The sequence below is a fragment of the Aquarana catesbeiana genome, linkage group LG01 (genome assembly GCF_042186555.1).
Source record: "Aquarana catesbeiana isolate 2022-GZ linkage group LG01, ASM4218655v1, whole genome shotgun sequence".
Classification (NCBI taxonomy): Eukaryota; Metazoa; Chordata; class Amphibia; order Anura; family Ranidae; genus Aquarana; species Aquarana catesbeiana.
This window is the reverse complement of record NC_133324.1, coordinates 369,594,097-369,666,185: the sequence shown is the minus strand read 5'-3', so window position 1 is coordinate 369,666,185 and position 72,089 is coordinate 369,594,097. Positions and strand designations below refer to the sequence as shown.

At 42.9% G+C, this 72,089-nt stretch overlaps 2 protein-coding genes and 1 pseudogene across 2 annotated transcripts; all 3 read left to right on the top strand.

The window, feature by feature from the left end:
* The first annotated feature begins 10,372 nt into the window (after positions 1-10,372).
* Positions 10,373-21,772, top strand: LOC141146765 (procathepsin L-like). Its single transcript, XM_073633322.1, has 8 exons — positions 10,373-11,088; positions 12,982-13,114; positions 13,961-14,083; positions 16,070-16,219; positions 16,316-16,543; positions 17,503-17,668; positions 17,743-17,860; positions 21,499-21,772. Exons 2-8 carry the CDS (start codon positions 12,992-12,994, stop codon positions 21,596-21,598), a joined length of 1,008 nt encoding a protein of 335 aa, XP_073489423.1. The 5' UTR covers positions 10,373-11,088; positions 12,982-12,991; the 3' UTR covers positions 21,599-21,772.
* Positions 21,773-32,358: 10,586 nt separating this feature from the next.
* LOC141146760 (procathepsin L-like) lies at positions 32,359-37,494 on the top strand (annotated as a pseudogene).
* A 16,860-nt stretch (positions 37,495-54,354) lies between these two features.
* Positions 54,355-68,707, top strand: LOC141146753 (procathepsin L-like). The gene is made up of 8 exons (XM_073633295.1): positions 54,355-54,503; positions 59,179-59,311; positions 64,049-64,171; positions 65,211-65,360; positions 65,483-65,707; positions 66,326-66,491; positions 66,567-66,684; positions 68,413-68,707. The coding sequence occupies exons 1-8, from the start codon at positions 54,460-54,462 to the stop codon at positions 68,510-68,512; spliced, it is 1,059 nt and encodes a 352-aa protein (XP_073489396.1). The 5' UTR covers positions 54,355-54,459; the 3' UTR covers positions 68,513-68,707.
* The last annotated feature ends 3,382 nt before the right edge of the window (positions 68,708-72,089 follow it).

The following is a 72,089-nucleotide window of genomic DNA, read 5'->3' as shown; positions in this document are numbered from 1 at the left end:
TACCAGACACTTCAGGTCTGGTATGGATATTAAGGAGAACCCAGTGCCAAAATTTAAAAAAAAAATGGCGTGGGGGTCCCCCTAAAAATCCATACCAGACCCTTATCCGAGCATGCAACCTGGCAGGCTGCAGGAAAAGAGGGGGGGACGAGAGAGTTCCCCCCTCCTGAACCATACCAGGCCACATGCCCTCAACATGGGGGGATGTCCCCATGTTGATGGGCACAAGGGCCTCATCCCCACAACCCTTGCCCGGTGGCTGTGGGGGTCTGCGGGCGGGGGGCTTATCGGAATCTGGAAGCTCCCTTTAACAAGGGGACCCCCAGATCCCGGCCACCCCCCTGTGTGAAATGGTAAGGGGTACTCCTACCATTTCACAAAAAAAGTGTCAAAAATTGTAAAAAACACACAGACACAGCATGGGACAAGTCCTTTATACATTTCACACGGGGGGGGGCGGGATCTGGGGGTCCGGGGGTTTTATGTGTATTGTCGGCACCGACAAGTCATTAATAGCCGGTGTCTTGCCAAGAAAGTTCCCCCGGCAGATAAGGACCCCCCTGTACTGCGCATGCCATGCGCTTGCGCAGTAGGTACGACTACGGAGCCGCCGAAAGTCTCCGAAGTTGAACAGCTGATCGTCAGCTCTACATGGCGCCTGCGCACTACATTCTGCCCTGAGTCCAGGTTCAAGCCCCACCATCCAAGTGGACATAGAGTTAGAATAAAAATATGCTGAGCGAAGCGAGGTCGTGCCTGAAGCGTGGCGAGCGGCCCTGTTACAGGTGCCGTGTACAGCTGACTCACAGGTGTTCAGCTTCGGCTATTTTTGGTGGCTCGTACTGTGCAAGCGCTGCGCCTGCGCAGTACAGGGGAGTCCTTATCCACCGGGGGGAACTTTCTCGGCAGAACACCGGCACTTGCGCTAACACTTTTAAATGACTTTTTTAATCCTTTAGAAATGTAATTTTGCTGTCAGACTGTTCTAAACACGGGAAACATGCGCCCCTTTACAGGCATACTATAGACACCCCCCAGGTACGAAATTTAAAGGAATATTACACTTTTTTTGTTTCACTTTAAGCATTATTAAAATCACTGCTCCCGAAAAAACGGCCGTTTTTAAAACTTTTTTTGCATTGATATATGTCCCCTGGGGCAGGACCCGGGTCCCCAAACACTTTTTATGACAATAACTTGCATATTAACCTTTAAAATTAGCACTTTTGATTATTCATGTTCGTGTCCCATAGACTTTAACGGTGTTCGCATGCTCAAACTAATTTTTTGTCTGTTCGCATGTTCTGCTGCGAACCGAACAGGGGGGTGTTCGGCCCATCCCTAGTTATCATTGAGAATCATGGAGTACAACTTGTCAAGCAACTCGGAGGTCCAAAGTGGCCCAACTGTGAAATAAGTCAGATATATTTTAATAGAAGGGAGCTCTAATTTATACTTGCATTTACATCAGCAGAACAAATGCAGGAAGTGATGTGTGCACATGGGCCAGAAGCAAATGTGTAGGGATGCCAAACAAATCAATGAACCCCACCCACACCAAATCTAACTACCACATCCACCCCACATTGATTAAGCACAAGTACATATCATACCCTTATCCGGAAAATGAGCAGCACCTCCTCTTTGCTAAAGAGGGACCTCGCCATGTCCACCTAGATGGAGATCCTGACCAGCACAGGAACTTCCAGGTGATTACAATGACTTATTTCTGGGTCAAAAGGCGAAACCACACTCTTTTGATCGCTGCTGGGAATATTTGATCGCAACCACGATTAGAATTGTATTATTTTTGTTTATTTGCAGATATGCAAATTTGTATTTCTACTTATGATATTTAAAGGCGTTTAATAAGAAATGGTGTCCCTGGGTTAGCAGCAGGTGAATGACAAAAACAAAAGGCCCAGTTTGAGCCCTGGTTCACACTGACAGGGGGAGGAAATCGTTCAGCTGAAATCACACAATTTCATTCCCGCATGTCAGTCCCCACTGCAGGGGGAATTTCAGAGACATCTGTGCAGGTTTCTGCACTGATATCAATACAAATTGCACCCCAAAGTTGCACCAATTAAAATGGTGCAATTGCCACCCCTTTGACATGTCAAATCGCACCAATGTGAACTAAAGTTATAGATAAAGATTCCACCTTTATCATTTACTTGCTGGTGTGCAGAAGCCTAGGTTTACATTGGATCGATTTGTCATGCGATTTGAGAGATCACATCGCATGACTATTGGCAGCAATGGTACTGTTCCAATCAATGCGACACCGATTTTGTGGTCCCGCACCAATTTGCTAAAGTAGTTCCTGCACTACTTTTGCCGATTTCAGGTGCGACTTCAATAGACATCGGTGTATGAAGCCACACGGATGTCTATCAGGTAGCACCTGAAATCACGCTGACCTTGCTACTTTGAAATCGTGCTACTTCAAGTGAAGTAGCGTAATTTCAAAGTACCATCAATGTGAACCAGGATGAAGAGATTAGTTTTTTGGTGCACAAATACACATTGAAATAAGATATAAGAGATATTGCACTTTCCCAAAACCACCACCCACAAAAACTAAATAGAAAGAAAAGTTGAAGAAAAAAAAAACACCACCACAAAGCTCAATAATGTACTTTTATTTTACCAGCAGAAAAAAAAAAATGTACATTTACTAGCTTCAAAAAAAAAAATTGGACAGGATATATGGTGCTACATTTAGCAATGGGATTTTAAGGGCCCTGCTTATAGGAGCTTACAATCTAAAATTTGACAAAACTTTAGAGTGAACACAGCTTTAATTTCAGTGTATATTGGGCAACACAACACATTTTTATCTGCAAGATTATAGAAACATACTTAACCACTTCAGCCCGGGAAGGATTTACCCCCTTAATGACCAGAGCACTTTTTACAATTTGGCACTGCGTCACTTTAACTGCTAATTGCGCGGTCATGCAATGCTGTACCCAAACGAAATTTGCGTCCTTTTCTTCCCACAAATAGAGCTTTCTTTTGATGGTATTTGATCACCTCTGCTGTTTTTATTTTTTGCGCTATAAACGGAAAAAAACCGAAAATTTTGAAAAAAAAATGATATTTTCTACTTTTTGTTATAAAAAAAAATCCAATAAACTCAATTTTAGTCATACATTTAGGCCAAAATGTTTTCGGCCATGTCTTTGGTAAAAAAAATGTCAATAAGTGTATATTTATTGGTTTGCGCAAAAGTTATAGCGCCTACTAACTAGGGTACATTTTCTGGAATTTACAGTCTTTAATTTATGACTGCCTATGTCATTTCTTGAGGTGCTAAAATGGCAGGGCAGTACAAAACCCCCACAAATGACCCCATTTTGGAAAGTAGACACCCCAAGGAAATTGCTGAAAGGCATGTTGAGCCCATTGAACATTAATTTTTTTTGTACCAAGTGATTGAATGACAAAAAAAAAAAAAAATTACAAAAAGTTGTCACTAAATGATATATTGCTCACAGAGGCCATGGGCATATGTGGAATTGCACCCCAAAATATATTCAGCTGCTTCTCCTGAGTACGGGGATAACACATATGTGGGACTTTTTGGGAGCCTAGCCGCGTACAGGGCCCCGAAAACCAATCACTGCCTTCAGGATTTCTAAGGGCGTAAATTTTTGATTTTACTCCTCACTACTACCTATCACAGTTTTGAAGGCCATAAAATGCCCAGATGGCATAAACCCCCCCAAATGACCCAATTTTGGAAAGTAGACACCCCAAGCTATTTGCTTTGAGGCATGTTGAGTCCATGGAATATTTTATATTTTGACACAAAATGCGGGAAAGTGACAAATTTTTTTTTTTTTTGCACAAAGTTGTCACTAAATGATATATTGGTCACACAGGCCATGAGCATATGTGGAATTGCACCCCAAAATACATTTAGCTGCTTCTCCTGAGTATGGGGATACCACATGTGTGGGACTTTTTAGGAGCCTAGCCGCGTACGGGGCCCCGAAAACCAATCACCGCCTTCAGGATTTCTAAGGGTGTAAATTTTTGATTTCACTCTTCACTGCCTATCACAGTTTTGGAGGCCATGGAATGCCCAGGTGGCACCCCCCCCCCCCCCAAATTACCCCATTTTGGAAAGTAGACACCCCAAGCTATTTGCTGAGAGGCATGGTGGGTATTTTGCAGCTCTCATTTGTTTTTGAAAATGAAGAAAGACAAGAAATTTTTTTTTTTTTTTTTCAATTTTCAAAACTTTCTGACAAAAAGTGAGGTCTGCAAAATACTCACTATACCTCTCAGCAAATAGCTTGCAGTGTCTACTTTCCAAAATGGGGTCATTTGGGGGGGTTTTGTGCCACCTGGACATTCCATGGCCTCCGAAACTGTGATAGGCAGTGAAGAGTGAAATCAAAAATTTACGCCCTTAGAAAGCCTGAAGGCGGTGCTTGGTTTTCGGGGCCCCGTACGCGGTTAGGCTCCTAAAAAGTTCCACACATGTGGTATCCCCATACTCAGGAGAAGCAGCTAAATGTATTTTGGGGTGCAATTCCACATATGCTCATGGCCTGTGTGAGCAAAATATCATTTAGTGACAACTTTGTGCAAAAAAAAAAAAAAAATTTGTCTCTTTCCGGCAACTTGTGTCACAATATAAAATATTCCATGGACTCGACATGCCTCTCAGCAAATAGCTTGGGGTGTCTACTTTCCAAAATGGGGTCATTTGGGGGGGGGTTGAACTGTCCTGGCATTTTATGCACAACATTTAGAAGCTTATGTCACACATCACCCACTCTTCTAACCACTTGAAGACAAAGCCCTTTCTGACACTTTTTGTTTACATGAAAAATTTTTTTTTTTTTGCAAGAAAATTACTTTGATCCCCCAAATATTATATATTTTTTTAAAGCAAATGCCCTACAGATTAAAATGGTGGGTGTTTCATTTTTTTTCACACAGTATTTGCGCAGCGATTTTTCAAACGCATTTTTTTGGGAAAAAAACACACTTTTTAAAATTTTAATGCACTAAAACACTATATATTGCCCAAATGTTTGATGAAATAATAAAGATGATCTTAGGCCGAGTACATGGATACCAAACATGACATGCTTTAAAATTGCGCACAAACGTGCAGTGGCAACAAAATAAATACATTTTTAAGAGCCTTTAAAAGCCTTTACAGGTTACCACTTTAGATTTACACAGGAGGTCTACTGCTAAAATTACTGCCCTCGATCTGACCTTCGCGGCGATACCTCACATGCATGGTGCAATTGCTGTTTACATTTGACGCCAGACCGACGCTTGCGTTCTCCTTAGCGCGAGAGCAGGGGGGGACAGGGGTGCTTTTTTTTTTTTTGTCTTTATTATTTTTTTGCTTTTTTATCTTATTTTTAAACTGTTCCTTTCATTTTTTTTTTTAATAATTTTTATTGTTATCTCAGGGAATGTAAATATCCCCATGACGGCAATAGGTAGTGACAGGTACTCTTTTTTGAAAAAAAATTAAAATCAGTCCCTGGCTGCAATGAGCTTCCAATCTAAAGTCCAAAACTAACTTTCTTACATTAGAACCTATTTCGACAGGAGACAAATAAAATGCCAGCATGTCTTTGGATTGTAGTGAGAAACCCACACAGGGAGAACATATAAACTTCAACACAAGCATTAGCATGTTGGGGAATTGAACCAACATCCCAGTGCTGCTAGACAGAACCGCTACCCACTTAGCCACCAAGCAGCCTTACACATGTTCTCTGCATCTCTGTGGTGTGAACCAGCCCTAAGTCCATAGCCATGCTCAGTGTCACAAGCAATATACAATATATTGGCCTAAGTATTGGGACGCTTGCCTTTAAATGCACATGAACTGTAATGGCACCTCAGTATTAGTATTGGGTTCAAAACTCATTTGGCCCACCCTTTGCAGCTATAACAGCTTCAACTCTTCTGGGAAGGCTGTCCACAAGGTTTAGGAGTGTGTCTATGGGAATGTTTGACCATTCTTCCAAGTGCATTTGTGAGGTCAGGCACTGATGTTGGACGAGAAGGCCTGACCTACAGTCTCCTCTCTAAATCATCCCCAAGGTGTTCTGTTGTGTTGAGGTCAGGACTCTGTCCAGGCCAGTCAATTTCCTTCACCCCAAAATCACTCATCCATGTCTTTATGGACCTTGCTTTGTGCACTGGTCCAAATGATTTGGTGGAGGGGGGATTATGATGTGGGGTTGTTTTTCAGGGTTTGGGCTTGGCCTCTTAGTTCCAGTGAAGGAAACTCTTAAGGCGTCATCATACCAAGACATTTTGGACAATTTCATGCTCCCAACTTTGTGGGAACAGTTTGGTGATGGCCCCTTCCTGTTCCAACATGACTGCACACTAGTGCACAAAGCAAGGTCCATAAAGACATGGATGAGCAAGTTTGGGGTGGAGAAACTTGACTGGCCTGCACAGAGTCCTGGCCTCAACCCGATAGAACACCCTTTGGCTGAATTAGAGCTTAGATTGTGAGCCAGGCCTTCTCATCCAACATCAGTGTCTGGCCTCACAAATCCACCTCTGGAAGAATGATCAAACATTCCCATAGACACACTAAACCTTGTGGACAGCCTTCCCAGAAACTGTTCTAGCTGCAAAGGGTGGGCCAAATCAAATTTTAACCCTACGGACTAAGACTGGGCTGCCATTAAAGTTCATGTGTGTGTAAAGACAGGCGTCCCATTACCTTTGGCTAAAGAGTGTATCTGGAAAAGACTTACAATGGTGGTGGAACCCTCCTACACATAAATACTACATTTAGACATAGTTATAGAACCTGGGAGATGAGACAACTTCTCTACATGAAGCAGCATGTTTGGGATTTGAACCCAGACACTCAGGGATTATAAGCAGAAGTTCTAACTTCTAAGCCACGGAGCTGCCACATGTGAGAACCTCCTACACATAACTACACATAAATACACATAAAAACACATAAATACTGCATTTCTTTGGACATACAGGTGATGGAATTACATTACACAAAAGTTATTCTTCTTGATTTATTCTGTGATATTTGGTGTTTTTTTGTGGGTGAGAGTAGAATATTACCCTCAAATTTTTGGGAATTACATTTTGATTTCTGATGTTGGTAACATATCACATTTTTTGGGCTCAAATTATGAATTTTTGGAAATAATAAAAAGCACAACAAATTGTGATTCATTTTAAATTTGCATCAGCAATGGTATTGTTTGTGGATTATAAAGACACTTGTGTGAGTTTGGGGTAAAGATTGTTGTGAGATGGAGAGTAACAAGTGAAAGTGACAGAGACAAATATATTTTACCAAAACATCAAAACATTCCACATTCTAGTATTTTTAAAATCAAAATATTTTAAGTAGAAGCAACAATGTTGCAAAGGAAAATTTATTTCACAGAGAGATACATTTCATCTCAACATTAAAAGGTTTTTTTTGTGAAAGTTACAATTGTCCCATTAGAATCAATGGATGAAACTTGCATTGGACTAGAATAGAGCAGATTTTCACTTCCAAAAAATGCTCTCTAATTAGCTCTCATTCTGGTATTTACTATAACGCCGGGTAAAAAAGACACTGGGGCTAAAATGAGAGCTTTTTTCAGGTCTGAGCATGCTCAGTTGTGTTGGCACCTAGTTGTCCAAAATGGGGAATTTTGCACTTCTCAGACTTTTAAAGATATTTCAGTGTAGAAATCACTTTTTCACACAGTTTAACCACTTTAGCCCCGGAAGAATTTACCCCCTTCCTGACCAGAGCACTTTTTGCGATTCGGCACAGCGACGCTTTAACTGACAATTGCGCGGTCGTGCGACGTGGCTCCCAAATAAAATTGACGTCATTTTTTTCCCACAAATAGAGCTTTCTTTTGGTGGTATTTGATCACCTCTGCGCTTTTTATTTTTTGCGCTATAAACAGAAAAAGAGCGACAAATTTGAAAAAAACACATTATTTTTTACTTTTTGCTATAATAAATATCCCCCAAAAATATATAAAAAAAAATATTTTTTTCCTCAGTTTAGGCCGATACGTATTCTTTTACATATTTTTGGTAAAAAAATCGTAATAAGTGATTATTGATCGGTTTGCGCAAAAGTTATAGCGTTTACAAAATAGGGGATAGTTTTATTGTTATTTATATTAATTTTTTTTTTTTTAAATGGCTGCGATCAGCGATTTTTATTGTGACTGCGACATTATGGCGGACAGATCGGACATTTTTGACACATTTTTGGGACCATTGTCATTTATACAGCAATCAGTGCTATACAAATGCACTGATTCCTGTGTAAATGACACTGGCAGTGAAGGGGTTAACCACTAGGCAGCAGTGTAGGGGTTAAGTATGTCCTGGGGGCGTGTTTCTAACTGTAGGGGGGGTGGGCTGTGTGTGTGACGCCATTGATCTCTGCTCCGATGACAGGGAGCAGAGAACAGTGACACTGTCACTAGGCAGAACGGGGAGATGCTTGTTTACATTAGCATCTCCTCGTTCTTCCTCCCCGTGAGGCGATCGCGGGTATCCCCGCAGCGATCGAGTCCGCGGGACCCGCGACCTGACTCACAGAGCTTGCCGCGGGCGCGCTCGCCCACTGGCCGCCTCTTAAAGGGGAACGTACAGGTACGTGATTCTGCCTGTACATGCCCTTCTGCCGCAGTATATCTGCGTGAGGTGGTCGGCAAGCGGTTAAAAGCAGATTATCTTTAAATAATATACCGCATTTTTCAGTACTATTTAGGCAATTATATCATGCTCTAAACATTATTTCCATGTGCACTACTCCAGGTTTTAGCTGAGCAAGGCTATTTGGTTTCAGGGAACTATAGTAAATTCGATTTTGGGAGTATTTTCTCACCAGCGCTATAGTGAATACTGTTTTAGCGCTAATTAGTGCTAAATTGCCGCAAATTAGCGGCAACTAATTCCCCCCTCCTCACTTACTAATGCCCCCCAGCTCTTTCACCAATGCCCCCCATCCTATCTTACTAATACCCCTTCTCCTCTCTTACTAATGCCCCCCCCCCCGCAGCTCTCTCCCCAATGCCCCTCCTCCTCCTCTCTTACTAGTCCCCCCTCAGCTTTCACAGCACTTAACTCGTCTCCATGCTACAGCCCTGACAGGCGGAGAAAGTAGCCAGCTCAGAAATCTTTAATAAAAAAACAATGTGGACGGCTGTGGTGCAGGGACCCAGGGGAACCCACCAGCAAATATGGGGCATGTCCCCCCTGGGTGTCTGGTACTAACACACAGAAGCTGGTGGAGTGATTCTGTGTGACAAGGTGTCAAAAGGGCTGCATTTGTGAGCCGCTGAGAGGCAGGAATCAGGAGTGGAAGGCAGGGAGGTGGGAGGTGGCCTGCAAGTTATGTCATCAATTGCTAGGACGCCGGTGGTCCTAACAACCGAAGACTGCATTGGGGTGGGGGGTGAGCAGAGATTGCTGGCCAGATCTTCTGTCAGGAATCCTCACTTGGTGCTGTGTGTGAAAGCACACATTGGGGATACCACTACTGAGTGGAGCCCAGTGCTGGAACTTGTCCCGACACTGGGCTCTGGGGACCCTGGGACTTACTTGAAATCACGAGACGGACCTGCAGAACCTGGGATGGTTGGGAGCTATGGGTTCAGGTGGGCGCATCAGTGGATCATGGGACAGGTGAGGGTGTGTTTATTATCAGTCAGCAACTACACTTTTTGTAGCTTGTGACATTTGATAAACACAAACATGACTGGAGCTCCTCTTTAATTTCTAACCATTCCATTTAAGCCCCATTCACACTTATCTGACCTGAAAGTCGTGCCACTTGAAGCAATTCCTGTGTAATCTTGAGGTCTATGGACCTCAAATCACAGCAAAGTCAGTCCAAAGTAGTGCAGGGACTACTTTGAAGTCGCTGCAATTTGAAGTCGCACAGATATAAACGGTACTCATTGGAAATCATGGGGTACGACTTGTCATGCGACTTTGCAGTCCCAGTTTTGGACCCATTTTTGGAGCTCCTTGTGTGCTGGTGACATTACTTTCTTTGCAGTCCCAAGTCGCACAAGTGTGAATGAGGCCACAACCCTATGTTATCCAAACTTTGAAATATGAAAAGGGTAAACTCCTCACATAAAATATCTCACTATAACTGTCATTGCTCATGTTCACTTTTCTATCCCTGGTGACTGTTGGAGGAAATCACATGAAAAATGCAGTAATGGGCCATGCACATGATCAGAAAATCTCACAAAAAATACTACTTTCAAATCGATCGTAGGATAATCTGATCGTTAGTGTGCAGCTTTCGAGATCCGATTACAATTTATACAAAATTTTCTGATAAAACGAGCACAATTTTTTTTTTGTAAGATACCAGATTGTATGATTTTCATTTAGTACAGCTGTTGTTGGAAAATACAATACAAATACCTTACAACACATTACATCACTTCCACATTTTTATTCTATCGTACGAGAATTTTCATCACTTTAGTAAACTCTTCATTTTCGATATGAGATTAGCGTGCAAAAAAAAAAACAGATGATCATTCGTCTAATCTGATTGTGTGTGCCAGGCATAAGGATTGTCTTACAATTCAATGCAACACATTAAAATCACAATATGGGTTTTACTATGTACAGATGTGATTGGGCCCTAATAGTCCCCAGAGTATCCTGTTTGACGAATAGCAATTTAAAATGAACTTTTCATTAAAACTAAAAAAAAAAAAACAACTTAGACTTCTATTGACCAATGTATTGACCAATGTCACTTCCCTGCTTTTCACACTGCTTTGTCCATACTTCTTCCCCAACACCCCCCAGCAACAGGCACCATGTGACCTTTTACCTATTATTACTACATCACCACTCCCTGCGGCTCCGCCCACTCCGCTCCTAAACGCAACAAAGAGTCACGAGCTAGGCAGTCACGTGAGCCCCCCCCCCCCAAGGGTAGAACCCGCCCCGTTCCCAGGGAGCGGCCAATGGAAGAGCGTCTACGTTTTTGGAGGCAGGGCCACCAGTTCCCTTTAAAAGCGCGCCGGCGCCTGATAATACCTGCAGTGATCCCATTGTGAGGTATGTAGAATCAATGGCGGGGAGAGCGAGCGAGAGAGATATGTATGGAATGTGATTTGTTTATTGTTAGTGGGCCATGGAGGCCTCTCTAATGATATGAGGGAGTGAGGACGGCTTCTTGGTAATCCAGGCACTTCTATGTAGTGGGGGAATGGCCATAGCCGTTCAGGCTTCACAGCTCACACTATGGGGAGGCTTTACTCTAACGCTGGAGCGGATGTACATGGCGTCCAATCAGCTTCTAGCTTCAGGGTGGTTTTAGTTGAGCTTTATAAACAAAGCTGACAGCTGATTGGTTACTTTACACAGCTGCTCCAGTTTTAGTCTATTCAGCTGCAAGAACTCAATTGTGTGTTTTTAAAAAAGCTTTTTATAGTAGAATGCAGCTGGGCTGACCAGACCTTCACACACAAGGTGTATGTATCTCCATACAGGAATGTATGACCCTTCCCTGAGGATTGGATGTATGTAAATCCTTATTCCTGCTGGTTAAACCCCAACACTAGAAATTCCTACAAAAGAACTGATTTAGACCCTCCCCTGAGTTTCCACCTAGAGGTCCTAGCTAAGATTTCATCTTTAGTCCTGTTTTGGTGACTATTTAAATGTTTGCTTTGTTGTGGTCACATGTGATGACTGTTTGGGGGCTACAATCAAGTATGTTTGTAATGTGATAGCGGGAGGGGGGGGGCTTAAAGTGGAGCAAAACTCCCCCCACCAGCACCATCCTATTCACCTAGTGTTCGGGGGGGGGGGGGGGGGGCTGTCAGCCATCTTGATGGGCTGGGATGACTCCACTCCTCATGTACACAATTCATTCTGGTAATGAGGTGTGCAGAGTAGTAGTACATCCAGATCTGTAATTGGGGCTCATTCACACTAATCCTGTTTATATGCATTCAACAGTTTTGTTTGTATCTAAATGCAGCACTATAGTCATTGGTGAGCCTACACTTAGCTGTGACTGCATATGGAAGTGCTTACTATGTATGTTTAAAGTAGAACACTGCTGCAGACTTCATGCAAGTACTTCAGGGCTATATCCTCGGCAGGATCTTGCTTGTATGCATCTAAAAGAAAAGTGTATATCATTTTTTTTTTTTTTTTTTTTTTCTGTGAATGAGGGCCCCCCCATTCAAGATTTTGACCAGGCTGGAAAGCTGCTTTTACTGTAGAAAATACACATTGCCGGTAGTGCTGAATTGTGTGGGGGAAGTCCAACAGGGTGGTTGTACAGAATTCAATCGTTAGACCCACTTCTGTGAACCTCCTGCCTATACATGGATGAATTGGGAATTCTAATCCATCTACAGCTGGCTACTGAAGGTTTTACACTGGAGATTGTATTGCCTTTTATTTATTGGGTGGGCAGGTTGTGTTGACCCAGCTGCTGGGTTTTCCATTCTTTGGAGGTTGGGGGATTAAACCCAGACGGCTTCTCAGAATGAATATTGTGCTAGTCAAAAGGTATAAGGCAAGCCATACACTGACTCTTTCCTGCAACCATGAATCTCCCATCAACACAGTGCTAATATGGGGGATCATCATTTGTCTTCTCCTGACACGTGGGTGGGAGTAGATGGTGACTATCGCTAGCAGCTATAGCAGCCATTAGTGAGAATTGCAAGAATCTGGCAGGGTGGTTGTACTAAAGTTGATCGCTCAACTGGGTACATTCAGCCTGCTCATTACAGTTTGAACTGTGATCGGCCTAAACTTTGCATAACTTGGAGCTTGGGTGTTTTGTGCCTCTGAGCAAGTAGTAAACTCACTTTTACTCATTCTTTGATCTTCTACACAAGCACCAATACCCCTCTTTTCTAGTCAGAACTATTGACTTTGTGTTTGTAATCTCTATTACCTGTGCCTAATAGTTGTATTTTGTACCTGCAGGTTAGAAATCATGATGTTACTTGTAGTTGCTTCCCTATGCTTGGCATCGGTATTTGCACTTCCTGTTCACGATCCAGCTTTGGATGAAACATGGAACTTGTTTACTTCGCTCTTTAATAAAAAATATCAAAAGGTAAGTTTAATAAATGTAATTCTCTTGTAATCAACTGCTACCTTCTATAGACTTGCTTTAGATTACTACCATTATAAACTATTTCTGTAAGATGCCCTAACACCTGGACTGGAATCCGCTAGAAGGGCTTTTTTTTTTTTTTTTTTTTTTTTTTTTTTCTTGTGCTTAAACTTGGGGACGACTTACTAAAACTGGTGCTACTAAGCATGGTAACAATCGGTAACCCAATACTTACCTGAGCCTAATCTTCCTCCAGCAATGTGCATGACTCTCAGCTAGCTGAGACAGTGCTGCTGTCAGTGAGCCAATGAGGAGAGGGGGTGGGGCCCATGTCTGAATGGACAGAGCACAGGCTCGGGAGTGAGCCTGCTCGTGTGCTCTCCAGTTACTTTAAAAGTAACATGTTCTACTTGCCTACTCTGCAGTGATTTTTGCACAGAACAGCCCAGATCCTCTTGGGTCCCTTGCTGGAGCTCTGCCCCATAACAAGAAGCTTGCTCACGAGCCATTGCTCTATCTATTCAGACATGGAGGCTCTGCCCCATCCCTTCTCATTGGCTCATTGACTTTGACATCAGTGCTGTCTCAGCCAATGAGGGAGAATCCCCCAGACAGCTAAGGCTCTTGTGTACATTGCTGGAGGAAGATTGGGCTCAGGTAAGTATTGGGGAGGGGTAGTGTGTATGCTGCGCACAAGTTTTATCTTGCTGCATGAAGGTAAAAAGCCTGCCATTAGAACCACTTTAACATCAGTGTTGGGTTCTGGAGTTAACACCAGGTAGGTCCATATATAGTAAAAGCTTGGTTGAATCTATAAAAATGGCTAAACCTATTTTTCCTCTCTAGGATGATGGTACATGGAGAAGGTTGGTGTTTGAGGATAATTTCAGGAAAATCATAAAGCACAATATGGAAGCTGCTGCAGGAAAACACACTTACACCCTTGGCATGAACCATTTTGGGGACATGGTAAGTGTACATGAAACCTTTGAGCAACAATGGATTTATACTGTAAGAGTAGCTGGTGTATCAGTCTTCAGTTAAAATGCAAGCAGACAGTTCTTTATTGCAGAAAAGACATGCTATATATCCAAGAAAATGATCTTGCTTGTTCAGTCTAGCAAAGCTGTGCATGTACAGCTTTATTCTTGGTCATTTGATTCTGTGCATGTGGGATCAAGCTACACAATACATACCTGGAACACACAAGATTCTGGGTGCCAGCATAGATGTCATGAATGTGTTGCAGCAAAGGAACTTTAAAAGCTTGTTTATGGTAGTGAGCAAAAGATATCACATGTCCACATCTATACAAAGTTAGACATGGTGGTAACATTCACACTTATAATACAGAATCCTGTTTTACGAACTAATCCACATAGGAAGCTTGGTGCATTTCAGGAGTGCATGTGAACACATGATCAAAACAGGTTATAGAGGGTGATTTGCTAAGACAAATGCGCTGCGCTGGTTCACGCCTTAATTGGTGTGTCGGAGAAATCCTTGATTGTACACGCAACACAAATATGTAAACTGCAACTGATGCTAGGGTAACTGCAGTTTTCTCATTGATCATAGCGCACGCTCAATACAATTCTTTGATTTCATCTTATTGGATGTCTTGTTAGGCAATTACCGTAGTTGGTGGTATCAGTTAACCCTTTTTGATGCGAATCTCATTCCTGTTCTAATATATATCTTTGAAATGTGGGGGTTCCCAAATATTTAAATGCGTTACAAAGAACAGGTGTTTCTAAACCCAATAAATTTTATCAGATCTTCATCTTCTAAATTTTTTTTTTTTTTTTTTTAAATCTGATTGCAGTGTAAGAGCCTGTTTGATTTCCTATAATTTGAATTGTGCTTCTTCCTGTTACCTAATTTTGCCAAAATATCGTGTTTTACAGAAATTTGCCAATCGTAGTGCATGACCATCTTAAGTGCCAAATCTGGAATGTAGATGTGCCATGACCTATTAGGAGGAGCGAGTCTTTTTACATAACCTTAACAAGGTGCATGTCACATGTTGGCAACATAACATGCTAACATGACCTGTGTGCAAATATCTTTTAAAAAAAATGCATAAAGATGAGGCAGCATCAAAAAATTGTCAAGTTTAAAGGTGCACCTGTTCAACCCACACAATTGCATTTATGTTGCTTGACATATACTAAAATTTTGGCCGTGCTGTGAACAAACTGCGCAAGAGCCACTTGTGCTTGCATTTATCTCACACAGTTCTAAACGTACTTGCAGGCTTGCTCTGAAAATTACTTTCTTCTATTTAGGGGCATATTTGGGCAGTTAATAAACTTCCTCACATCACCCAATATTGGCACCTCCATCTTCTATTAATGTTGAATTGAAGATGCCATGCCCATAGTGGCGCACAGATTGCATTCTCCCGTGCACTGAGATCGCTATAGGGGATTTGCACTCTGTTCACGGCACACCGTTTTGTAAATATGAAAAATGTGCGTTGTACCTCTAGTGATTGCGCATGTTTTTTGTAAATCGACCCCATAGTGTTAAAGGCCTGGTCTCTTACAAAGATCCAGTAAGTTAAAAGAACAGCAGGGAGCATATAGTGGTTTATATGCATTCATGTGGCACCAGCAATTATCTTAACAGTATATGCAAAATCAACTAGCATCAACAGATGGTCCTTTAATGATGGTGGTGTGCAGTGGCTTTTATGCTGTGAATGTCCATTGTGGAGGCAAATGTCATACATGTTTTCCATTGGGGTATCTGCTTATCACAGATGCATATTTAAAGTGTTTCAGAACAATCACTATTGGCAGCATGTAATGGCAGTCTCTGCATATAGTGTGGTTCCTACAGAGTCTTTTAAAGTCTTCACTGTTTTGTGGTTAGTAACATGGCTTCCTTAGTACTGTAGAATTGTGTTTTTATAGAGATGTATGTAATTCACACACCCCATTTTGGTTCTAGACTACAGAAGAAATTAAACAGCTAATGACCGGATACAAATTTAACCAGAACATGACACGAGGAGCAACATTCCTGCCACCAAATAACTTTGAGGCTCCAAAACAAGTTGACTGGCGGGAAAAAGGCTATGTAACTCCAGTAAAAGATCAGGTATAAACTACATTTCTCTTTTTTTTTTTTTTTTTTCAGACCTTGAAATAAAATGCCAAGTAGCTGCATTACAAATTGCATATCCTTTCTTTTCAGAGAGATTGCGGTTCCTGTTGGGCGTTCAGCGCCACTGGTGCTTTGGAAGGTCAACATTTCAGGAAGACTGGGAAGCTTGTGTCCCTGAGTGAGCAAAATCTTGTGGACTGTTCTACAGCAGAAGGCAATCTTGGCTGCTATGGAGGATTGATGAAATATGCTTTTCAATATGTTTTTGACAATGATGGCATAGATTCTGAGGAGTCGTATCCATATACTGCTAAAGATGTAAGGGACTTTTCTTTGATATTAGGAGTACATTCACTTATTTTGGATTTACTGAAAGGAAGACTAAATGATCTACCTTGAGATCAGAGGGGGCAGTCCACTCAAATTCTTACTGGTAGTGTTTTGGCTTTTATTACAGGACTTTCATGTTTACCTTGGAAATTTGAGACTGGCATTGTAATCTGAGACATCTCACTATAGGTCTTGCTCTGTAGCTCAGGTACTTGACAGTTAATCTTTCCTGAGAATTCAGAATATTTCCAAAATGGAAACTTTAGGGGGAGGGACCTCTAACTTAAAACATGCCTGCCTTGTGACAAAGACCCCTTTCACATTGAGGTGGTTTTCTGGCGCTCCAGTGCTAGAAATGGTCCCAGAAAACCCCCTCCCATTATTGCAGTGTCTTTTTGTGGGATGTTACAAAAGTCCTGCAAACGGAATCTTCAGGGCAGGTTGGGAGCACTGCAAATAGAGGTCACAAAACGCCTTGCCTATTGCAGTGAATGGGCAGCGCTTCCTAAGTGCTGCAAAACAGAACTTTTTTACTTTTAAGGTTAAACTGCCCCGCCTGCAGCCAAAGAGCTGCAAAAACAAGCGGCACTAACTGCACAGGTGCTCCGTGTGAAAGGGTCTTGGGGCTAAGGTTTATGGCCGTCTTCTGCTCTAATGGCCTTTTATTTTCTGCTCAGGGTCAATAACAAATTACGGGGATTGGAAGTGTTAGCTTCCTCTATTGTCAACTTTTAATGTATGTGAAGTCTTTGTTGGGCTACATAATCTTCATGGCTTGTTTTAGAATGGGGTGGGCAACTACATAATTTTTCACACTACCTGACTACAGTTTCTCCTACAGTGCTGCTGTCTGACAGATCTCTAAATATGGATAACTCCCTGTTGTGTTTTCATGTAGCCTGAAGTCATAAGACATTGGGATACATAATCTTCTTCTTTCTTTATAGGAGCAAGACTGCAAATATGATCCAGCCAACAAGGCTGCCACTGACACAGGCTTTATGAAAATTGCCTCTGGGGATGAGAAGGCTCTAAAGAAAGCTGTGGCATCAGTTGGTCCAATCTCTGTAGGTATTGATTCTAACCATGAATCATTCCATTTCTATAAAGAAGGTATGTATTGCTCTACTAAACCTGACTAACTTTTTTTAGGACCACTTTATGTACTAATGTAAAACTACTTACAGGAATTTACTATGACCCTGAATGCAGCAGTAAAAAGCTAGACCATGGTGTTCTGGTTGTCGGCTATGGATTTGAAGGAGAGGATGTAGATGGGAAGAAATACTGGATTGTTAAAAACAGGTATATTTTCAAAATGAACACTGTAAAATGCAGTTTGGGGAAATGAGGGCTCACACAGCTTTTTGCTGAAACCTTCCTAAATGGCTCCTCGGGCAAAAGCTGGCACTGGAAGCGGTCTCTCTTGACGGATTGTTTTCAATGGCGTGGTTAGAACTTCTTCAGACCCATGCTATATTGACATAAAGCTGCTGAGAGAATTTTTGTCAAGGACTCACCTGGGCAATACAAGTAGCCTGATGGCTCCGGTTGATATTTGCTCAATTTATCTGGTGTTCCATACCACCTTGTCAGGCACTTATAATTCATTTCAGCTGTTTTGATATTTGTGGCAGAGCTATGTGTTAAATTCAAAATCTTCCCAGTCTTATTTTTATAATCAAGTGACCCCCACCCTCTTCTTCTCCTTCTTCTCCTTCTCCTTCTCTTCCTTTTCCTTTTCCTTTTCCTTTTCCTTTTCCCTCTCCTTTTCCTTTTCCTTTTCCCTCTCCTTTTCCTTTTCCTTTTCCCTCTCCTTTTCCTTTTCCTTTTCCCTCTCCTTTTCCTTTTCCTTTTCCCTCTCCTTTTCCTTTTCCTTTTCCCTCTCCTTTTCCTTTTCCTTTTCCCTCTCCTTTTCCTTTTCCTTTTCCCTCTCCTTTTCCTTTTCCTTTTCCCTCTCCTTTTCCTTTTCCTTTTCCCTCTCCTTTTCCTTTTCCTTTTCCCTCTCCTTTTCCTTTTCCCTCTCCTTTTCCTTTTCCTTTTCCCTCTCCTTTTCCTTTTCCTTTTCCCTCTCCTTTTCCTTTTCCTTTTCCCTCTCCTTTTCCTTTTCCTTTTCCCTCTCCTTTTCCTTTTCCTTTTCCCTCTCCTTTTCCTTTTCCTTTTCCCTCTCCTTTTCCTTTTCCTTTTCCCTCTCCTTCTCCCTCTCCTTCTCCCTCTCCCTGTTTTTAGTATCGTCTCTTCTAGGAGATCGTTCAAAACCTGGAAACATCACACCTAGATAGGTATCCCTGGATTTACAAGAAAGCCGCCAATTTGCACAGAGGCTCCAGGAGCCCTAAAAAAAAAGCATCCAAGTTATATTCACCATAGGTGCGAAATGGGGTCGTGTCTGTGACCTTAAGTAGGCCGCCACAGGTTAACCCTTTCATGACTAAGCCTATTTTTTGAAATTTGGTGTTTACAAGTTAAAATCTGTATTGTTAGACAATTACTTAGAACCCCCAAACATTATGTATATTTTTTTTTTTTTTTTTTAGCAGACTCTAGAGAATAAAATGGAGATCGTTGCAATATTTTTTATCACACGGTATTTGTGCAGCGGTGTTTTAAACACAAACTTTTGGAAAAGACACTTTCATGAATTTTAAAAAATCCAAACAGTAAAGTTACCCCAATTTTTTTGTATAATGTGAGATGATGTTACGCCGAGTAAATAGATACCAAACATGTCACGCTTTATAATTGCACACACTCGTGGAATGGCGACAAACTACGGTACCTAAGAATTTCCATATACGATTTTTTTTTTTTTTTTTTTTTTACGGTTACCAGGTTAGAGTTAGAGGAGGTCTAGTGCTAGAATTATTGCTCTCACTCTGGCAATCCCTCACATGTGTGATTTGAACACCGTTTACATATGCGTGTGCGACTTCCGTATGCGTTTTCTTTGCTGCACAAGCTCACGGGGGCGTTTTAAAAATTTTTTTTCTTTTTAAATTCATAATTTGTGTTTAAAAAAAAAGTTGACTTTTATTGCTGTCACGAGGAATGTAAACATCCCTTGTGACAGTAATAGGTGGTGACAGGTACTCTTTATGGAGAGATCGGGGGTCTAAAAGACCCCCCCCCCCCCCCCCCCCCCATCCCACCTTTACACTTCAAAGCATTCAGATTGCCAAAAACGGCGATTCTGAATACTGTGTACTTTTTAAAAACCGGCGCCATTGGCAGCTGAGTAAACGGGAAGTGACGTCATGACATCGCTTCCGTGTTTACAATTTGAAGGCTGGAACGAAGCTGCCCACAGCTTTGTTCCAGCCCGCCTCCAGCAGCATCGGATTGGTCACCGAGCCTCCGGATCGACTGGGGGGGGACGTCCCCTCCCGCTGCTCCAGTATAACAGCCGAGCGGCTTTTAGCTGCATCGGTGGTTATACACGGATAGCCAATTGCTGGCTCTAAACAACGGTACCAGGATGATGCCTGCAGCTGCGGGCATCATCCCAGTGTAACCCCTGAAAGCCGGGTACGCATATCTGCGTACGGTCGGCGGGAAGGGGGTTAAACCCACCAACCGATTAATACTTGTGTAGAGGGGTATTTTAGTCCGCTAATTTCTGAGGTGTACCAGGCTTTTTAATCATAATGGTTAATCCTCTGATGCCCCTGCTTGCCAACCTTTACTGTCCTACCTGAGACATACGAAAAGAGAAAAAAAGGGTTTGTTAGTCTGTGCAGAATTCCCAGTATATCCAGTTTTGTACAGGTGAATACTGGCCTCTACCAGTCTGTCCTGGATTTATACATGTGTTGTAGATGGGTTTTTGACAAGTGGCAGATTTATGCAGGATTATTCCGAAGTGTTCTGCTATTTCAGCTTTTGCACCCGTTCAATATTGCAATGCCTGTGTGGCATATTCCGAAGTTTACTGCTTCTCTACTTTGTCCAGCTTTTCCACCTGCTGCTGATTCGAGATCAAGCTCTCATCTGTCTACTGTGGCTCTCGTATGTCCTATGCCTTCGGGGACTCCTTAATACTGCTATTCCACCCCGACTCAGGCTTCCGCTTGTCCGGCCAGATGTCTGTATACCCTGACACCGGTCTGCTCACTATAACCGCTCCACTATAGCCCGCAAACAGAGGGGGAGCAGTTAGGGGTGGGGGATGGGGGCCAGCTTCTCAGTTCCCCCCACATGCTGCCGAATCCCGGTGACTGTCTCAAGGGCTGGTTGCAGGATTGCCGGCAGGGTTTGCTAGGAGTAGCTAGGTCGTCATTAGTGAGAACACCGCTGCCTCTCACTCAGTGGGTTTACCTAGGCTTCCTCTGGGTGTCCCTCGTGCATCCCGTCATCAACACGGTCAGGCCCCTCCCTCCACACGTCACGTTCTCATGTCCTCATCCCCGTGACTTGTGTTTCTGCATTTGCTTTCTGATGTTTGGCAAGTACAGAAAATGGCTGGATACCAGAATTATGGTGTCATTGGTAATCCTATTAAGCTCTATGGTTATTTAACACCTGAGGGTTGTGTTTTTTTGTAAATCCATCAGCACCTGTGTAATGGAGTTCAGGCAGACATGTTTGTACAGTGTTTAATGGCTCCTTGCACTGGAGGAATAAATGTGGTCAGGTTTACCAGGTGACAATATGGAGGGGCTAAAACCTAATGCAGGCACCTCATCCAAGGACTGAAATGGCATATAATGTGTCTTTATGTTAAAATGCACTGTAGCAATAGCAAATATGTAAACTAGCACTGCTTAACTGTCTTCTAGATGACTTTTATATGGCTTCAGTAATTGTTGCTAATCTGGAACCATCTTATACTAAACTCCAGATTTAACTGTATGCTTGTCAGTCGGTTGCTTCAAGCCTGCAGTTAAGATAGCAAGGGAAATATACATATGAAATTCTCATTTGCAATACAATTTTTGTCTTTTTAGCTGGGCTGAGTCGTGGGGAAACAAAGGATACATCTACATTGCAAGAGACAAGGACAATCATTGTGGAATTGCTACCGATGCCAGCTATCCTTTAGTTTAACTTGATGGGAGCCAATTAAAAAAAAAATTCTTAAGTTGCTTTAAGACTAAATGCTACAAAATCGTGACTATTCTAGGTGACCTCGCATCTAAGCTGGACTGGTTCTTAATTTTGCTGTTTTAATGTCACTGTTTTTAAATCTCATGGTTTAAAATAAAAACCTGTTTTACTCAATATTGTCAGTTGTGTGGCTTGATGGGCTGTATAATAAGTGACACCTCAAATATGCTGCAAATGTAGGTTGCCTAGATAGGACTTTGATTATAGTACTTAAGGTGTGTGTGTGTGTTTTTAACCCTTGCCTTGGGTCAGTGACACAAAAGGTTCACTAATCCTTTAAGCAATGTGAGTTGCTTTGGTGGTTTAAAGCTTGACAAATGTGGCAGTAATGACTAGATTCAGCAGTGCCCATACAGAGCAGCCACTCTTGTTACAAGGGTGTGATTTGGGGTTAGTTGATCTAGCAGAAAGCCAGTGAGAAATGCACTGCTTCTAGGCTAGCTTTGGGTGCAGAAATGGGTACTAGGTGCAGACCTTGGCTCACCACCATCCACAATGAATAGGCAACAAATGGCCACACTGGAAATCCAAAACTTGCTTAAATGTAATCTTGTCAAAAGTTTGCCAGACAAATACAGGGATTGCAGTTGATGCATTTCACAAGCATGTAGCTTGTTCATGTCTGGATCCACCCAGATGCCTGATTCTCCCCCCCCCCCCCATCTGTCCTGTAAGTGTTAAAAGATTGTGCTTGGCCAAGGGATGGAATTTTTACAGGGTTGAGGGAAGGAAACTGCAAACATTAAATCCTCCACTGCACAAGTTCCAAGGTGTGTGTGTGTGTGTGTGTGTGTGTGTGTGTGTGTGTCCCAGGCCGTGTGTGTGTGTGTGTCCCAGGCCGTGTCATTCTGGCTTGGGCCAAAGAGCAAAGAAAATTGCTGTGGAGTTGCATTGTTAACCCAGCCACTAAATGGCTGGGCGCGGCTTTCTTCCAGGAGGATGTGAAACATTCCCACTGCTTGTGTGCAGTCCCAAGCAATCTGTGATGGCTGTGTGCCACAGCCAATGTTTAAATTTGGTTTTAGTCAGTCTTTTGACTAAGATTGAACTTTAAACTGGGAAAGGAACTGTAAATGCTCATGGTTCTTTTCCAGTGAGTGACAACTGGTACTACTAAAAGGTATTTTGCTTTAGAAGGCAGATAGTCGCTATATACTGTGCCTGTAATGTGTACATGGCTTTTACTCACGTAAAATCAATAAAAAAAAAAAAAAAATTGCAAAGAAATAAAAATGTATATATTTCATCAGCCACTTTATTAGGTACGTCTCTTTAATTATCAGCCAATTGCATGACAGCGACTCAATGCGTTTAGGCATCTAGACTTAGTGAGAATGGCTTTGAACATGACATGGTGGTTGGTGCCAGAAGGGCTGGTCTGAATATTTTTAAACTGCTGATCTACTGGGGTGTTTATACACAACCATCTCTAGAGAATGGTCTGAAAACGAGAAAATACCCAGTGAGTGGCAGATGTGTGGATGAAAATGCAGATGCTTGTCAGAGCAGAATGGGCAACAGTAACTCAAATAACCACTCGTTACAACCAAGGTATGCGAAATACAATCTCTGAATGCACAACTCAAACCATTAAAGGGGTTGTAAACCCTTGTGGGGTGTTTGTGTTTTTCACCTTAATGCATTAAGGTGAAAATACAAGGGTTTACTAAACTTCTGGCAGTCACCGGCCCCCTGTTATACTTACCTGAGCCCTGTATATTTACCTCTCTGCACAGGGTCCCAGCTCTTGATTGGATAGATCGATGGCAATGCAGCTGTTGGCTCTTGCTGCTGTCAATTAAATCCAATGACCTGGGTAGAGGGGCAGAGTTGATTCTCCTAGGGTGTTATCTGATAATGAGGAGCTGCTGGGAGCCCCAAAAGGAGGTGGATTAGGGCTGCTTTTTGTAAAACGAGCTGCACAGCGGAGTTATGTATAACATGTTGGTAACCTTTGTTTTAATTTAAAATAAAAATCACTTTAAGCAAATGGGCTGCAAAAGGCCACTCCTGCCCACTAAGAACAGGAAACTGAGGCAACAATTTGCACAGGCTCGCCAAAATTGGGCAATGCAAGTCTAGGAAAACGTTGCCTGGTCACAGTCTTGATTTCAGCTGCAACATTCAGACAGTAGGGTCAGAATTTGGTGTAAACGTTGAAGGCATAGATCCATCCTGCCTTGTATCAATGGTTTAGGGTTATGGTGAGGGATATTTGCTTGGCACGTTTTGGACCCCCCCTTAGTACCACTTGAGCATAATTTAAATGCCACTGCCTACCCGAGTATTGTTGCTGACCATGTCCATCCCTTTATGACTATAGTGTAGCCACCTTATGATGGCTACTTGAAGCAGGATAATGCACCATGTCACAAAGCTCAAATCGTCTCTATTTTATATAATGAGGTCACTGTACGCCAATGGCCTCCAGTCATCAGATCTCAATCCAATAGAGCACCTTTTGGGATGTGGTTGAACAGGCGATTTGCATCATGGATGTACAGCACACAAATCTGCTGTAACTGTTGGATGCCATCATGTCAATATGGACCAAAATCAGGAATATTTTCAACACCTTGTTGAATCTAACATGAAGAACCTGGTATTAGTAAGGTGGCCAGTAAATATAGGTGCATCTCATACAATTAGAATATCAAAGTTTGTTTATTTCAGTAATTCAATTCAAAAAGTGATTCATATTATAGATGTGTTACACACAGTGATGTATTCCAAGCATTTCTTTCTTTTGGTTTTGATGATTATGGCTTTACATCTAGTGAAATTTCAGTATCTCAGAAAATTTCACAAGACAAAAATTTTTAACTGCTGACCGACTCCTGTAGATTTACGTCAGCAGAATCGCACGGCTGCACAAAGTAACATACCCGTACGTTACTTTGAATTTGCCACTGTCAGGGCGCCTGCCGCGAGCTCAGTGAGTCAGGTCGCAGGTCCCGCGGACTCGATCGCTGCGGGGGATACCCACGATCGCCTCATGCTGATGTAAACCATCTCCTCGTTCTGCCTAGTGACAGTGTCACTGATCTCCGCTCCCTGTCATCGGGAGTAGAGATCAATGACTTGTCACACACAGCCCATCCCCCCTACAGTTAAAACACATCCCTAGTACTGACTTAACCCCTCCCTGCACCCTAGTGGTTAACCCCTTCACTGGCAGTCATTTACACAAGAATCATTGCATTTTTATAGCACTGATTGCTGTATAAATGACAATGGTGTTAAAAATGTCTGCCATAATGTCAGTCACAGTAAAAATCGCTGATCGATTAAATAAAAAGAGGGGAAGGGTAGATAAAATAGGTGGATGGGAGAGGGAGGGAACAAGGAAGGAGATGTTGAAGTATGGAAGAGAGTGAGGGTTAAGAATTAATGGGTGGAGAGAGAGGACAATTCATGGGGGGGAATTGGAGTGGTGGGGGATTTAGGGAACATACCGCTTCCTTTTTTTTTTTTTTTTCTCTCTCCTAACACGTAAGGGATAATTAGCAAGGTGTGATTTGATTAAGCTGGTTTGGAATGTTTTTATCACTTTTTTTTCACTGTATGTACAGTGATCGTACTTAGTGGAATCAGAACAATAGGTTAGGAGGTAGGTATAACAGGGTAGGGTAAGGGGGGGGGGGGGGTCACAAGGAATGAATTTAATTTGGGTTATTGGTATTTGTTTTTTTTTGTTAGTGGTACACAATGAATAGAATACATAATACACAAATGTAGGAGGGGGGGGTGGGGGGTTCCTGTGCCCTACTCCCACCACACCTAAGTGGTCCTCCCATCCTCTTTTTATTGAGCACCCCACTGTAATGTAATTAGGTGAATGTTGAAAATAAGGGTAGGAATGAACAAAGAGTCCATGTGCCCGTATTGTATAATGGAGATAGGGGGATAAAATAAGATGTGGGCTGATGTACAAGATGGAGGAAGACAGAAGATGTAAGGAATTATTGAATTGGTCAATTGTTACTTTTCCTTCACTCCGGCCTCACCATCCCCCCCTTTTTTTTTTCTCTCTTCCCCCTCACTAGGAATTTATAGTGGGAATGGTACAGAGAATAAGCAAAGTGTGCTATTTTAATATTGGTGGAGTAGGCTCGGCCTGGAGCAACTGTGCTCAACTATAACCAATAGGCAGCACCCAAATTGCCGTAGATCCGCTTCAGGGATCTTCGGGGGGGGGGGGCGGCCGATGGTTAACGACCTTCTCGAGGCACTTTAGTGGAAAGGGAATTATTTAACATTTTTTGTAATTGGGTTTCTCCCCCCCCCCCCCTCCATCTCCCTTACTATCGTCTGCATCTTTGGAACGCAGACCCTCATAAGGGATTGGTGAGGAAAGAACCTACTTCTTGGGTACAAGAATTGTGGAGTTGGTGGTGGAGTAGGAGAAAATGGAAACCTTTCTGTAATGTCCTTTAACGTTAAGGGACTAAATATCCCGGAAAAAAGACGTACATTACTTCAGGACTTAAGGAGACTGCATATAGATATTGCATTAATACAAGAAACACACTTTAAAGAAAATAACTAGGGTTGTCCCGATACCACTTTTTTAGGACCGAGTACAAGTACCGATACTTTTTTCAAGTACTCGCCGATACTTTTTTTTTTTAAGTCACGCGACAGTGTTTTTTTTATTTATTTTTTTAAATTTACATTTATTATTTTTTTTACAAAAATAGAAAGAGGATAGAGATTCCCCAGTCCCTTTCTCTGCAGCCTCAGCTGCACTGAGAATGAATGGAGAGAAGACAGCGGCTCCTCTCCATTCATAAACTGAGACATCGTAATCGCAGGAGATTACAATGTTTCAGTTATGTGAATGGACAGAGTCAGCTGACTCTGTCCATTCACAGCGGAGAGGGACAGCACAATGGAGGGGGACAGAGAAGGAGAGGGGAATGGAGGGGGCATGGAGGATGAGGTGACAGTCAGCGGTGATCGCGTATTGGGGAGTTACAAGCACCGATCACCGCTGTATGTCACTAAGCAGCTGAAAGCCCCGGGGGGGAGAAGCTTGTAACTCCCCCACGCGCCGATCACCGCTGACTGTGCAGGTATCGGCGGAAGCATTGGGAGCATTTGCCCGAGTACAAGTACTCGGGAAATGCTCCGTATTGATGCTGATACTAGTATCGGGACAACCCTAGAAATAACCTTCCTCTGTTAAGAAGTAGAGATTATTCTATGGTGTACCATGCTTTTAATGCTGAATCCAAAACCAAGGGAGTATCTATTATATCGAATACGGTGGCCTGGAATTATAGAGATTCCATGATAGATGTAAAAGGAAGATATTTGTTCATAAAGGGAAGCATTGGTAGGGAGGCAGTGACGCTGGCTTCATACTATGCCCCAAACTCCCAGCAAGATATTTTTGTTAAAAATATATTAGAAAAACTCATGGGGTTCAAAGAAGGACAGTTGATCATGGGAGGAGATCTGAATGTACCCATGATACCCAAAGAAGATGGAAGATCTAGTCTGGACGACTAGAAAAAAAGGGAAATTTATTTAAAAATGTGGTCGCCATGGAACTGTTTTATTTCTTCAGAGGAAGGGAAAAAACGAATTGATACAAATTAAAGGGGGAGGGAAGGAGGAAAGTTAGATTTTTTTTTTTTTTTTGTTTATTTGTTTTGGGAGGGGGGTAAGGAAAGGAGGGGAAAATGGACTATACATAGGAACTGCTGTCGGAATACTGAGAGGTAGTTGGAGTATTATGGCCGGTTTGGGGGACACGCCCCCCTCCTGATGCGGCAAGGAGTAACAACATGGAGGGCGGAAATGAGAGAGGAAGATTACTCCTCTTATTTCTTTGTCTTCTTTTCCTCTTTTGTGACTTCTTTATGTTTATTTGGGTTCATTCTTTAATCCATCTTTATTGGATAATATATTAGAAACAGACAGGAGTAGATGGAATGGAATGGAACGAGTTATTATCATGTGTTTTTTATATTTATATATTTTTGGTCTGGCTGTATGTGCAGAAATGGAATGTAATAAGGACTGTTCATTTCTCTCCTGTTTATATAAAAGAAAAATAAATGAATTATAAAAAAATATTTATCAAAGTTAATTTATTTCAGTAATTCAATTCAAAACGTGACTCACATTATAGATGTTACACACAGTGATGTATTCCAAGCATTTCTTTCTTTTGGTGATTATGGCTTACAGCTAGTGAAAACCCAAAATTCAGTATCTCAGAAAATTACAATATTACACAAGACCAAAAAAAAGATTTTTTTAACCGTTTCCCGACTGGCTCCTGTAGATTTACGTTGGCAGAATGGCACGGCTGCGCAAAGTAATGTACCTGTACGTTACTTTGAATTTGCCGCCGTCGGCGCGCCTGCTGCAAGCTCCGTGAGTTTGGTCGCGGGTCCCGCGGACTCGATCGCTGTGGGGATACCTGCAATCACCTCATGCTGATGTAAACAAGCATCTCCCCATTCTGCCTAGTGACAGTATCACTGCTTTCTGCTCCCTGTCATCGGGAGCAGAGATCAGTGACGTGTCACGCACAGCCCATCCCCCCTACAGTTAGAACACATCCCTAGTACTGACTTAACCCCTCCCCGCCCCTAGTGGTTAACCCCTTCACTGCCAGTGTCATTTACACAGGAATCAGTGCATTTTTATAGCACTGATTGCTGTATAAATGACAATGGTGTCAAAAATGTCTGACATGTCTGCCATAATGTCACAATAAAAATCGCTGTTCCCCGCCATTACTAGTACAAAAAAAAATATTAATAAAAATGCCATAAAACTATCCCCTATTTTGTAAACGCTATAACTTTTGCGCAAACCAATCAATAAACGCTGGCTTACTGAAAAGTATGTCCATGTACAGTATGCAATCAGCCCCAACAATGTAGACGAGCTGAAAGCCACTATCAAAGCAATCTGGGCTTCCATAACACCTAAGCAATGCCACAGGCTGATCTCCTCCATGCCACAAATTTTCTGAGATACTGAATTTTGGGTTTTCACTAGTTGTTAACCATAATCATCAAACTTAATAGAAATGCTTCAAATATATCACTCTGTAACGCATCTATATAAAATGAGTTTCACTTTTTGAATTGAATAACTGAAATTAACTTTTTGTTGATATTCTAACTTTATGAGATGCACCTGTATAAAGTGGTTGTAAAGCCTAAACATTTTTTACCTTTTAATGCATTCCTTCCTTGCATTAAGGTATAAAATGTTTAGGTGTCAGTATCCCACCCTCACACCCCAGTTTACTTACCTGAGCCCTCATTTGATCCAGCGCCCTGCACGTCTGCAGCTCTTCTCTCTTCCCTCACTTCTGGGTCTCGCTGGCTTTGCCGGGGCACTGGGAGCTTTTCGGCTTCCAGTGCTGTCAATCAAAGTTAGTGACAAGGGGGCAGGAAGCGGGGCCGGGTCTCTCTGTCAATGGACGCAGCAGTGGGGCTCAGGTGTGAGCATGCACGAGTGCCCCCATGGGAGGCACTGGACAGAGGGGATGGGCCAGGATCGCCGACGGGGGACCCCATAACAGGATGTTCGCGGCCACGGTAAATATAGACATGTTGTGGTTTTTTTTTTTTTTTTTTTTTTTTATTGATTTACCTTTAGAATCACTTGAACAATGTGTCATGAATTTCAGGACAGTCCCAGTTTCCTAAAATGTCTCCCTAGAGATCTTCCTGATCTTAAAGCAGAACCTCCTTATAGCAGCATTGTTTGTTTTTCTTTTTTCTTTCTCCTCTCTCTTACAAAAATGTGAAACATTTTTATGATTTGTTCCTTTTTAGGTGTTCTTAGCCTAGGCCAGGTGCTAAGTAATCTTTTCTATTAGAGCCCCCCAGATCAAACAAGCAATATATCTTTTATATATGAGGGGGCGCACCCACATTTTATTTTGTCCAAATTCAGCTTTAAATACAGATAAACGTACAGCTGTCAGCAGCCAGGGGGAGGAGATGGGAACTCAGCTGCTGACTTTTGATATAAACATAAAATCTGCATATTGCTAACAGCACCGCTTAGTGTGCACATTTTAAGGAGAGGATATGTACATTCTGAACAGCTGATGAAGCAGAACGGGAAGTCGGTGCACTGGTTATGTGGTAATTGTCACACAGTGGGGGTCATTTACTATAGCACCAAAAAATAGCTCTCAAAAAAGGCCAGAAAGACTTCAACTCTCAGAAACTCAGCGCTAATGCAAATGGAAAGCAGCGCTATTGCCGGCAATAATGCCTGTCAGATCACATATGCTGGAATAGTGGAAGTCAATGGGGCTCGAACCTGCAAAATCCAAAGTTCTCACTGAAGGCTTATATGCAAGTTCTTTGCCATAAAAAGTGTTTGGAGACCCAGGGTCCTGCCCCAGGGGACATGTATCAATGCAAAAAAAAGTTTTAAAAACGGCCGTTTTTTCAGGAGTAGTGATTTTAATAATATTCCTTTAAATTTCGTACCTGGAGGGTGTCTATAGTATGCCTGTAAAGGGGCGCATGTTTCCCGTGTTTAGAACAGTCTGACAGCAAAATTACATTTCAAAGGAAAAAAAAGTCAATTAAAAGTGCTAGCGCTAGTGCCGGCTATTAATGAAGTGTCGGTCCCGACAATACACATAAAAGTTCATTGATAAAAACGGCCTGGGATCCCCCACAGTGCATTAACAGGCCCTTTGGGTCTGGTATGAATATTAAGGGGAACCCCGAACCAAAATTTTTTAAAAATTGCGTGGGGGTCCCCCCAAATTCCAAACCAGACCTGAATATTAAGGGGAACCCCGCTCCAAAATTTTTTAAAAAATGGCGTGGGGGGGTCCCCCTAAAAATCCATACCAGACCCTTTTCTGAGCACGCAACCTGGCAGGCCACAGGAAAAGAGGGGGGGACGAGAGCGCGCCCCCCCTCCTGAACCGTACCAGGCCACATGCCCTTAACATGGGGAGGATGTCCCCATGTTGATGGGCACAAGGGCCTCATCCCCACAACCCTTGTCCGGTGGTTGTGGGGGTCTGGGTCTCCAAATTTGGAGTGCAAACACAGTGGAACTAGCACTACAACATCTCCAAATTTGGGATTCCTAGCACCAAGTGGCCCCGAGATATGGGGCCCCAAAGTCAGGTTGGAAAATGTAATTCTCTGCTGCAGTTTACCATCATATTTCTGTGTTTTCTGGTCCAAAAAATAGGGTTCCTTTTAAAAACACTTATAAGCGCGGTTTGGCGTCTGAAACGTGGAATACTTTTGTGTCTGAACCCACTTTTTTGCTTCTGGAAAAACGAGGTTAAACGCCAAAAAAATGAGACTGTGTACATGGACACATAGGATAACATTGAATGAGTTCAGGGGCAGTTGAAAAAAGTGTGCATGAGGCTTTAGTCCTGTTTTGGTGACAATTTGAAAATGTTTGCTTTGTTGCGGTCACATGTGATGTCTGTTTGTAATGTGATAGCCGGGGGCTTAAAGTGGAGCAAAACTCCCCCCACCAGCACCATCCTATTCACCTAGTGCTCTGGGGGGGGGGTCAGCCATCTTGATGGGCTGGGATGACTCCACTCCTGCTCATGTGCACAATTCATTCTGGTAATGAGGTGTGCAGAGTAGTAATACATCAAGATCTGTAATTGGGGCTCATTCACACAAATACTGTTTATATGCATTCAACAGTTTTGTTTGTATCTAAATGCAGCACTATAGTCATTGGTGAGCCTACACTTAGCTGTGTCTACATATGGAAGTGCTTACTATGTATGTTTGAAGTAGAACACTGCTGGAAACTTCATGCAAGTATATCAGGGCCATATCCTCGGCAGGATCTTGCTTGTATGCATCTAAACTTTTTTTTTTTTTTTCATTTTTTTGTGAATGAGGGCCCCCCCCATTCAAGATTTTGACCAGGCTGGAAAGCTGCTTTTACCGTAGAAAATACACATTGCCAGTAGTGCTGAATTGTGTGGGGAAAGTCCAACAGGGTGGTTGTACAGAATTCAATCGTTAGACCCACTTCTGTGAACCTCCTGCCTATACATGGATGAATTGGGAATTCTAATCCATCTACAGCTGGCTACTGAAGGTTTTACACTGGAGATTGAATTGCCTTCTATTTATTGGGTGGGCAGGTTGTGTGTTGACCCAGCTGCTGGGTTTTCCATTCTTTGGAGGTGAGGGGTTGTGGGGGGGTGTATTCCTGCTGGTGCCCCATAAACTAAATAAACCCAAGTTTTCTCAGAATGAATATTGTAAAATAAATAAATGAAAGGTATAAGGCAAGCCCTACACTAAATCTTTCCTGCAACCATGATTCCCCCATCAACACAGTGCTAATGGGGAATCAGCATTTGTCTTCTCCTGACACGTGGGTGGGAGTAGATGGTGACTATCGCTAGCAGCTATAGCAGCCATTAGTGATAATTGCAAGAATCTGGCAGGCTGGTTGTAGCAAAGTTGATCGCTCAACTGGGTACATTCAGCCTGCTCACTATGATTTGAACTGTGATCGGCCTAAACTTTGCATAACTTGGAGCTTGGGTGTTTTGTGCCTCTGAGCAAGTAGTAAACTCACTTTTACTCATTCTTTGATCTTCTACACAAGCACCAATACCCCTCTTTTCTAGTCAGAACTATTGACTTTGTGTTTGTAATCTCTATTACCTGTGCCTAATAGTTGTATTTTGTACCTGCAGGTTAGAAATCATGATGTTACTTGTAGTTGCTTCCCTATGCTTGGCATCGGTATTTGCACTTCCATTCATGATCCAGCTTTAGATGAAACATGGAACTTGTTTACTTCGCTCTTTATTAAAAAATATCAAAAGGTAAGTTTAATAAATATACTTCTCTTGTAATCAACTGCTACCTTCTATAGACTTGCTTTAGATTACTACCATTATAAACTATTTCTGTAAGATGCCCTAACACCTGGACTGGAATCTGCTAGAAGGGCAATTTTTTTTTTCTTTGTTGAGCTTAAAATTGGGGGCGCTTTACTAAAACTGGTGCTGCAAAGCTTAGTAACAATCGGTAACCCAATATTTGCCTGAGCCTAATCTTCCTCCAGCAATGTGCATGACTCTCAGCTGGCTGAGACAGTGCTGCTGTCAGTGAGCCAATGAGGAGAGGGGGTGTGGCCCATGTCTCCATGTCTGAATGGACAGAGCACAGGCTCGGGAGTGAGCCTGCTCGTGTGCTCTCGAGTTACTTTAAAAGTAACATGTTCTACCTGCCTACTCTGTGCAGTGATTTTTGCACAGAACAGCCCAGATCCTCTTGGGTCCCTTGCTGGAGCTCTGCCCCATAACAAGAAGCTTGCTATGAGGACACAAGCAGGCTTGCTCACGAGCCATTGCTCTATCTATTCAGACATGGAGGCTCTGCCCCATCCCTTCTCATTGGCTCACTGACTTTGACATCAGTGCTGTCTCGGCCAATGAGGGAACATCCCCCAGACAGCTAAGGCTCTTGTGTCCATTGCTGGAGGAAGATTGGGCTCAGGTAAGTATTGGGGAGGGGTAGTGTGTATGCTGCGCACAAGTTTTATCTTGCTGCATGAAGGTAAAAAGCCTGCCATTAGAACCACTTTAACATCAGTGTTGGGTTCTGGAGTTAACACCAGGTAGGTCCATATATAGTAAAAGCTTTTTTGAATCTATAAAAATGGCTAAACCTATTTTTCCTCTCTAGGATGATGGTACATGGAGAAGGTTGGTGTTTGAGGATAATTTCAGGAAAATCATGAAGCACAATATGGAAGCTGCTGCAGGAAAACACACTTACACCCTTGGCATGAACTATTTTGGGGACATGGTAAGTGTACATGAAACCTTTGAGCAACAATGGATTTATACTGTAAGAGTAGCTGGTGTATCAAAGTCTTCAGTTAAAATGCAAACAGACAGTTCTTTATTGCAGAAAAGACATGCTATATATCCAAGAAAATGATCTTGCTTGCCTGTTCAGTCTAGCAAAGCTGTGCATGTACAACTTTATTCTTGGTCATTTAATTCTGTGCATTTGTGCTCTGTTCCCGGCACACCATTTCCTAAATATGAAAAATGTGCGTTGCACCTCTACTGATGGTGCATGGCTTTTTGTAAATCAACCCCATAGTGTTAAAGGCCTTGTCTCTTACACAGTGGCGTAGCGTGGGGGGTGCGAGGGGTGCCGTGGCCCCGGGCGCGACATTTAGGGGGGTGCAATTTCGTGCCAGTAGTGTCACTACTGGCTGCCTCCTCCTAATTTAATTTCCTGTGTCCCCCGCGCTCCGCCGCCATGTCCAGTGTTTGGCACCCTGTGATTGGGCGTATGGGGGTCATGTGTGGCGTGGGGCTGGCCTATCCGTGATCACGGTTGCTCCTGAAGTCCTGCCTCTGCACATGACCCCCATACGCCCAATCACAGTGCGCCGGGAAACGATGAATATGGCGGCCGGAGCGCAGGGGAGACGAGCACTGGAGAGTGTGAGCCGCCGGGGCAGCTGTCTTCTCCTCCTCCTCCTATCCTCCAGACCGATGTAAGACACAGATACAAGAAGGTGAGAAATGGACAAACACTGCGGGGGCGGGGGGGGGGGATGGGGGGGGAAGAGATGTGTGTTTTGTTTTTTTTTTTTTTGTTTTTTGTTTTTTTTATAGAGATATGTAATTCACACACCCCATTTTGGTTCTAGACTACAGAAGAATTTAAACAGCTAACGAACAGATACAAATTTAACCAGAACATGACACGAGGAGCAACTTTCCTGCCACCAAATAACTTTGAGGCTCCAAAACAAGTTGACTGGTGTGAAAAAGGCTATGTAACTCCAGTAAAATATCAGGTATAAACTACATTTCTGCTTTTTTTGCAGAAATTGAAATAAAATGCCAAGTAGCTGCATTACAAATTGCCTTTCTTTTCAGGGGAAGTGTGGATCATGCTGGGCGTTCAGCGCAACTGGTGCTTTGGAAGGTCAACATTTCAGGAAGACTGGGAAGCTTGTGTCCCTGAGTGAGCAAAATCTTGTGGACTGTTCTACAGCAGAAGGCAATCGTGGAGGATTGATGAAATTTGCTTATCAATATGTTCTTGACAATGATGGCATAGATTCTGAGGAGTCGTATCCATATATTGCTAAAGTAAGGGACTTTTCTTTGATATTGGGAGTACATTCACTTTTTGGATTTACTGAAGGAAGACTAATTAGGTGATCTACCTTGAGATCAGAGGGGGCAGTCCACTCAAATTCTTACTGGTAGTGTTTTGGCTTTTATTACAGGACTTTCATGTTTTAACTTAAAAATTTGAGACTGGCATTGTAATCTGAGACATCTCACTATAGGTCTTGCTCTGTAGCTCAGGTACTTGACAGTTAATCTTTCCTGAGAATTCAGAATATTTCCAAAATGGAAACTTTAGCAGGACGGACCGCTAACTTAAAACATGCCTGCCTTGTGACTAAGGCCCCTTTCACATTGAGGTGGTTTTCAGGCGCTTCAGTGCTAGAAATGGTCTCAGAAACCCCCTCCCATTATTGCAGTGTCTTTTCACACTGGGGCAGTGTGATTTGTGGGATGTTACAAAAGTCTCCAAGCAGCATCTTCAGGGCAGGTTGGGAGCACTGCAAATAGAGGTCCCAAAACACCTTGCCCATTGCAATGAATAGGCAGCGCTTCCTAAGTCCTGCGAAACAGAACTTTTTTTACTTTTAAGGTTAAAACCGCCCTGCTAGCAGCCGAAGAGCTGCAAAAACAAGCGGCACTAACGGCACAGGTGCTCAGTGTGAAAGGGGTCTTAAGGCTAAGGTTTATGGCCGTCTTCTGATCTGATGGCCTAATTTTCTGCCTAGGGTCAGTAACAAATTATGGGGATTGGGGAAGTGTTGGCTTCCTCTACTGTCAACTTTTAATGTATGTGAAGTCTTGATGTTGGGCTACATAATCTTCATGGCTTGTTTTAGAATGGGGTGGGGAACTATATAATTTTTCACACTACCTGACTACAGTTGCTCCTACAGTGCTACTGTCTGACAGATCTCTAAATATGGATAACTTCCTGTTGTGTTTTAATGTAGCCTGAAGTCATAAGACATTGGGATACATAATCTTCTTCTTTGTCTTTATAGGATCAAGACTGCAAATATGATCCAGCCAACAAGGCTGCCACTGACACAGGCTTTATGAAAATTGCCTCTGGGGATGAGAAGGCTCTAAAGAAAGCTATGGCATCAGTTGGTCCAATCTCTGTAGGTATTGATACTAACCATGACTCAATCCAGTTCTATAAAGAAGGTATGTATTTCTCTACTAAACCTGACTAACTTTTTTAGGACCACTTTATGTACTAATGTAAAACTAATTACAGGAATTTACTATGAACCTGAATGCAGCAGTGTAGAGCTAGATCTTGGTGTTCTGGTTGTTGGCTATGGATTTGAAGGAGAGGATGTAGATGGAAAGAAATACTGGATTGTTAAAAACAGGTATGTTTTCAAAATGAACTGTAAAATGCAGTTTGGGGAAATGAGGGCTCACACAGTGTTTTGCTGAAACTTTCCTAAAAGGATCCTTGGGCAAAAGCTGGCACTGGAAGCTGTCTCTCCTGACGGATTATTTTCAATGGCAAGGTTAGAACTGCTAGCTGCTGAGAATTTTGTCAAGGACTCACCTGGGCAATATAAGTAGCCTGATGGAAGGGCTGCATAAAACTTTCTAACTAAAACTATAATGCAGTTTACCAGTCCTTGGGTGGCTGCATTTGCTTTCTGACTACGTTTGGCAAGTACAGAAAATGGCTGGATACCAAAATTATGGTGTCATTGGTACTCCTATTAAGCTTTATGGTTAACACCTGAGTTTTTTTTTTTGGTAAATCCATCAGCACCTGTGTAATGGAGTTCAGGCAGACATGTTTGTACAGTGTTTAATGGCTCCTTGTACTGGAGGAATAAATGTGGTGGTCAGGTTTACCAGGTGACAATATGGAGGGGCTAAAACCTAATGCAGGCACTTATCCAAGGACTGAAATGGCATATAATGTGTCTGCATGTTAAAATGCACTGTAGCAATAGCAAATATGTAAACTAGCACTGCTTAACGGTCTTCTAGATGACTTTTATATGGCTTCAGTAATTGTTGCTAATCTGGAACCATCTTATACTAAACTCCAGATTTAACTGGTATGCTTGTCAGTCGGTGGCTTCAAGCCTGCAATTAAAGCGGGGGTCCTCCTATCTATCGTTGTTTTTTTTTTTGAGTTCATTCACAAACTTTTCTTCTCAGCATTACATACTCACATATTGTGTGTAATATGTCCGCCTGTGTCAGATTTCGTCGGAAAGAATAACTTATATTATTCACTGCAGGCGGTTTCCATCTTCATTGTGGGCATTTGAAGCCCACAAGCATTTATTTCCTGGATGTGGTGAATGCTGTGCTCCCAGCATTCACCGCTCGTTCCCGCACATGCTCAGTGGCATCCTGGGAAGCCTGAGACTAGCTCCCAGGAGTCTGGGAGAGGCTAGAAACACGCCTACTCCCACGGGAGGAGAACCAGGAAGTGCAAAGAAGAATAGAAAAATAAAAGGTAATTACGGCGATTTAAATTTTTTTAAACGGCATGTCAGCATCTAGGCAAGGAAGAGAATACATACAGATATTGTTCAAAATTTGGGTGGAACCCCGCTTTAAGATTGCAAGGGAAATATACACATGCGATTCTCATTTGCAATACAATTTTTGTCTTTTTAGCTGGGCTGAGTCGTGGGGAAACAAAGGATACATCTACATTGCAAGAGACAAGGAGAATCATTGTGGAATTGCTACCCATGCCAACTATCCTTTAGTTTAACTTTGATGGGAGCCAATAAAGATGTTGCTTTAAAACTAAATGCTACAAAATGCTACAAAATCGTGACTACTAATTTTGCTGTTTTAATGTCATTGTTTTTAAATCTCATGGTTTAAAATAAAAACCTGTTTTACTCAATATTGTCAGTTGTGTGGCTTGATGGGCTGTGTAATAAGTGACACCTCAATATGCTGCAAATGTAGGTTGCCTAGCTAGGACTTTGAATACAGTACTTAAAGCGGGGTTCCACCCAAATTTTGAACATTATCTCTATGCATTCTCTTCCTTGCCTAGATGCTGACATGCTGTGTAAAAAAATTTAAATCGCTGTAATTACCTTTTTTTTTCTAATCTTCTTAGCACTTCCTGGTTTTCCTCCCATGGGAGTAGGCGTGTTTCTAGCCTCTCCCAGACCTCCCACAGTCCCCTGGGAGCTAGTCTCAGGCTTCCCAGCATGCATTGTGCAACAGCGTCATCACAACATCTCGGTGAATGCTGGGAGCACAGCATTCACCGCATCCAGGAAATACATGCTTGTGGGCTTCAAATGCCCACAATATGACGATGGAAACCGCCTTCAGTGAATTTTATAAGTTATTCTTTACAACGAAATCGGACACAGGCGGACTTATTACACAGAACATGTGAGTAGATAATCATGAGAAGAAAAGTTTGTGAATGAACTCCAAAAAAAAAAAAAAACGATAGATAGGTGGACCCCCGCTTTAAGGTGTGTCTGTGTGTTTATACCCCTTGCCTTGGGTCAGTGACACAAAAGGTGAACTTATCCTTTAGGAAATGTGAGCTGCTTTGGTGGTTTAAAGCTGGACAAATGTTGTGGTAGTAATGATTAGATTCAGCAGTGCCCATACAGAGCAGCCACTCTTGTTACAAGGGTGTGATTTGGGTTTAGTTGATCTAGCAGAAAGCCAGGGAGAAACGTACTGCTTCTAGGCTAGCTTTGGGTGCAGAAATGGGTACTAGGTGCAGACCAGCCTTGGCTTACCACCATCCACAATGAATAAGCAACAAATGGCCACACACTGGAAATCCAAAACTTGCTTGAATGCAATCTTGTCAAAAGTTTGCCAGACAAATACGGGGATTACAGTTGATGCATTTCACAAGCATGTAGCTTGCTTTTTTCATGTCTGGATCCACCCAGATGCCTGATTCTCTTCCCTTACCCCCCACCCTTCTGTCCTGTAAATTTTAAAAGATTGTGCTTGACCAAGGGATGGAATTTTTACAGGGTTGGGGAAAGGAAACTGCAAACATTAAATGATCCACTGCACAAGTTCCAGGACGGGTTACTTTTTTTTTTTTTTATCTGACCACCTTGTCTGCCTTGAACTTCAGACTCCTAGATACAAATGGCATTTGCAGAGGTTAATTGATCTAGCTTAAAATGTAATTTCAAGTTTGCTATAACTATGCTCTGAGCATCATACCACAATTTCCTTTCCTGAGAGGGTGGGATTTTTTTTTTTTTATTTAAATGTTGGCAACAGCAGCTACAGGGGTTACCTGTTTGTACTTGAAGGATGGGCTGAACTTGCTTAAAGCTGGGTGCACGCTATACAATTTTTCTGTAGGGGTGTGGTTTACTTTTCCTCCCAGGTTTACTAAAACAATGAGGTCAAACCTTAAGTGTCAATTTGTATGTGGTCAGGCAGGCCCCTTGCACTACATGATTTTTGGTCGATCTAAAGGAAATCGAACAAGTTGTATGGTGTCTAAGGCATCCCTTTTTGATGGGCCACTATAGTGAGAAGCTTAATGCTGTACTTTACTTCCCCCACCAGATTTTCTGGGTGAAGGCAGTGGGGTTATGCCTTACCCCTGGGTGCTGTGCCTGATCATGCAGCCTTTCGGATGTGATGGAAGCATTGCAAGACCCAGGCCATGTCATTCTGGCTCTGGCCAAAGAGGGGAAATTGCTTGGGAGTTGAGTTGTTCACCCAGCCACTAAATGGCTGGGTGGGAGCGGCTTTCTTCCAGGAGGATGTGAAACATTCCCACTGCTTGTGTGCAGCCCCAAGCAATCTGAGATTGCTGTGTGCCACCGCCAATGTTTAAATTTGGTTTTAGTCAGTCTTTTGACTAAGTGTGTGTGTGTGTAAAAAAAAAAAAAAATGTTGTATATATATATATATATTCTCATAATTACACAATTAGTATTTTGATGGCTGACTAAAAAACCCCAACAGGCTGGTTGTACTGATGGCAGGGAAACCTCCCACTATCAGAATACAATGGTGTAGTGGGAGGATTTTTCTTTCATTTAATTCCTGGTTGAAGGAAAGAAAAGTGCTTAATCTATGGTCAACTTTCAACTGGGGAAAGGAACTGTAAATGCTCATGGTTCTTTTCCAGAAAGTCAGTGAGTGACGACTGGTACTACTAAAAGTTCTTTTGCTTTAAAAGGCAGGTAATCGCTATATACTGTGCCTGTAATGTGTACATGGCTCTTACTCATGTAAAATCAATAAAAAAATTGCAACAAAATAAAAATGTGTATATATATTTCATCAGCCACTTTATTAGGTACATCTCTTTAATTATCAGCCAATTGTATGACAGTGACCCAATGCGTTTAGGCATCTAGACGTAGTGAGGATGACTTGCCTATATAAATGGCTTTGAACATGACATGGTTGTTGGTGCCAGAAGGACTAGTCTGAATATTTTTAAAAACTGCTGATCTACTGGGGTGTTTATACACAACCATCTCTAGCCATTTCAGCCCCAGAAGGATTTACCCCCTTCCTGACCAGAGCACTTTTTACAATTTGGCACTGCGTCGCTTTAACTGCTAATTGCGCGGTCATGCAATGCTGTACCCAAACGAAATTTGCGTCCTTTTCTTCCCACAAATAGAGCTTTTTTTTAATGTAATTTGATCACCTAGCGGTTTTTATTTTTTGCACTATAAACGGAAAAAGACCGAAAATTTTGAAAAAAATGACATTTTCTACTTTTTGTTATAAAAAAACTCCAATAAACTCAATTTTAGTCATACATTTAGGCCAAAATGTATTCGGCCACATGTCTTTGGTAAAAAAAAATGTCAATAAGCGTATATTTATTGGTTTGCGCAAAAGTTATAGCGTCTACAAACTAGGGTACATTTTCTGTAATTTACACAGATTTTAGTTTATAACTGCCTATGTCATTTCTTGAGGTGCTAAAATGGCAGGGCAGTACAACCCCCCCCCATTTTGGAAAGTAGACACCCCAAGGAAATTGCTAAGAGGCATGTTGAGCCCATTGAATATTATTTTTTTTTTGTCCCAAGTGATTGAATAATGACAAAAAAAAAATTACAAAAAGTTGTCACTAAATGATATATTGCTCACACAGGCCATGGGCATATGTGGAATTGCACCCCAAAATACATTCAGCCACTTCTCCTGAGTACGGGGATACCACATGTGTGGGACTTTTTGGGAGCCTAGCTGCGTACGGGGCCCCGAAAACCAATCACCGCCTTCAGGATTTCTAAGGGCGTAAATTTTTGATTTCACTCCTCACTACCTATCACAGTTTTGAAGGCCATAAAATGCTCAGATGGCACAAAAGCCCCCCAAATGACCCCATTTTGGAAAGTAGACACCCCAAGCTATTTGTTGAGAGGCATGTTAAGTCCATGGAATATTTTCATATTTTGACACAAGTTGCAGGGAAATTTCAAACTTTTTTTTTTTTTTTTGCACAAAGTTGTCACTAAATGATATATTGCTCACACAGGCCATGGGCATATGTGGAATTGCACCCCAAAATACATTCAGCCGCTTCTCCTGAGTACGGGGATACCACATGTGTGGGACTTTTTGGGAGCCTAGCTGCGTACGGGGCCCCGAAAACCAATCACTGCCTTCAGGATTTCTAAGGGCGTAAATTTTTGATTTCACTCCTCACTACCTATCACAGTTTTGAAGGCCATAAAATGCCCAGATGGCACAACCCCCCCCCCCAAATGACCCCATTTTGGAAAGTAGACACCCCAAGCTATTTGCTGAGAGTCATGTTGAGTCCATGGAATATTTTATATTTTGACAAAAGTTGCTGGAGAGTGACACTTTTTTATTTTATTTATTTATTTTTTTGCACAAAGTTGTCACTAAATGATATATTGCTCACACAGGCCATGGGCATATGTGGAATTGCACCCCACAATACATTTAGCTGCTTCTCTTGAGTATGGGGATACCACATGTGTGGGACTTTTTGGGAGCCTAACTGCGTACGGGGCCCGAAAACCAATCACAGCCTTCAGGATTTCTAAGGGTGTAAATTTTTGATTTCACTCTTCACTGCCTATCACAGTTTCGGAGGCCATGGAATGCCCAGGTGGCACAACCCCCCCCCAAATGACTCCATTTTGGAAAGTAGACACCCCAAGCTATTTGCTGAGAGGCATGGTGAGTATTTTGCAGCTCTCATTTGTTTTTGAAAATGAAGACAGACAAGAAAAAAACATTTTTTTTTTCTTTTTTCAATTTTCAAAACTTTGTGACAAAAAGTGAGGTCTGCAAAATACTCACTATACCTCTCAGCAAATAGCTTGGGGTGTCTACTTTCCAAAATAGGGTCATTTGGGGGGGGGGTTTGTGCCACCTGGGCATTCCATGGCCTCCGAAACTGTGATAGGCAGTGAAGCGTGAAATCAAAAATTTACGCCCTTAGAAAGCCTGAAGGCGGTGTTTGTTTTTCGGGGTCCCGTGCACGGCTAGGCTCCCAAAAAGTCTCACACATGTGGTATCCCCATACTCAGGAGAAGCAACAGAATGTATTTTGGGGTGTAATTTCACATATTCCCATGGCATGTTTGAGCAATATATCATTTAGTGACAACTTTGTGCAAAAAAAAAAAAAAAATTGTCTTTTTCCCGCAACTTGTGTCACAATATAAAATATTCCATGGACTGGACATGCCTCTCAGCAAATAGCTTGGGGTGTCTACTTTCCAAAATGGGGTCATTTGGGGGAGGGGGGGTTTGAACTGTCCTGGCATTTTATGCACAACATTTAGAAGCTTATGTCACACATCACCCACTCTTCTAACCACTTGAAGACAAAGCCCTTTCTGACACTTTTTGTTTACATGAAAAAATTATTTTTTTTTGCAAGAAAATTACTTTGAACCCCCAAGCATTATATATTTTTTTAAAGCAAATGCCCTACAGATTAAAATGGTGGGTGTTTCATGTTTTTTTTTTCACACAGTATTTGCGCAGCGATTTTTCAAACGCATTTTTTGGGGAAAAAAACACACTTTTTTAAAGTTTAATGCACTAAAACACACTATATTGCCCAAATGTTTGATGAAATAAAAAAGATGATTTAAGGCCGAGTACATGGATACCAAACATGACATGCTTTAAAATTGCGAACAAACGTGCAGTGGCAACAAATTAAATACATTTTTAAAAGCCTTTACAGGTTACCACTTTAGATTTACAGAGGAGGTCTACTGCTAAAATTACTACCCTCGATCTGACCTTCACGGTGATACCTCACATGCATGGTGCAATTGCTGTTTACATTTGACGCTAGACCGACGCTTGCGTTCGCCTTAGCGCGAGAGCAGGGGGGGGACAGGGGTACTTTTTTTTTTTTTCCTTTATTTTTTTTTTTGCTTTTTTATCTTATTTTTAAACTGTTCCTTTCATTTTTTTTAATCATTTTTATTGTTATCCCAGGGAATGTAAATATCCCCTATGATAGCAATAGGTTTTTTTTTGCGAAAATTGGGGTCTATTAGGCCCATAGATCTCTCCCCTGCCCTCAATGCATCTGACCACACTAAGATCGGTGTGATAAAATGCTTTCCCAGTTTCCCAATGGCGCTGTTTACATCTGGCGAAATCTAAGTCATGAAATGCTCATAGCTTCCGGTTTCTTAGGCCATAGAGATGTTTAGAGCCACTCTGGTCTCTGATCAGCTCTATGGTCAGCTGGCTGAATCACCGGCTGCATTCTCAGGTTCCCTGTTGAGACAGGAGAGCCAAAGAAAAACACGGAAGACGGTGGGGGGGGGGGCATTCCCTCCCACTGCTTGTAAAAGCAGTCTAGAGGCTAATTAGCCGCTAGGATTGCTTTTACATGAAAGCCGACCGCTGGCTGAAAAGAATGATACCAAGATGATACCTAAACCTGCAGGCATCATTCTGGTATAACCACTCAAAGTCGTGAATGGCGTACCTGAAGACAAAAAAAAGGTTAACAATAAAACACAGTAAACAGTAAAGTATAAAAAATTGCATACCTGAAAAGCAAACATGATAAAACATAATAACAATAAAACATTGCAGAATAAAATACAGTAAAAAAGAGCAGAACAATAGAGAGAGAATAGAGAGAGAGAGAACAATGAAACGACAACTATTTTTTAAAATTTTATATATTTTTTTGTGTTTTTTTTTTTTACACTTTTTTTTTTTGTAACTAACTTTTATAACTGTAACCGGTTCCAGGTTCGGGTCTCTCAAAATGCGATGGCATCTTGGGAGACCCTGTGAAAGGGTGCCTAGTCTGTGCAATGCTGTACCCTACGCTAATACTCAACTAGTCTATGGTAGCGTTCAAAACATTCACCAATGCAAAGACCAGGATTGTCAGGACAGGAGGGACAATAATAGCGGGTGTCACGCCTATATCCGCGCTTGCTGCAGACACAACATCTTTTTTGGGGGGGTTCGTTGGGTAGGGGTACTCGGGAGGACATAAAGAAAATGCCTCTCATGCAGCCGACTGGGGATGTGAATGGGGGAAGTACGGGCGCTGCAGAAGCGGTGGGTTCCCAATTATTAGGATTGGCGAATGTAGCAGGAAGGGCACTAAGGGGGCACGACGGGCCTGTTTGTCTTCTTCTTGGTGGCAGCGGGACACTACTTGTGCTTGCCACCTCACCAGCTTGAACTGCACTTATGGGACTTGCCACATCACCAAGTGTTACTGCAGTGCTGGTTTAACTACGACCGGGGTGTACTAGGCCGCTGGTGCTTGCCAGTTCACCAAAACGCTACCAAAAAAACTGTTAGCGATCACAGGGATCAGGCCTGACTCTGCAAACGCTGCAGTTATGCGTTTAGTGTTTTGTAAGTGACAGTGATCGATCGATACTGCACTTGTGTGGGCTGGGCTGGGCCGGGCAGAGGGGCAAAACGCAGGTGCTAGCAGGTATCTGGGCTGATCCCGCTAACACTGCGTTTTTGGGAACCCTAAACTGCTGGGGACACTAGTATAGATCTGATCGGATCAGATATTGATCCGTTCAGATACCATACCACTAAGGGAGGTGTACGGTGCGTGCGTGGGTGTTAGCGGTACTGGCGCTAACCTGACGCTGCCTGGGGCTGGTGCTTGCCAGTTCACTAAAATTCTACCAAAAAAACTGTTAGCGATCGCAGGGATCAGGCCTGACTCTGCGAACGCTGCAGTTATGCGTTTAGTGTTTTGTAAGTGACAGTGATCGATCGATACTGCACTTGGGTGGGCTGGGCCGGGCGGAGGGGCAAAACGCAGGTGCTAGCAGGTATCTGGGCTGATCCCGCTAACACTGCGTTTTTGGGAACCCTAAACTGCTGGGGACGCTAGTACAGATCTGATCGGATCAGATATTGATCCGTTCAGATATTATACCACTAAGGGAGGTGTATGCTGCATGCGTGGGTGTTAGCGGTACTGGCGCTAATCTGCCGCCGCCTGGGGCGACGCATATCACCGCCGGGCGATCAGGGGACTAAACCTTTATTCGGTAATAAACGGCGGGTGCCCTGACACTATAAAAAATAAACGAACTAACCAGCGTCACCCGTAACAGTTATACGGTGATCAGTGGTGAAAGGGTTAACTAGGGGGCAATCAAGGGGTTAAAACATTTATTAGATAGTATATGGGGGTCCCTGTCGCTATAAAACGCTGACGGTGAACCTAAATATTTACCTCCCTAACTAGCGTCACCAGTGACACTAATACAACGATCAGAAAAATGATCGCTTAGTGACACTGGCGACGGGGGGGGTGATCAAGGGGTTGAAACTTTATTAGGGGGGGTTAGGGGGTTCCCCAAACCTACAGGGGGCTAACACTAACTGCCCTACCACACTGTCACAAACTGACACCATGCAGTAATCAGAAAAAAAAAAAAAACTGCTTGGTGTCAGTGTGACGGGGGGGGGGGGGGAGTGGTGATTGGGGGGGGATCGGGTGTAAAGTATGCCTGGCATGTTCTACTGTGTGTGTGTTGGTACACTCACATTCCAGTCTTCTCTCCTTGGCCCTGGAATGGAAAATACCGAGCCGAGGAGAGATGACATAATTTCCTTTGCTGCTGTTTAGCATACAGCAGCAAAGGAATGATTCTGATTGGCTGGGAGCGATCGTGAGGGGGGGCCACGAATGGATGGTCTCCCCCTCGCCTCTCATCGCTCCCAGACCAAAGCCGACCGCCTCGGGCACCGGGGGGGGGGGTCCGATCGGACCCCCCACCCGCGGGAGGCAGATCACGTACAGGTACGTGATTCTGCCTGCCCGTGCCATTCTGCCGACGTACATCGGCGTGAGGCGGTCGGCAAGTGGCTAGAGAATGGTGAGAAAATACCCAGTGAGTGGCAGATGTGTGGATGAAAATGCAGATGCTTGTCAGAGCAGAATGGGCAACAGTAACTCAAATAACCACTCGTTACAACCAAGATATGCGAAATACGATCTCTGAATGCACAACTCAAACCATTAAAGGGGTTGTAAACCCTTGTGTTTTTTCACCTTTGTGCATCCTATGCATTAAGGTGAAAAAAAAAGGGTTTACAAAACTTCTGGCAGTCACCGGCCCCCTGTTTTACTTACCTGAGCCCCGTGTATTTCCCTCGGCAGAGACGTGGTGTCAGCTCTTGATTGGATAGATTGATGGCAATGCAGCCATTGGCTCCCGCTGCTGTCAATCAAATCCAATGACCTGGGTGGAGGGGCAGAGTCGCTTCTCCTAGGGTGTTATCTGATAAGAGGAGCTGCCGGGGCCCCCAAGAAGAGGTGGCTCGGGGCCACTTTTTGTAAAAAGAGCTGCACAGTGGAGTTAAGTATAACATGTTAGTAAACCTCATTTTGATTTAAAATAAAAACACTTTAAGCAAATGGGCTGCAGAAGGCCAATCCTGTCCGCTAAGAACAGGAAACTAAGGCTACAATTTGCATAGGCTCACCAAAATTGGGCAATGCAAGTCTAGGAAAACGTTGCCTGGTTGAAGTCTTGATTTTGGCTGCAACATTCAGACAGTAGGGTCAGAATTTGGTGTAAACATTGAAGGCATAGATCCATCCTGCCTTGTATCAATAGTTCAGGGTTATGGTGAGGGATATTTGCTTGGCACGCTTTGGACCCCCCTTAGTACCACTTGAGCATAATTTAAATGCCACTGCCTACCTGAGCATTGTTGCTGACCATGTCCATCCCTTTATGACTATAGTGTACCTACCTTCTGATGGCTACTTCAAGCAGGATTATGCACCATGTCACAAAGCTCAAATATCTCCTTTTATATAATGAGTTTGCTGTACTCCAATGGCCTCCACAGTCACCAGATCTCAATCCAATAGAGCACCTTTTGGGATGTGGTGGAACAGGAGATTTGTATCATGGATGTGCAGCACACAAATCTGCTGCAACTGTTGGATGCCATCATGTCAATATGGACCAAAATCTGAGGAATATTTTCAATGCCTTGTTGAATCTACCATGAAGAACCTGGTATTAGTAAGGTGGCCCGTAAATTATAGGTGCATCTCATACAATTAGAATATCAAAGTTAATGTATTTTAAGTAATTAAATTCAAAAAGTAACTCATGTTATAGATGTGTTACACACAGTGATGTATTCCAAGCATTTCTTTCTTTTGATGATTATGGCTTACAGCTAGTGAAAACCCAAAATTCAGTATCTCAGAAAATTACAATATTACACAAGACCAAAAAAAAAGATTTTAAATATAGAAATGTTGGCTTACTGAAAAGTATGTCCATGTATAGTATAGTATGCAATCAGCCCCAACAATGCAGACGAGCTGAAAGCCACGATCAAAGCAATCTGGGCTTCTATAACACCTAAGCAATGTCACAGGCTGATTTCCTCCATGCCATGCCCCATTGATGCAGTAATTCATGCAAAAGGAGCCCCATCCAAGTATTGAGTGCATACTATACTATACATGGACATACTTTTCAGTAAGCCAACATTTCTATATTAAAAATCTTTTTTTTTTTTTTTTTTTTTAATTATTCTTATATAATCAAATTTTCTGACATACTGAATTTTGGGTTTTCACTAGTTGTAAGCCATAATCATCAAACTTAAAAGCAAGAAATGCTTGAAATATATCACTCTGTGTAACACATCTATATAAAATGAGTTTCACTTTTTGAATTGAATAACTGAAATTAACTTTTTGTTGATATTCTAACTTTATGAGATGCACCTGTATAAAGTGGTTGTAAAGCCTAAACATTTTTTACCTTTAATGCATTCCTTCCTTGCATTAAGGTAAAAAATGTTTAGGTGTCAGTATCCCACCCTCACCCCCCAGTTTACTTACCTGAGCCCTCATTTGATCCAGTGCCCTGCATGTCTGCAGCTCTTCTCTCCCCTCACTTCTGGGTCTTGCTGGTTTTACTGGGGCACAGTGCTGTCAATCAAAGTTAGTGACGAGGGGGCGGGAAGCGGGGCCGGGTCTCTCTGTCAATAGACGCAGCAGTGGGGCTCAGGTGTGAGCATGCATGAGTGCCCCCATGGGAGGCACTGGACGGAGGGGAGGGGCCAGGATCGCCGACGGGGGACCCCATAACAGGATGTTCGTGGCCACGGTAAATATAGACATGTTTGTTGTGTTTTGGTTTTTTTTGTTTTTTTTTTTTTAATTAACCTTTAAAATCACTTGAACAATGTGTCATGAATTTCAGAACAGTCCTAGTTTCCTAAAATGTCTCCCTAGAGATCTTCCTGATCTTAAAGCAGAACCTCCTTATAGCAGCATTGTTTGTTTTTCTTTTTTCTTTCTCCTCTTACAAAAGTGTGAAACATTTTTATGATTTGTACCTTTTTAGGTGTTCTTAGCCTAGGCCAGGTGCTAAGTAATCTTTCCTATTAGAGCCCCCCAGATCAAACAAGCAACATATCTTTTATATATGAGGGGGCGCACCCACATTTTATTTTGTCCAAAATTCAGCTTTATACAGATAAATGTACAGCTGTCAGCAGCCAGGGGAGGAGATGGGAACTCAGCTGCTGACTTCTGATAAAAACATAAAATCTGCATATTGGTAACAGCACCGCTTAGTGTGCATATTTTAAGGAGAGGATATGTACATTCTGAACAGCTGATGAAGCAGAACGGGAAGTCAGTGCACTGGTTATGTGGTAATTGTCACACAGTATGTATCATATTTATCAGATCTTCCTTTCGTCTTATGAATACTGTTGACATGGCTGTCTGAGCCTGATATGCAAATATCACATTTCTCAGAGTTTGCATCGGACAGGACACCCCACCTTTCTTGATCCCTTGTAGTTAAAAGTAGCAATAACATCCCAAATACTCACTGTTCACTAGGCTCAGTTTTACACATGTGCAGAACAAAAAAATTTGTTTCGTTTTGTTATTTAAATGATTTAGTTTAGTTAAATTCCTTGAATTTGTTTATTCATTTTCGAATTCCATTCGAATCCGGCATTCAAATTTATTTTGTTTAAAATTCGCATTTCGGAATACGGTTATGTTCTTTCCATTTTATTATAATCTATTGTTGTGTTTTTTTTGTTTTTTTTCTATTTATTTTTTTTCTATTCTATTGAAAATTAGAATTTTTGAAGATGGTTATATTCTATTGATTCCTATTCGAATCTTGAAAGGTAGTTATATTCTTTCTATTCTATTCAAATGTATTCTATTTAAAATTCATATTTTACTCTATTCTATTGGGTTTTTTTTTCTATTCTATGCTTTTATTTCATATTTTAAATAAGTTCAAAAATACTGCGCCACAAATTCCTCTATTAACCTGTAAATCTATAATAAAACCACCACTGCAGCTCTTCCCACTATCTTGTGCAAAGCGCACAATAGGGTACCAAATGAACCAAAATGAATGAGCGCAAGGTATTTGAGAGAAATAGGCCTTTTGTGTACATAGAAAAAGTCGTAGATCTTTGAGTTCAGCTCATGATAAATAGGGGCAAGCACAAAAGTGTTGCATCTATAATTTTGCTCAGTGTATGTAGAAGATCTGAACATCCTTTCCATAGCAATCTCCTGCACTCCAATCCTCCCCTCTTCCAGCCACCCCCGATCGCCAGTGCCCTGCTGAGAGATGCCAGAGCTGGAGCACCTCGAGGGAGTGCAGAGAGGGAGGTGGACTGAGCTGCGTCTGAGGAAAGTTTCTGGAGATTAGCTGGCAGCCTTACATGTCAGGACATAGGACGGATTTGTTTGCAGCACATGAGACACTGACAAGGAGGGTCAAAAGAGCAGGTGTGGGGTGGGGGGTGCGACCAGCTAAGTCTGCAGTACCCCAATGGTTGGCACACATCATTGTAGAAGGAACACCAATCACTATTTGTTTGTGCAGATAGTGTGAACTTAAAGCTCCGCTTTAAGCACTTCTGCCCCCTCCTCTGCCACATTTGGTATGTCATTTTTTAAAATTTTTTTTTGGAGGGGGGGTACCTAGTTTTGACAGTTCTCCTCTCCCCCTCCCTCCCTGCAGTCTTCTGGGACACATCCAGACCATTCCAGAGACGCAGCATGCGCAGTGCACACCCAGCTTTGAAGCTGCAAGCTTCACCCGCCCACAAGCTGGAGTGCTTCTGTGTGACAAGGTGTCAAAAGGGCTGCATTTGTGAGCCGCTGAGAGGCAGGAATCAGGAGCGGCAGGCAGGGGTGGAGCTGGGAGATGGCCTGCAAATTAGGTCATCAATTGCTAGGACGCCGGTGGTCCTAACAACCGATGACTGCATTGGGGTGGGGGGTGAGCAGAGATTGCTGGCCAGATCTTCTGTCAGGAATCCTCATTTAGTGCTGTGTGTGAAAGCACACATTGGGGATACCACTACTGAGTGGAGCCCAGTGCTGAAACTTGTCCTGGCACTAGGCTCCGGGGACTCCATCCCAGATGCACGGGACCCTGGGACTTGCTTGAAATCGCGGGATGGACCTGTAGAACCTGGGATGGTTGGGAGCTATGGGTTCAGGTGGGCGCATCACTGGATCATGGAACAGGTGAGGGTGTGTTTATTATCAGTCAGCAACTACACTTTTTGTAGCTTGTGACGTTTGATAAACACAAACATGACTGGAGCTCCTCTTTAATTTCCAACCATTCCATTTAAGCCCCATTCACACTTATGTGACCTGAAAGTCGTGCCACTTGAAGCAATTCCTGTGTAATCTTGAGGTCTATGGACCTCAAATCATAGCAAAGTCGGTCCAAAGTAGTGCAGGGACTACTTTGAAGATATAAACGGTACTCATTGGAAATCATGGGGTACGACTTGTCATGCGACTTTGCAGTCCCAGTTTTGGACCCATTTTTGGAGCTCCTTGTGTGCTGGTGACATTACTTTCTTTGCAGTCCCAAGTCGCACAAGTGTGAATGAGGCCACAACCCTTTGTTATCCAAACTTTGTAAAATGAAAAGGGTAAACTCCTCACATAAAATATCTCACTATGCCCCGTACACACGGTCGGATTTTCCAATGGAAAATGTTCGATGGGAGCTTGTTGTTGGAAATTCTGACCGTGTGTAGGCTCCATCGGACATTTTCCATCGGAATTTCAGTTACACAAAATTTGAGATCTGGATCTCAAATTTTCCGACGTAAAATCCGTAAAATCCGGTCGTGTGTACACAATTCCGACGCACAAAGTTCCACGCATGCTTGGAATCAAGCAGAAGAGCCGCACTGGCTATTGAACTTCATTTTTCTCGGCTCGTCGTATGTGTTGTACGTCACCGCGTTCTTGATGGTCGGAATTTCCGTCAAGATTTGTGTGACTGTGTGTATGCAAGACAAGTTTGAGCCAACATCCGTCGGAAAAAATCCATGGATTTTGTTGTCGGAATGTCCGATCGTGTGTACTCGGCATTACTGTGTCATTGCAGAATAGATGGGGCTGCATCTGCAATAGATGGGGCTGTCTCATTGCAGATCAGATGGGGCTGTCTCATTGCTGAATAGCCGCTTGCTGAGCGGCTCACACCGATATACATCAGCAGAAGGGCACGTACAGGCATATTAAGATGCGGATTGTGGGCATGTGCCCGCCACGAGCTCCGTGAGTGTGATCACGGGTCCCGCTGACTCGATGTCCACGGGGATCCCTGCGATCGTCTCATGGGGAGATGCTAATGTAAACAACCATTTCCCCGTTCTGCCTAGTGACACTGACGGGGAGCGGTGATCAGTGTCGTGTCACACATAGCCCATCCCCCCACAGTTAAAACACATCCCTAGGACACACTTAACTCCTACAGCGCCCCCTCCTGGTTAACCCCTTCACTGCCAGTCACATTTACACAGTAATTAATGCATTTTTAATCGCACTGATCGCTGTATAAATGTGAGTGGTCCCAAAATAGCGTCAAAAGTGTCCGATCTGTCCGCCATAATGTCACAGTCACGATAAAAATCACTGATCGCCACCATTACTAGTAAAAAAAAATAAAAAATTACTAATAAAAATGCCATAAAACTATCCCCTATTTTGTAGATGCTATAACTTTTGCGCAAACCAATCAATAAACGCTTTTTGCCATATTTTTTTTTTTTTTTTTACCAAAAATATGTAGAAGAATATGTATCGGCCTAAACTGAGGGAAAAAAATGTTTTTTTATATATTTTTGGGGGATATTATAGCAAAAAGTAAAAAATAATGTGTTTTTTTTTCAAAATTGACGCTCTTTTTTTGTTTATAGTGCAAAAAAAAAAACCGCAGAGGCGATCAAATACCACCAAAAGAAAGCTCTATTTGTGGGGAAAAAAGCCATCAATTTTGTTTGGGTGCAACGTCGCACGACCGCGCAATTGTCAGTTAAAGCGGCGCAGTGCCGAATCGCAAAAAGTGCTCTGGTCTTTTGCCAGCCAAATGGTCCGGGGCTTAAGTGGATAGATGGGGCTGTCTCTTTGCTGAATAGACGAGGCTGTCTCATTGCTGAATCGACTGGACTGTCTCTTTGCTGAATAGACGGGGCTGTCTCTTTGCTGAATAGACGGGGCTGTCTCTTTGCTGAATAGAAGGGGCTGTCTCTTTGCTGAATAGAAGGGGCTGTCTCATTGCTGAATAGACGGGGCTGTCTCTTTGCTGAATAGACGGGGCTGTCTCTTTGCTGAATAGACGGGGCTGTCTCTTTGCTGAATAGACGGGGCTGTCTCTTTGCTGAATAGACGGGGCTGTCTCTTTGCTGAATAGACGGGGCTGTCTCTTTGCTGAATAGACGGGGCTGTCTCTTTGCTGAATAGACGGGGCTGTCTCTTTGCTGAATAGACGGGGCTGTCTCTTTGCTGAATAGACGGGGCTGTCTGCTGAATAGACGGGGCTGTCTCTTTGCTGAATAGACGGGGCTTTCTCTTTGCTGAATAGACGGGGCTGTCTCTTTGCTGAATAGACAGGGCTGTCTCTTTGCTGAATAGACGGGGCTGTCTCTTTGCTGAATAGACGGGGCTGTCTCTTTGCTGAATAGACGGGGCTGTCTCTTTGCTGAATAGACGGGGCTGTCTCTTTGCTGAATAGACGGGGCTGTCTCTTTGCTGAATAGATGGGGCTGTCTCTTTGCTGAATAGACGGGGCTGTCTCTTTGCTGAATAGACGGGGCTGTCTCTTTGCTGAATAGACGGGGCTGTCTCTTTGTAGAATGGACGGGGCTGTCTCTTTGTAGAATGGACGGGGCTGTCTCTTTGCTGAATAGACGGGGCTGTCTCTTTGCTGAATAGACGGGGCTGTCTCTTTGCTGAATGGACGGGGCTGTCTCTTTGCTGAATGGACGGGGCTGGCTGCTGAATGGACGGGGCTGTCTCTTTGTAGACTGGACGGGGCTGTCTCTTTGTAGAATGGACGGGGCTGTCTCTTTGTAGAATGGACGGGGCTGTCTCTTTGCTGAATGGACGGGGCTGTCTGCTGAATGGACGGGGCTGTCTCTTTGTAGAATGGACGGGGCTGTCTGCTGAATGGACGGGGCTGTCTGCTGAATGGACGGGGCTGTCTCTTTATAGAATTGACGGACTGTCTCTTTGTAGAATGGACGGGGCTGTCTCTTTGCTGAATAGACGGGCTGTCTCTTTGCTGAATGGACGGGGCTGTCTGCTGAATGGACAGGGCTGTCTCTTTGTAGAATGGACGGGGCTGTCTCTTTGTAGAATGGACGGGGCTGTCTCTTTGTAGAATGGACGGGGCTGTCTCTTTGTAGAATGGATGGGGCTGTCTCTTTGCTGAATGGACGGGGCTGTCTGCTAAATGGACGGGGCTGTCTGCTGAATGGACGGGGCTGTCTCTTTGTAGAATGGACGGACTGTCTCTTTGTAGAATGGACGGGGCTGTCTCTTTGCTGAATGGACGGGGCTGTCTCTTTGCTGAATGGACGGGGCTGTCTCTTTGTAGAATGGAAGGGGCTGTCTCTTTGTAGAATGGACGGGGCTGTCTCTTTGTAGAATGGACGGGGCTGTCCCTAAAGCTATTAGGGGCCACAAAATTGCTTCAAGGCTGCCCTGTCTCTCTCACCTATTATTATTATTACATCACCGCCTATTCCCGGCGGCTCCGCCCACTGCGCTGTACAACACAACACAGAGTCACGCGCTAGGCAGTCACATGAGGCCGCAGGGTAGAACCCGCCCCGTTCCCGGGGATCGGCCAATGGAAGAGCGCCTGCTTATTATGTAGGCAGGGCCGCCTGCTCCCTTTATAAGCGCGCCGGCATGTGTCAATGCCTGCAGTTTCCAGCTGGTGATCCTATTGTGAGGTTTGTTGGGGGAAAATGGCGGAGAAGGGGGCCAGGGAGGGGGAGCGTTGAGGAATGTATGGAACGTGTTGTGTTTGTTGTTAGTGAGCCATGGCGGCCTCCCTACTCTTATAATGTGAGTGTTGAGGGAGCGGAGGTTTTCCATGCAGTGTGAGCGCTCCGGGCAGTGTCCGTTCCTGTGTGCTTAGTGTTCATCCTGCTGTGTTCCTCCCTCCTCCTGGTGACTCAGCTGTCCTGTGTACTTGTTTACCCTGTGTGTGTGTGTGTGTGTGTGTGTGTATAGAGATGTATGGAGGATGTAGGATCCTCTGCTTAGATGGCTGATCTCTTCCCCCACTCTGTAATGCCATGCACTGTGTAGGAATCTCTATGTTGTCTTGCACTTCTCCCATTTAAAAGGAATAATTCTAAACGTTTGTATGCAGTAGGGAATGGGCACAACCCTTTCACAATTCACCCTATAGGAAAAAAGTACTTCTACATGATAAGATGTACTTAGCAACCAATCAGCTTCTAGCTTAGGGTATTTAGTTAAGCTTTAGAAACAAAGCTGGAAGCTGACTGGCTGCTTTGCATAGCTACTCCAGTTTCCTTCTAGTTCAGCTGCATAAGGATTCCATTATGTTCTGTGTCTCCTAGTCAGCATACATGTGTGATGGTGTTTACAATAGCAAGCTGCTTATGTAACCAAACCCTTAGGTTCACACGGGGTGTACACATCTATGCGTGTGTGCAGGCGGTGTATCCTTATACAGATGCATGCGCCCCCCCCCCCCCCCCACGCTAGCTCAAATCTCTATGGAAGTGAGATGATTTCCTCCCACCCAGCATAGGTCCCATTTTTCAAGATTTTGCCATTAGTCACGTCAAGTTTACACCTCCCTATTTTATTCAAAGCTATGATGACATGGCTTTATATACCTCAAGTGGAACCACTCCCTTCACCAGCACTAACCTATTCATCTAGTATTCTGGGTTTGGGATCTTCAAACATCTCAGGCCCCTTTCCAAAATCCCATCCTCCTGTCAGTTTTTCAGGTGGATGTGATCAGACACCCCCCCCCCCCCCCCCCCCCCCACCAGTCTCTTCTATCAAGCCACAGATGTCAGCGGACACATGTTTGACACCCGCCACCATCTGATCCAATCCTGTCCGCCCAAAAAAGACGGCTGGTGGTCATAGTCCCTATCTGTCTAGCGGATCGGATGGAAACAGTTTGCCCTGTGGAGGATAGCAGTCTGTCTGCGGAGCGGGCACAGACCTGTCATCCGCTGGATCAGCAGAGGGGTCCACCTCTGAAGTGGATTCCGCTTCACTGGAATTGCACCACTCCCGCTCATGTGCACAGGAGTTCATTCTGGTACTGAGTGTAGTAAACTGTACATGCAGGGCCATAATTGGGGCTCATTCACATGGACAAATGTTACATTTAGATATATTGTATGTATTTAAACACAGCACTGTAGTAGTCAGTGGGCACACACACACACACACACACACACACACACACGATCTACATATGAATGTATGCTGTGTTTAGTTGTGCACACCATAAAGTAGAACCCCCTGCATGTACATATATAAACAGGAGTACTTCAGGGGCATAACTTGTGCATGATCTTGTTTTCTTGCATGTAAAGGTAGTGTTTTGCTGCCTTTTGTGGATGCGTCTTCATTCATAATATTGGGACCATGCTAGAAAGCTGCTTTTATTGTAGAAGAGATGGCTATAGCTGGCAGTGCCAGTCAAGGGGGGTGGGGGTTCTAACAGGGCAGGTGTACAGAAGTCAATTGTTAGATCAACTTCTGTACAACCGGCTCTGTCTATGCATGGATGAATTTGGCCGGTACCTGCTGAAATGGTTATTTTGACCCATGTATGACTGGCTTTAATCCTACATTTCCACATATGCATTTAGTGCGGTTTGCAAAAACTTACTACAGTCCATTTCACATGGTTTCCTGTGGTACCCATTCACATCTGTTTTTTTTCAGCTGGTGCATTTTTTGCAAAGGGTCAGGGACCTTTTTCCCACAGCGGATTGTGTTTTGCGTGTAATAGACCTGCACCGAAAGCGCAAGTGTTGCATTTTTGATGGGTCCTTTTTTTTTTTCGTTTTTTTGCATGGCTGGTTAACTGGTCCCTGACCGGCTACCACAGTTATACTGCGTTAGAATGGCTCCCCTGAACGAGCCGTCGTAGCTGTACATCGGCCCTTTAAGATGATGTAGGAGGCGCTTGCCTGCAGCATGTGCCCGGAGGGCACGATGACTGCCGGGCACCCGTGACAGAGCAAGAACCGGGATCTGTGTGTAAACACACAAATCCCGGTTCTCTCAGGGGAGAGGAGACAGATCGTGTGTTCATACTAAGTATGAACACTGATCATTCTCCTCCCCTAATTAGTCCCATCCCCGCTACAGTTAGAACACACCTAGGGAACAGTTAATCCCCTTGATCACCCCCTAGTATTAACCCCTTCCCTAACAGTAACATTTGTACAGTAATCAGTGCATTTTTGTAGCGCTGATGGCTGTATAATTGTCAAGTGTCCAATTTGTCTGCAATATTGCAGTCCTGATAAAAAATCGCAGATCACCGCTATTACTGGGGGGGAGCCATACATCTATCCCCTATTTTGTAGACACTATAACTTTTGTGCAAATCAATCAATATACGCTTATTGCAAGATTTTTTTGGGGGAAAAAAAATGTAGAAGTATAGATACCGGCCTAAACTGAGGGAAAAAAGTGTTTTAAAAAAAGTTTGGGATAGATATAATTTTCAAAATTGTCACAATTTTTTTATTTTTTTTGTTTTTTTGTTTATAGCGCAAAACGTAAAAACAGCAGGGGTGATCAAATGGCACCAAAAGAAAGCTCTATTTGTGAGGGGGGGACACACACTCAATTTTGCTTGGGTACAGCTTTACATGACCGGGCAATTGTCAGTTAAAGCGACACAGTGCCATATCGCAAAAAATGGCCTGGCCATTGAGCAACCAAATCTTCCGGGGCTGAAGTGGTTAAGGAGCAGACCGGGAAGCCAGCTGCTGCATCCTTGACAACCAATGAGTCGAATTTAAGCTGAATGTAGAAACAAGAATGGCCGGCCTTAAAGTGGGGTCCCCCAATCCATACCAGGCCCCTTGAGTCTGGTATGAATTTTGAGGGTAACCCCAAAATTCCCCCCCCACCCATCCTAGACCCTTATCCTCGCTCCTTTAAGAACTGGTGAAGACAGCAGAGCTTTTTTTCTCTTGCTGCAGCGGGCATCGTGTTTGACTATGGATCTACACTAGGACATTGTGTGGAGTGGTGGTTTTTATTTAAAATAAAAGTGTAAAGTGAACACTACAAGAGTAGGAAAAAAAACTTGTCAACTCTTGTGTCCCTCCTTTTTTTTTTTTTTTTTTTTGGCCAGCTTCCTGGTCTGCTCTTTAACTAGATATACGCAGTTTGTTGGGGAGAAACAAAGCAAAACACATGTTTTTAAAAAAAAAAAAAAGTGCTAGTGTTAGAGCCCATTCACACAGGGACGACTTGTCAGGCGACCTAGTCGCCTGACAAGTCGCCTCCCGTTCTGTGCTATGGAACCGTTCTAAGGGGAGCGACGCAAGTCGCTCCGACTTAGAAAAAGGTTCCTGTACGACTTCGGGGGCGACTTGGGGCGACTTGCATAGACTTCTATACAGAAGTCGTTTTGCAAGTCGCCCGGGCAGTCGTTTGCAGGTCGCCTCGCTGAGGCGACCTGCAAGTCGTGTTGCCCCTGTGTGAATGGGGTCTTAAGGTTTTAGCCTCGGTTCACACCAGAGGCGGCACGACTTGCAGGTCGCCTCACCGAGGCGACCTGCACACGACTGCCCGGGCGACTTGCAAAACGACTTCTGTATAGAAGTCTATGCAAGTCGCCCCCGAAGTCGTACAGGAACCTTTTTCTAAGTCGGAGCGACTTGCGTCGCTCCCCTTTAGAACGGTTCCATAGCACAGAACGGGAGGCGACTTGTCAGGCGACTAGGTTGCCTGACAAGTCGTCCCTGTGTGAACCGAGCCAAGGTTTTTCACAAGATTGAATTCCCATCCTTTTGGTGCTTTAACAGGTTGTGTTGACCCAGCTGCTGGTTTCACCACCCTTGGGAGGTAGGGTGTATTCCTGCTGGTGCCCTATAAACCAATAGGTTTCTCAGGAAGTGCCTATTGCAGCAAACAAAGTGGTTCCAAACCACCGATAGTGGGTGATTGACATGGCTCTGCAGTATGGCCACCATTTTAAGAGGCTTTCCCACCCTTAAAGCAGACAATGGAAAAACCTCAAATTATCTGTATCTCCCATGTGACAACAGATAGTAAGCTGGATCTCCTAAACCTCATTAGAGGGGCCTTCTGGGAGTTCATTGTCTTGGTGTTGCACACATTTTTTTTTTTTTTGGGGGGGGGGGGGGGGGGGGCGGCGGGTTGTTGGGACTTTCTGCGCCTGTAACTCAGTGGTGCTCCTTGCTTTCATGATGCTTTTGCTCTTGTAAAAGTGAGTTTGCTACTTGCTCTTTATTTGATCTTCCATACAAGCACCTAAGGCCTTTTTTTCTTGTCAGAACTATTGGATTACAACAGTCAATATTACCTGTGCCTAATAGTTGTGTTTTTTTTTTTTTTTTTTTTTTTTTGTACCTGCAGGTTAGAAATCATGATGTTACTTGTAGTTGCTTCCCTATGCTTGGCATCGGTATTTGCTCTTCCTGTACATGACCCAGCTTTGGATGAAACATGGAACTTGTTTACTGCTCTATATAATAAAAAGTATGAAAAGGTAAGTTAAATAAACTAATTTTTCTCTTGTAATTAACTACAACCTTCTATAAACTGAAGTTTTTTATAATGGTAATTGTTTAAAGCATTTCTGTAAGATGGCCTAACACCTGGACTGCAATCTGCTAGAAGGGCAATTTTTTTTTTTTTTTTTTTTTATCTTCAAATTCTGGGGAAGATTTACTAAAACTGATGCAGCTGTGCATAGTAACCAATTGGCTTCCAGGTTTTTTGTCGGCTTAATTGAACAAGCTGAAGTTAAAAACTGCTTACTAAGCACAGCTGCACCAGTTTTAGTAGATCTTCCCATGTGTTCCTGTGAAAACAATTCACCCTACCCCTCTAGGTCTGGGCTTGGAAAATCAGTGAAACAAAGATAGATCTCATGTTGGCCAATGCAATCAATATTGCAAATTTCACCACGTGGAGTTCTATTGGATAAACTTCAGAAGCCCACCAAATACTGCTCTTCCTATTTCAGCCACCTCCTTGTAGACAGTAACTTATTTCACTGGTTCTTCACCTCTCTTTATATTCCTCCCCCCCCCCCCCCCCCCTTATTTTTTATTTTTTTTTTTCTCCTCCCTCCCTCCCTCCCTCTAGTATACCCATTCCAATATCCCACTTTTTTTTTTTTTTTTTTTTTTTTTTTTTTTATCTGATCTTTTCTGCTCTAGTCAAGTAGACGTGGACTATCTTATTTTGTGTATCAGATTGCATCTGTTTAGCTACCACTAAGGCTCGGTTCACACTACCATTACCTGAAAGTAGTGTGAATTTGCTAGGCAACTTCAGCGCATGCCTGTGTAATCTTCCTGTAATGTCTGATCCAAATCACATCAATATAGATGAGGATCCAACTTGGAGACCACTTCCAATAAAGTCTATGGGCAGAAGTTGCCTTGAAGTAGTACAGGAACCTTGTCTAAAGTCGGAGTGACTTCAGTAGTGCTAATTAAGACAGCTCTCAATTAGGGCTGCAACTATTTTCATAATCGAGATCTGTCATAGCAGTTCCCTGAACTAGTAATCCCAGAAGTCTTTCCTGTTACCATGGCTTCTAAAGTCACACAGAGCGTGGTTTGGTCCCGCCTCCAGCTCCCTCCTCGCAGAATTTGATTGACAGCAGCAGATGCCTCTGTGCCTGTGTAAAGAGGGAGAGAGAAGCACTGGTTGCAAATGGGCACAGTGAAGAGAAAGGAACTGGGGAATCTTTGTCCTCATTTTTCCCATCCTTGTCCTTTCCCCATGTCAGAAGTGAGACATTAGCGGTCTGGGGTCTCAAACTGGTGGCCCTCCAGCTGTTGCGGAACTACAAGTCCCATCATGTCTCTGCCTGAGGGAGTCATGCTTGTAACTGTCAGCCTTGCAATGCCCCATGGGACTTGTAGTTTCGCAACAGCTGGAGGGCCGCCAGTTTGAGACCCCTGGTTTAGACCCTTGCTATTTCACCAAAGCCTCCAATGGTGCTCCTAAAAAAATTTAGTTGGCCGATTATTGTGTTGAATCTAATTGGAGAATAACCTTAAAATGTGGTGTATAATTTGGTTAATATGAAAAGTTTAAAAAAAAAAAAAAAAAAAAAGGCAATTCTTAAATATCTCTATGCAGTGGTAAATATAAATAACAACAAACTATATATAGTTGATAAATAAGACAACTGTAAAGTTAGCCCAATTTATTTTTTTATATTTAGAAAGATAATGTTATGCCGAGTAAATTGATACCCAACCTGTCACTCATCATAATTGCGCCCGCTTGTGGAATGGCAACAAACTTTTACCCTTAATGTCCATAGGCGACGCTTAAAAAAAAAAAAAAAAAAAAAAAAAAAAAAAAAACAGGTTGCATGTTTTGAGTTAGAGGTCTAGGGCTACAATTATTGCTCTCGCTCTACCGATTGCGGCGATGCCTCACATGTGTGGTTTGAACACTGTTTTCATATGCGGGCACTACTCACGTATGTGTTCGCTTCTGCACGCGAGCTCAGTGGGATGGGGGGCGTTAAGATAAAGTAAAAAATTTTTATCAAAATAAATAGTGTCACTTTTATTCCTATTACAAGGAATGTAAACATCCCTAATAGAAAAACATGACGGGACCTCTTAAATATGAGATCTGGGGTCAAAAAGACCTTAGATCTCATATTTACACTAAAATGCAAGAAAAAAAATGGCCCTTTTTAAGAGCTATGGGCGTAAGTGATGTTTTGACATCGCTTCTGCCCTGCAATGTCATGGAGACGGGTGGGGGCCATCTTCCCCCTTCTTCGTCTCCATGCCCAGCCACAGAGAGGACCTGATTGACGATGGCTCTGGTAAGCAGGGGAGGGGCACCAGAGCGCAGCAGGCGGGGGGGGGGGCAATGATCTCATGGCGAATCCGCCAGAGACCACTTTTATCTTGTAGCGGACCACCGGCCAAACACGAGGATAACATGCTTATGGCAACTAGCTGCTGGCATAACAACAATATTCCTCCTCTAAAGTAAGGACGCATATCGACCTGCACCGGTCCAGAAGTGGTTAAAGAAATTTAAAGACTGTTTTGCCCATTTTCAGACAAAACTGTAATATTTTATATGCTGGCCATACAGAAACAATGTATTCCTTCAAACAAAAGTAATGCTATTCTAACTGTTAGTGGGGTCAAATTGACATTCATTTTTGACTGCAGTGATGGGAAAATTCGAAGGAGCAGAATAAACTTCTTGGTCAAAGGATTTTTCAGACAGTGTGTATGCGGTTTTCTTTCACAAATTCCATTCCTTTTTGTAACTGTTATAGGGCGTACACACGGTCGGACTTTGTTCGGACATTCCAACAACAAAATCCTAGGATTTTTTCCGACGCATGTTGGCTCAAACTTGTCTTGCATACACACGGTCACACAAAGTTGTCGGAAAATCCGATCGTTCTAAACACGGTGACGTAAAACATGTACGTCGGGACTATAAACGGGGCAGTGGCCAATAGCTTTCATCTCTTTATTTATTCTGAGCATGCGTGGCACTTTGTCCGTCGGATTTGTGTACACACGATCGGAATTTCCGACAACGGATTTTGTTGTCGGAAAATTTTATCTCCTGCTCTCCAACTTTGTGTGTCGGAAAATCCGATGGAAAATGTCCGATGGAGCCCACACACGGTCGGAATTTCCGACAACATGCTCCGATCTGACATTTTCCATCGGAAAATCCGACCGTGTGTACGGGGCATAACAAGCAAGTGAAATTTTCAAACAAAATTCTTTTGTTCAGCAAATTTACGAAGTTTTTTTTCGTCTGAATATTCTTGTCCGAAAATCGATGCTGTATGGCCAGCATAAGGCTCGGTTCATACCTATGCCATTTGCTTTTGATCCATTTCTGCAGTGCTTTTTGTTGTACATTTTTGGAAGACGCAGTACATGCTTATTTGCAGCTTCTCCATTGAAGTCAATTGAACCAAAAGAGCAGTTTTGCGTTAAAGTCCTTGACCCTTTCCAAATACACAGCAGCTGAAAAAAGCATAGATGTGAACGTGTCCCATAGGAAACAATTTTAAATTAACTGCAGTGCGTTTCTGCAAAAAGCACAACGCATAGGTGTTTAGTAGCAGCAGCAACTTCTTGTATTGCCTATTTTAATGGGGTTAAAACAAAAAACAAAAAAAAAAAAGCAAGCCAATTTTAAATAGTACAAAAAGCAGATAATCGCTAATATAAGGGCTTCTTTTATACTGTAAAAGTAATTGCATACATACCCCCAGAGGTAGGATATAAGCCTTTCAACTAGGAGTCAGACATGAAGGGTGGAAGGGAGATATAAATCTTTATATTAATGTAGTACTAAAAGCGGAGTTCTGATTCTCCTCTTCTAGGGTCCCCCACTGATGCTTTTGGCTCCTCCTGCCCTCAGAGTGCCCCTATAGCAAGCTGCAAAGTATAGAGCCCCAATAGCAAGGTAAAACTTCTGCCTTTAGAACCACTCGCTTGCTGCCCAGGACTACATGTCCCATGAGGCATTGCTCCTTGCACATTCATGTTCTCAGGCACCTACTGACATGTATGGGTGGTGTATTGAGCTGTATGTGTGCTACACTGTTTTTCCTGATATGTAAACAAATGCATTCTGTATGCAGCCAACTAATCGGCTGGCTGATTAATCAATTATGGAAATCGTTCACAACTAATTTTCATTGATTAGTTGTTTCGGCCCTACTCTCAATGACTAACATGGTATTTCACATGTGGTCTTGCGTTGGATCCCAGTCGTGGCAATGTGAACTGAGCCTTACACCGTGTGTGGCGGTGCGTTTCCAACACTTAAAATGTAATGCGACTTTGTTCCACAGCACTCGTGAAATTGTGTAATTGTGTAGGTGAATACAATTTTGTATTTGGCTTTTAATCTTGCCTAGTGACCAGATGTAAAGCATACATGGTATAGGTGAATATTTGTGTGTGTGTGTGTGTGTGTGTCAAAGGCAGGCCTGTTTACATAGGTTGCCCAAGTAGGTGTTCAGTAATCAACCCTCTACTATCAAAACCTTATGCAAAGTATTGTCTTTTTTGTGGGGTTTTTTTTTTTTTTTTGTTTTGTTTTTCCCCCTCTCTTTCCTCTGGGGTTGAGATGGGGATATGAAAGCTCTGCAATCTGAGGACAAATGGCAGCAAACATCAGATGGTGTTGAGTCTAGCATTAACACTGGTTGGGTCCATATAAAAGCTTGTGATGGCTAAACCTATTTTTCTCTTAGGATGACGGTGTGTGGAGGAGGTTGGTATTCGAGGATAACTTCAGGAAAATCACAAAACACAATATGGAAGCTGCTGCAGGAAAACACACTTACAGCCTTGGAATGAACCATTTTGGGGACATGGTAAGTGTACATGGAACCTTTAAGCAACAATGGATAGTAAACGGTTGTACAAAGCCTTCAGTTGAATGCAAGCAGCCAGCTCTTTAGTGCAGAAGAGACATGCTATGTCTCCAAGAAACCAAACTTCTCACATGTACACAAAGCTGTGCATGCACAGCATCATTCTTGGGCTGATGTCTGAGCCAGGGTTATTTTTGATTCTGCATGTGTGGGATCAAGCTATACGATGCATATCTGACACATACAATGACACCTATGGTGGTACCCAGAATCTTGTATTATCAAATGTGTTTATAGCAAAGGAACTGTGAAAGCTCATACATGTAGTGAACAAAAGAGATGGCTAGAGATAGAATATATAACTTTTATTATACAAAAGTTGGGCATGATGGTAACATCTGTTATACCCAGGTGAAGTTCACGTCGATAATACAGAATCCTGTTTTTGCAAAACTGGTCCACATAGGAAGCTTGACTTTTTTTTTTTTTTTTTTTTTTCTTCTTCTCAAATGCCTTCTTTAGGAGCGCATGTGAACACATGAGGGTTGATTTGCTAAAACTGGTGCAGCTGTGCATGGTAGCCAATAAGCTTCTAACCTAAGCTTGTTCAATTGAGCTTTGGCAATAAAACCTGGTTACTGACCACTATTGCCCCAATCAAAAGAATATGCATATGCAAAATATTTATATCAACTAGCATTCACCGATAACATGATCCTCCAACAATGGTGGAGCACACTGGTCATGGGTGTCAAACCTCCATCGAGGCTGCTCATGAAGAGGTAGATGTCATAAAAATCTATTTCTTTTGGGGTATCCCATTTATCGCATGTTGCTGCATATTTAGAAAAGTAGTGTTCCTGAACAAAGATATTTGCACAATGAAATGGCTATCTTCTACTTGAATATAGATTGTCTGTCTGGTTCCTACAGAGCCTGTTGAAGGGGCACTTCACTGTTATGTGGTTAGAAACATGGCTTCCTTTACTGTGGAATTTAATGGGGATATGTAATTCACACAAACCTATCTTGGTTCTAGACTACAGAAGAATTTAAACAGCTAATGAACGGATACAAACTTAAACAGAACAAGGCACGAGGAGCAACATTCCTGCCACCAAATAACTTTGAGGCTCCAAAACAAGTTGACTGGCGGGAAAAAGGCTATGTAACTCCAGTAAAAGATCAGGTATAAACTACATTTCTGCTTTTTGCAGATGTTGAAATAAAATGCCTAGTAGCTCTTGAATATGCTTTGTATAATGGCTCTAATGCCGAAAGCTGCAAATTGCTCATCCCTTTTCATTTCAGGGGCATTGTGGCTCATGCTGGGCTTTCAGTGCAACCGGCGCTTTGGAAGGTCAACAGTTCAGGAAGACTGGGAAGCTTGTGTCCCTGAGTGAGCAAAATCTTGTGGACTGTTCTACAGCAGAAGGCAATCAGGGTTGCAATGGAGGATTGATGGATAATGCTTTTCAATACATTCTTGACAATAATGGCCTAGACTCTGAGGAATCGTATCCATATGTTGCTGAGGTAAGGTGTCTGTTGTTGTTGTTCACTATAAACCACAAAAGGAAAGAAAATTGCTCAGACAATGGCACACATTTTATGTGAGTAGGGACAAATCCTGAATGAAAAGTATATTGGATTGGTAGACTGAAATTGTCAGTTGGGGTTAAAGACAATGGCTGTGGACTGAAGCAATAGGTGACCATAATAATTTTTCTGGGGTGGCCAACTATCAGTCCCATATTTTATTGTATTTGGCAGGGTACCCACAGTGCATGTCGATAAGCTTTTTGTTTTTTTTTTATAGGATAAAACTGTTAATTTCTTGGCACCATGGTTGTTTAGTAGGGGGTGACACCTGCATCCAATGACATGCAATAAGCTTCCTGGCAGTGACTACATCATGAGAGATTGTTTTGAACTTGTCCTCTGGATCAGGTGGGAGGCCTAATGGGTTGGGGTCAACTGAGGGGAGAGCCTATCTTGTCATGCAGAAAATGGACTATTTGTTACTGGTAAGCATGTATGTCTGGGGAATTTCCACAGCATATGGAAAAGTGTTCCTTGGGTGGCCTGTTGGATATTCATGTAGACTGAAATCCGACATTGGGATACATAATTTTTATTACTTGACTTTTATAGGATCAAGACTGCAAATACGATCCAGCCAGCAGGGCTGCCAATGACACTGGCTTCATGGATATTGAATCTGGGAATGAGAAGGCTCTCATGAAAGCTGTGGCATCAGTTGGTCCAGTCTCTGTAGCCATTGATGCTGCACATGAATCATTCCAGTTCTATCAACATGGTATGTATTGCTCTACTAAATTTGACCTAACTTTTTAAGAACGAACATTGTGTACTCATGTAAAACTATTTGCAGGAATTTACTATGAACCTGAATGCAGCAGTGAAAATCTAGACCATGGTGTTCTGGTTGTTGGCTATGGATTTGAAGGAGAGGATGTAGATGGAAAGAAATACTGGATTGTTAAAAACAGGTATGCTTTCAAAATGAACACTAAAATTCAGGTTGGGGAAATGAGGGCTCACACAGCTTTTTGCTGAATTTGTGCTGAAACTTTCCTCATTAGCTCTGAGTCACTGACCTCAGGTGAAACTGGCACTAGAAGCTTTATCTCCCAATGGATTCTTTTCAGTGGAAAGGTTAGAATTGCCAACTCCTGGCCTGGCCCATGGTATATTGACAGCTGAATACCGTAAGAATTTTTGCAAATGCTTGGTGCAATGCCGTTGTGGAAAGTGTTTGGGGGGGCGGGTTGTTTCTGCTGCTGGACTGTCTGTATTTGACTCTTATCTTTTTAAATAAAGCACCTGTTTGGTATAAAATTAAAGCATTTTGGCAAGGCCTCACCTGGTCAGTGCAGGCAACACAATGAGCCTGATAGTAAAAGGGTTGCATAAAACTTTATAACTGTTTTAGACATTTTAGTGGTTCCAAATTAGACACAAGATACTCTGCATCTTTTCAAATAACTGTTCTGAACAATAACTCCAAGCTCTCTAATGAAGCTTAAAGTGGTCGTAAAATTACTTTTTACCTACAGCTAAGCCTATATTAAGGCTTACCTGTAGGTATCGCAAATATCTCCTAAAACTAAAGTTTAGGAGATATTTTACCATATACACTTGCACCTACGTCATTGGTGCACCAAAGGGCCACGATCAGCTGTTTCTAAAGGGCTTGTGACGTCACGTGACTCTGGCCAGTCAGAGCTGGAGTCCACGGCCCCCCAGAAGGAAGAGGGGCGAAGATGGATGTTTCCACACAGCGGTACAGCGGTGACATTTTGGGCTTCCTTTGCAGGTAAGTGCAACATAATGGGCTAGTATTCCATGCATACTAGCCATTATGCTTTTACTTTGCAGGGGAAAAGAAGTAAAACCCATCAGGGTTTACTTTCTCTAACGGTCCTTAGGTGGCTGCATTGGCTTTCTAACGATTTTTGGAAAATATTGAATGGTTGGGTACCAGAGTTGTGGTGTCATTAGTACTCCTGTAAGCTCCTTTTTTTTTTTTTTTGCAAGGCCACGGAAGTGTGTATTTCAAACATTTGCATGTGTCCTCCACCTTCAGGCATTTGTCTGCCAAAAGTGACTGGGACCAGTTTTACAGGCTAAACGCCATTTCATTAATGTGATTTCTGTGGTTTACAGGCTTTTATTGGGCCAAAAAAAATGCTCAATTCTGCCTCAAAAGCTCGTGTGGCTTTTTTCTACCACTTAATAGGATTTTGAGTGTTTTGTTCCCAATGCTCAAGTGTGAATGGGAGGGGGCTTACACACTCCATATTGGAGTATCTTGTGTAAATCACCTCCATGTAATAGTGTTGAGGTAGACATGTTTGTACAACATGCTTTGGCTTTTATTAGCTCCTTAATGCACTGGAGGAGTAAATGTGGTGGTCCCAGGTGAAATTTTGGAGGGGCTAAAACTAATGCAGGCATCAAGGACTGGTAAACTGCATATACATTTTGGTTTGAGTCACTTTAGCAAAAGCTGTAACAATAGAAAATGTGTAAAACTCTGCTGTGATAGATGACTTATGGCTGTACTTGTCAGTAATCTGGCACCATTTTATACTGAACGTTCAGATTTAACTGGTATGCTTGTCAAAGTTGGTGACCACTTCAAGCCTGAAGTCAAGATTGCAAGGAAAATATACACATGTGCAAGTCTCATCTGCAGTACAATTTTTGTCTTTTAGCTGGGCAGAGACGTGGGGAGACAAAGGATACATCAAAATTGCCAAAGACAAGAAGAATCATTGTGGAATTGCTACAGCTGCCAGCTATCCTTTAGTTTAGGAGCTGATGAAGATTTTTATATTAAACTAAAAGCTATAAAATATCTTGCCTGAGTGACCTCACATCTAAGCTGGACTGTTAGTTTTATTTTTGATGTTTTAATGTAATTTGTTTTAAATGTTGCACTTTTATATAATATTTTTTTTTTTTTTTTTTTTTTTTTTTTTTTAATAATAAAACCTGTTTTACTCCCAATATGTTGTCATGTGGCTTGGTGGGCTTTTTTTTTTTTTTACTACTGGAAATAGTTGTGATTTACCCCCTTGCCTTGTTTGGGTCAGTGACTCGGTTAAAGCTACAGGGCTGGCTAACACTCTCCATATTTTAAGGGTTTGCTTGAGAGGAGTGCTGCTGTGCAAAATCCCCCCCCCCCCCCCCTCTGCCTGGTTGTCCATGTAGTGGCTCCAATGGCTTTTAATCTACTGACATGGGGTGTTTGCTTCAGCTTAAAGCAGGGGTCCTCAAACTACGGCCCGCGGGCATTTATCCGGCCCACCCCACCCAGGGCCGGATTCCCGACAGGCCAGGCTCGGGCCGGGGCCAGGTCGGCTCGGCTTGGGCAGGTCCACTCTGCTTCGGCAGGGAGCATATCTGCTCCGCTCAAGCCGCCTCCCCCACCCCAGTCATTGATGGAGGGCTCCGTGTGCCGCACTGCATGCTGGAAGGTGTAGTTTCCAGGACAGTCCCGCGCGGATTCACATCTTCCTCACATGGCAGACAGGAGGCGCGAAGAGTGACAGTGAGAGCGGAGGCTTCAGGCAACAGCTTACTAAAAAGTGAGGACCTCTGTCCACCCCCAGAGTCCCCCTCGCAGTCCACCCCCTCCCGTTCTTTGGGGTGCCTTAGATATGATGGACTGATTTGGAGTGTTGAGATAGAATGAGCCACAAGCTGGTCTAGGTAGGAGGAGGGCGGGACTTTTATCACAGCGCGTCCAAACTATAGTCCGGACCTCTAACAGTCTGACCGATAGTGAACTGGCCCCCTGTTTAAAAAGTTTGAGGACCCCTGGCTTAAAGGGTAAGTTGTAAATGAACTACAAGGGTGCTGCTGAGTGCTCTGGTAGCTATTGATTCTTCATGCTCTCATGTAACTGACAGCTAACCTGAGATGCCTCCATGTTCTAATGATCACAAGTACAATGCTTGTGGTGATTAAACTTGTCCTGTTTTAGTTAAATCATTTTGTGCAGTTTGGGAGTTGGTGTGGCAAGTGTTGTGGCACTAATGACTGACTACACTATAGATTTCAGCAGTGCACATAAAGAACGCCCACTCCTTGTTACAAGGGTGTGCTTCAGGAGGCCATCACTGCAGGTTTAGTTGATCTAGCAGTTGTTACCCTGCCTTAAAGATGGGGGGGGGGGGGGGGGGGGGGGGGGTTGTCACTAATGGCTCATTCAAACTTTAATGCAGTTCAGGAGCGCCACATTTAAGAGGTGCTCCATGCCCCTTGCCAAAAACATGAGGTCAGCAGCTACAAATACTATAGCTGCTGCCTGTTATTAGGACACTTGCCTGTACAGGCATCCCACAATGTCCAGCACCCTAGCTCACCCTGTGGCAGGGGGGAAGCAAACAAGCGGAGCTCCCCCCCCAGATTACATGGTACAAAAGTACTATGTGATGTAGTTGCTGCATGTTCAAAAAGTATTGCATGTGTGGTGGAATTTTAACCCATTCAAAATGAATAAATGGGGCTAAAATCGCACTGCATGTGCATTCACATGCTGTGCCTAGTGTGAATGGGCCCTTTGTTTGTTTGCTCCAGCTCAACCCAACAGAATGAATCCCTATACTAAACATGCCTCCCAACTTTTGGACTCTGAGGGCTTTATTGATGGAGACGGCAACCCGTAGTGGTGCTGTGGCGGAAGTTGGTGTGGTTAAATATTGGGCATGGCTGTAAATTCTTCCCCCCCCCCCCCCCAAAATAAACTATGCACCCTCTCTGCTTGACTCTACACTCACCTTTTACAAACCCCCATTTCCCCCTGCTCATGTCTTAAGCCTATCTTCTCTCTTTTTACAACCTAACATTTCCTTGTACTAAGGTTTCCCTTGCCTAACCTTTGTTCCACTCTCTGCTAACTTATTTTTTTTTTTCCCCAACAGTCATCTGAGATGCTGCTGGAACACAGAACTGCATATAGCTCATGGTGTGATGCAGCAGTTGCATCGCTTGGTAATTGGCCAAGCAAACCAAGTTAAACTATTTGACAAAAAAGAGTTGGGCTTTTTAAAGACCCTGCACATCTAAAAGATGCATGTACCTGTGTATGCATGTCTGTGTGTCTCTCTCCCTTTTCCTTTCGCTTCCATACTTCAGGGCCAGGAGTACTCTCCTGCAACCCAGAATTGTCTGACAGCTGGCTGAGGCTCCATTCACACTTGTACGACTCCAATGTTGCACTGACTTTGAAGTGCAACTTTGGGTGGGTATGACTTTGGACAGTGATAACAGACAACATTCAGGTACAACTTGCATGAAAGTTGGACCAAAGTAGAGCGTGAACTACACTTTTTTTTTTTTTTTTTTTTTTTTTTAAGTTGCTCATATATCAATGGTTATCATTGGAAAACATGGAATGACTTGTCATGCAACTTTGATGTCCAAAGTTGCATGACAAGCTGCACAAGTGTGAATGGAGCCTTTAAAGTCTGTCAGAGCCACCCTGGGCCTGATCAGCAGCTGGTTCAGCTGGCATAACAGCCCCCTGCCCAAGTTCCAGGACAGTTTTTTTAAAACGTAGGCAAAACATCTTCCTTTTTAGTCTCTAAATTGTCCTACAAATGTATGTTGTGTGGAAAATTTCTGACCATCTTGTCTGCCTTTTAAGAGTCTTCTGAGGCCTAATTACAGATGGTGTTTTGGAGAGGTTATGTACGCTGGTTAAAAATGAATTCAGTTTAAATTTGTTTGGAACTATGCTCTGTGCATAATGCACCAATTTCCTTTCCTGAGTTGCCCTTTTTAATGTTGGTAACCAAGGGGTTACCTGTGTGTATTTGAAGGATATACTGAACTTGCCTAAAGTAGCTATTTTGGCCCACTACAGTGAACAGCATAATTACTCCCCCAGTTGTGAACCTCTCATCCAACAAACTTTCTGCATTTGAAAAACAAATTTTTAACTATGGCCTCAGTTTCTATGTTTCTATTCCTCATTTGATATCAATAGATTTTAAGTTATTAAAGATGTCCAGTTGTTTGCAAGAAAACTGTTATTAAAAACACTACCTGAGAATAAGCGGTCTTTCAATTAAACAGGATATAGAAGAAACTAACATGGGGTTCAACCCTCAGGATTATTGGATGTTCAAAACACTTACAGAATTAGAGGAAGAAGGGAGCATTTGATGAAATCCTGAACAATATGCAAATAAATCAGATAAATTCCCTCAAGTTTCATTTCAGTAAAAATCTGTTTACGAGAGAGGTATCTTGGGATTTCAAAAGATTTTCTAGAGATTATTATAAACAGAACCTGAATGCAATACAATTACAAGCTTTACACAGTTTGAGATAAAATTATCAAACAGTCATAAAACCCTCAGATAAGGATGTGAATATTGTA

Coding starts and splice junctions, on each gene's coding strand:
- LOC141146765 (XM_073633322.1), top strand. CDS start 12,992: ATGATGTTACTTGTAGTTGCTTCCCTATGCTTGGCATCGGTATTTGCA. Junction 16,220..16,315: donor TAACTCCAGTAAAAGATCAG/GTATAAACTACA, acceptor CTTTCTTTTCAG/AGAGATTGCGGTTCCTGTTG. Junction 16,544..17,502: donor ATCCATATACTGCTAAAGAT/GTAAGGGACTTT, acceptor CTTTCTTTATAG/GAGCAAGACTGCAAATATGA.
- LOC141146753 (XM_073633295.1), top strand. CDS start 54,460: ATGTGTCAATGCCTGCAGTTTCCAGCTGGTGATCCTATTGTGAG. Junction 54,504..59,178: donor GCTGGTGATCCTATTGTGAG/GTTTGTTGGGGG, acceptor TTGTACCTGCAG/GTTAGAAATCATGATGTTAC. Junction 64,172..65,210: donor TGAACCATTTTGGGGACATG/GTAAGTGTACAT, acceptor TCTTGGTTCTAG/ACTACAGAAGAATTTAAACA.